The sequence below is a fragment of the Apodemus sylvaticus genome, chromosome 6 (genome assembly GCF_947179515.1).
Source record: "Apodemus sylvaticus chromosome 6, mApoSyl1.1, whole genome shotgun sequence".
NCBI lineage: Eukaryota > Metazoa > Chordata > Mammalia > Rodentia > Muridae > Apodemus > Apodemus sylvaticus.
The window spans coordinates 96,884,705-96,956,793 of NC_067477.1; the positions used below are offsets into that span (position 1 = coordinate 96,884,705).

The following is a 72,089-nucleotide window of genomic DNA, read 5'->3' on the forward strand; positions in this document are numbered from 1 at the left end:
GACCGTGGAATCGCATTGCGCACAGCCGTAGGGTTGGGGGCAGGTCCTGTGGGCAGCAGGGTGGGAAAAGAGAGAAGCTTGCAAAGAATGGAATGAGTAAGGCAACTCCTGTGTTCATCAAATAGATATTGTTTTTTAAAGCTGGTAGATAAGAAGTAATGCCAGCTCCTAAGAGATCCCTTTCCCTGCATCTGTGTCAATCTTTAATTAGCAACTGGGTGTGCTTGAGTCCATTCACATTAGTACATGGCTATTGGTTTAGAATTTGAACTTGTCAATCATCAAAGTCGGGGATAGGGTTTGGGAGGTAGGACAGAGAAAAGAAAAATATATGTACTATCTGGTTTTGTGTGTCAACTTGACAGAGGCTAGAGTTATCACAGAGAAAGGAACTTCAGTTGGGTAAATGCCTCCATGAGATCCAACTGTGGGGCATTTTCTCAATTAGTGATCAAGGGTAGAAGGGCCCATTGTGGGTGGTGCCATCCCTGGGCTGATAGTCCTGGTTTCTATAAGATAGTAGACTGAGCAAGTCGGGGGAAGCAAGCCAGTAAATAACATCCCTCCATGGCCTCTGCATCAGCTCCTGCTTCCTGACCTGCTTGACCTCCTTTGGTGATGAACAGCAATGTGGAAACTGTAGGTTGAATAAACCCTTTCCACCCCAACTTGCTTCTTGGTCGTGATGTTTGTGCAGGAATAGAAACTCTGACGAAGACAAGATAGTTTTATAGTTGCTACCAAAGGACTCAGCTATATGTGCATCTATATCCCACTGAGCTGATGGAGGCCTTTGCATGAACTATGACCCTGAAATGTAAACACTACTGGACAAAGCACAGCAGTAGATGAGCACACAAAGGAATGAGACCCTGCAATTATCAGGAAGAGAGAGATGAGTGGTTTGGGCCATGGAGTCTTTACCCAATCATGACCCAACAACAGTCAATCTATCCTACACCAACGCTGCTGTGGAGGAAGCAAGGAGAGATTGTTGGTGGATGATCAGGTTTGACTCCCTGCTATTGGCAAACTCTCAGGAGTTAAATGACTGGTGTGAACTATACATTCAGGACCAGTAGCTGACACACACAGCACTATTCTCTCATGGTCTCCATCTAACTGTGATGTAAGAGCAATGGGTATGGGGCTGGCCTTTTCAAGGAGTAAGGGTGGAAAGTATGCATGTGTCTAGTGCTAATTTTTACAAATACATTTTAATCTTTAGACAAAAGAATAGAAATTAAATATAATAGAAGCAGTAAGTCAAACATCTACCATATGAACTCAAACAAGTGTGAGTGTGTGTGTGTGTGTGTGTGTGTGTGTGTATTGGGAGTTGGAGAGGCTTTATATAATCACTTGAAGGTGTTGCCTAGTATCTGTAGCTGCCCTTTCTAGCACACACACACACACACTACATAATCCGTGTTTCTGCTCTAAGAAGAACCATATTTACATAAGAGATTCAACATAGGAAATGTACATAGGCGATTGCTCCAACAATCAAGAATGTCACAAGTTCCAGGTTGTCATAGGCCATATAACCAAGGTCTTATCTCACAAAGAAAAATAGCAAGTGAATCTTGACTTCTTGAAAAGAATAAGTCTCTACAAGATTGGTGTGATGGATGGTCTTCATTGTCATCTTGACAAGATTTACAGTCACCTAGGAAACATACCTCTTGATGAGTATATGAGGGTGCTTTCAGAGCAGTCTGAGAGGGAAGACCTCACTTGAGTGGGAACATCTTTATCATATGGGCTGGGAACCTAAACTGAGCACAAAGGAGAAAGTAAAATGGGTACCAGCATTCACTCTCTACTTCCTGACTGTGGGTGTCACGAGACCAACTGCTTCCTGCTACCATGATGAGCTATATCCCTGAACTGCAATAAACACATCCTTCCCTAAGCTGCTTTTAGCAGGTACTTGCCACAGTAGATTGGTCCCTAAAACTGAGGCCATTGCTGAGATAATCCTGTTTTGTGGTTTATAGGTCTTTGGAATGTGTTTTCTTGAGGAATATGGAAGAGTTTGGGTAGAGATAAAGACAGAGAAAGCTGTGAGACAAGTTGAAGGGGAGATTCTGACAGGATGTGGAAAATAAAAATGGCAATAGAAACACAATGAAGATCACAATGAGAAGGAGTAAATACTATGTTGGGAAATGGTCCAGAAGCCAGTTATGTTACATTCTAGAAAAACAAACAGAAAACGAATAAAACAAGAACAATTGGCTATTCTCTGTCTGGGTCCTGAAAACAAAAGCGAGGATGATTAAAACTTGTAGATAGAACTGCTTGGTAGATAAAACTTTAATATAATATGCAGGCTATGGCATGGTTATTTTTCACTGCTCCTAGTCATATCTAAAATAAGAAAAGGCAGAGACACATGCTTGTTGACAAGAAAGAAGCATGAGAAGGTTGAAAGTTGGAGACAAGAGGGGTAGAAAGAAAGCAGCTGCAATTGGCAGGGGGAAAGATTAGATTAGTGTTGTTGAAGGGCAATGTCTTACCCTGTATCAGAACAATAAGAAAGGTGACTTGGAAGAAAGAACTCATCTAATAAAGCCAATGTATGAAAATGCAAATTCATTTAATACAAAAGAGCCTGGAGTGGGAGTGACTGTGACTTAGAAACAACCACACAGGGAGGCGGTTTCCCAGGTTCAGCCACTGAGGTATACTGTGAGGAAAAGGAGGAGGTGGAAGAGGAGGAGAAATGAGGAGGAGGAAGAGGAAGAGGAGAAGAGGAAAAGGAAGAAGACGAAGACGACGGAGGAGGAGGAGGAGGAGGAGGAGGAGGAGGAGGAGGAGGAGGAGGAGGAGGAGGAGGAGAAGAAGAAGAAGAAGAAGAAGAAGAAGAAGAAGAAGAAGAAGAAGAAGAAGAAGAAGAAGAAGAAGAAGAAGAAGAAGAAGAAAGTAAAGTCTAGCAGTAACATCTACACAAGTTTTATTTTTTTAGTCATGCACGCTGAACGAATGGAGGGGTAATGATGGCTTACATCAAGAGCTCACAGAGCTCCTGAGATCAGGCAATGTGTGGCTGGGTCAGACACTCCGAGAGCCTAGTGAGCATGGCTGTGAAGAGGAAGCTTAAGTTATGATGGACCCCAGAGTGTGGAGAATGTCAGGACCATGGCATGGCTACTGAAGAAAGCCACAGCATAGAGTAGACCCATTGCCATAGAGAAGTCACATGCACGACAGGCTCCCCATGCTGATGGAACCCAGGTGACGCTGATTCAAGCCCCAGATGCTGCACATGGAACTGAGGGAGTTCACACTCAGCCCTGCTTGGTTTCAGTCTTCCTTTGGTCTTACTTCTGTGTTCCTACTCCTCTCACTGGGAACCTGGATATTGAATATGTGCCATTGTAGATCACAACTTTGCAACTTGTTTACTACTAATGTCATACCTTTTATTTTGTCGGAGCTCACAAAGAAGAAACTCGATGGAGCCTCGATGGAGGCTAAACTTCTGAACAGTGTTAGAACTGTAAAGACTTGGAGACTTTCAGAGATTGGTCATTTACATGTTATAGCATGCAGTGAAGCTGATTGAAAATGACATAACCCAAGTTAACAGAAGGTAGACTATTCTTCATTATGGACGTGACTGGATTCAGAATCATCTGGGAGACAGACATTCCTTAGGCATGCCTGTGAGGAGTTTTCCAGAGATGTTTACTTGGGAAAGAAGGATTTACCTGAACGTGGGTGACACCATCCTAGGGGATGAGGTCCTAGCATAATTTTTTTTAAAAAGGGAGGCAAGCGATGGTCTGAGGACCAGCATTCACTTGCTCTCTGCTTCTTGACTGAAGATGCAATATGACAGCCGCCTCATGCTCTTACTGCTGCAGCTGAGAGACCCTCCCACTGCCACACCTTCTTCATCATGGACCATGTGCTCCAACTGTGAAACAAAAGAGAGCCTGCTTTCCTTAAACTGCTTCATTGGGAGGAGGTTAAAAGGCTATTTTAATAGGTATGCTCTAAAACTACAAATAATAGCAAATGTATTAGAATACCCCAAACCCACCCGGGTCATTTTGAAGACTTATTTTCAGTTAAGTGTGTATGTGTGGGATGTGGGGCGGGGGTGAGGGGTTGGAGGCTTGTGCTCCTATAACCAGTCGGCCAGAAGAGAATATGGAGCTGGAGTTTACAGGTGGTTGTAAGCTACCCAATGTGGGTCCTGAAAACTGAACTTAGTTCGTCTACAAGAGCAGGAAACACGTTTTAATTGCTGTGTCATCTCTCCAGGTCCTACCCAGTCATTTTGATGTTGATTTGTACAATTAAAAATATAGAAGTTATTTGGATAATAGAACATTGCAAGGCAAATAGTACAATAGCAGAGCCTTCGTGGTTTGCTTCCACTTCTAATTCAGACCAGGAAATGAGAAAGCACATTAAGCCAATAATTATCATCTAACTAAGAGCCAAACTAAAAGGAAGTTCATTTAAAAGTAGATTATACAAAAAATACAGAATGCCTATGGTGTCAGGAAACTTGTGCAGTTACTGTACAGGGTCTCTAACAAATGGCTGGAGTGTCCACTCTCGTCCTCAGATGTCCCTGTGTGACGTGAGGCCATTTGCTTGGAACCTTTGACTCTTCCTTACAGTGTGCCTGCCTGGAGCACATACACAACAACTGGCATCTCCCTGGTTCTTGTGATGTGTTAGAAAGTAATCCACCAGGTGCCTGGTCCTGCCCGTTTGGTCTGTGTTCAGTGTTTTAGTTTGACTTTAAAGCTGTATCTGACCAGATTGGAAGATGCCAGAAAAGGAAACAACTCACCCAAGGAAGAAATGAAATCTGCTGGCTAGGAGTTCTCCCTGACATTCTGGGATGTGTTTGCTTTGCCACTGTGATTTCTTTATGAAATACTCATTGGCTTTGCTCCTCTCTTAGGAAGCTCTCTGGCAACCCTGGAGGACAAAGCATTCCTTGTGCCTCTAATATTCTACCCTGAACTAACAGACATATGGATGCCTGTGCAAGCATTTGAAGAGCCCGTGAAGGTTGATTGGGGAGAGAAAGAGCTGGGGAAAGTAGGCCCTGTGTCAAGGACAAACCTCAGTTTCTGAACCTCCCACCAATGAGCACCCTCGTCTGCATTCCTCCTCTGTCTCTCTCAAGGACACCTTCCCTCACTTTCTCCTTGATGGTAATGACAGAGAGCTGGTCCTTGATACCACAGGGACCAGGTTTGCAGGGACTTTTCTATAACCCATTCTTGGGTTTGTTATTGGAAAAGAGGGATAAAGATCACATTGGGTGCTTGGAATAGCTGGTCCTTAGAAAGCACTCTGGGGGCTTACCTTGTATTGGCAAGGACAACCTTGGTATCACACAAGCAATTTGTATCTATAGAAGTTACCAGGCATGGACCCTGCTCTCTTGACTTTTTGTGCCCTGTGCTATTGAATTCACCTAGAACCTGGAGAAAGAAATGAAAGATGGAGGCGAGCTGCTGTTCGGTAACATAGTAACACTCTGGCTCAGTCTCCTGCTGGCTGTGTCTGCCTGTGCACCCTTGAAGTTTATGATGCTTTCTAGTTTACAACACTCAGTTTTAGAGCTGTTTCATTTCCTTTGTCTGGGGAATTATTTTGCCTTCTGAAGAGAATTGGTGATGGAGAAATTACATTTAGAAAAGGAAGAACAGTTACCTTCCATTTTTCAGTGAGAACAAGCTCGGTTCGGGAGTTTACGGCATCATTACCACTGATAGAGCAGACAAGATATCAAATGTATTCATCACATTTCTGGAGGCAGGGAAGCACAAACGGTAGGTACAGTAACTGCTGCAGGTCTGTCCTCACCGGCAGCACGGACTTACCCTGAACCAATGGACTCTCAATGATCTGTGTAATGGGACTTTCGGGGAGTGGGGGGCTAGAAAAGGGGAAATCATTTGAAATGTAAATAAAAAAATTATATCGAATTAAAAAAAAAAAGGTACTAACCTCATCTAGGAACTTCCTGACCCAGTGCTAACAATCCCAAGGCCTCCCTAGGCCTTATACCTCCCAACCCCTACTAATGTTTTATCAAGTGAACTGGAAAGGGGGGTAAGGGATGAAGTTATTCAGTTCACTGCAGAGTGGCTACTGTTAATACAAAAGGAAACTGAAGTCTCAAAGCTAGGTCAAAGGCCATGAGATTAAGTCATAGTAGAGGCTGTCTTACCTTTTCTAGCTATATCTGTGATTTCATTTAAATGGAAGTACATCGCTTGTCAGAAAGAGAAAACAAGCCTTCTTCCAGGGTACTCAGGGCCCCTACCCTCCAGCACTGACAGGATGCTGACCATTCCATCACCTGGTCCTTCTGCTCCACCAATTACAGAGCACCAATTTGGACCACTGGCGCACAGATCCACCAAGCCACCACACAAGACTGAACAATGAGTAAACAGTAAGGCTTACCCACACAATGGGATATTATTATTCTGTCATAAAAACAATTGAAGTACGATAGGATTCCATTATTAGAGTAATTCTGGAAGACATTCTAAGGGGGGAGCTGAACACAAAAGGCTACCAAATACTTGATTTAGCTGCAAATGCTGCAGTTAAAGTCTATAGAGATGGACAACAAGTCGTTGATTACTGGAACCTGCAGTGGGCAGTCATTACCAAATGAGTATTAGTGCTTTCAGTGGGGGGGAGGAGGGGGCGGGCGATTCCTTGGAGTTCAGCTAGTGCTGGAACAGACAGCACTGAGAGTATGAGATGCTTCTGAGTCACACACCTTGTGTTATTTGCACTTTTCCCCGTTCTCTGATTCCAGCCCTGTTCTCTGTGGGCTGGCAAGAGGGACATGCTCAGATCTCATAGAACTGGAGGACAGTAGCTATCTCCATTGCTGTATCCTCAGTCCCTACTCCCTGTACTGTCACCCCCCACCCCTGCACTGTCACCTCCACATGTGCACTATCAGCCCTCATTCCTGCACTGTCTCCCCACCCCTGCACTGTCAGCACTCGTCCCTGCACTGTCTCTCCACCTCTGCACTGTTACCCCTTACCCTTGCTTGGCTAATAATCCTTGACATTTGCACTTATATTTTGATGTGGAGCTCATAAGACTGACAAGTGGAATTCCTCTCCCAGCTCTAGCTATTATGAAGGTGTTTGATGTGCCCAGTGCAATAAAGCTTCATTGCATGATATTGCTAATTATTCCTCTGCATAATAAGCTACCCCAAAGTTCAGTGACTTAAAACAATGACAGTGTTGACTTTACTCATGCTCGTGTAATCTGAGCGGGGCTTGGTGGAACTTGCTCCTCTCTGCCTCATGTAGACCCAGGCAGCTAGTCTAGAGGCAGAACATTCTCAAGGCAATCACTGTTGCAAGTTGATGTCATCATTGACCAGGAGCTCAGCTACGACAATCAACTGGGACAAATACAGAGAGCCAAGTCACATGACCTCAACTTCCTTATAGTACGGCGGCCCAGCTCCAAGGTAGAACGATCTAGAAAGGAACAGAGTCAGAGCTGTGAGTCATGGCACCTTCATCCTACTGGGGATGTATCCTAAAGTTCACCAGATCCTAAGGTGAACTAGGCCTCTACTAGGCCTCTTTGATCTGAAGAAACATCAACAATCTTATAATCTAGAGCCAGTGAGAAGCTCAGGGGATAAAACACTTGCTGCACAAGCCTGACAATGTGGATTTGATTCCCAGAATGCCTGTAAAGGTGAAAGGAGAGGTCGACTTCACAAAACCTTTCTCTGGCATTCATGTACATACATGCTCTGGCACATGTGACACACACACACATACACACACTACGTATACACACACTATGTATATACACATATACTGTGTACACACACATGCATATACTATGTATACATGCATGCTATGTACACACACATACATACACTATGTACACACACAATATGTACATTCACACTATTGATACACACAGTGTACACACACATACACACAATATACACACACACTATGTACACACACATTATGTATACATGCACACTATGTGCACACATACTATGCACATACACATACACTATGTACACATATACTATGTATACACACATATACTACATACACACATATATACACTTTGTACACACACTATGTATACACACATTATGTACACACACTATGTATACATACACTATGTACACACACACTGTGTACACACACACACACACACACACACACACCACTTACAGTCTTGTTAAAATAAATACAAACATGTCCTTAATCTAGAATAGGAGCTTTGGGAAGCCTCTTGGTTTAAGACCCCATCAAGCCTGACAACTTGAGTATGAAGCCCAGAACTCACACAGTGGAAGGAGAGCAGCAACCCTAGAACACTGACCTCTGATATCCACACCCACACTATACCATGTATATCTGCATGTGTACATCCATTCACATGTACACACACACACAAACAAATTTTCCTGTAAAAACAGGAGCTTCCATCCAAGAGCCCAGCGCCACCTTGTCCCCTGTAATATCTTCTTTATTCAGCTGGTGTATATGATTCTTTAGACTGCCTGCCCATGAGATCATGCCAGTTTTGCTCAATGCCATATTGTTTGCTTGTCACACTCTGGTTCAATAGTTCCTGAATGAACAAATATTTCATCTGAGCTGTAACCATGGCATTTGAGAGATGGTTAAATCAGTGTGCCAGTAGAAGACTGGGCATGATATCTATTAATGTTTATTGGTTCTTTGAGAAGGCTTTCAGTTTGCCTGTCTACCCCTGTGTGAGCAGAAATTAGGGCTGGTTCACACCCTGAGCTGAAACAAGTGGTCCCGATAGCCATTTGGTTTGGTAGCCAGTGAATCCATGGCCGCCTTTGTCATCTGCTCTTATAGAGCATGAGATTGAGGGAAACAAAGGTCCAAATCACTGAAACCCAGGATACATCATTTTTATCATGATTTGAAAGTTTGTCAAGAACTGTCTCAATAACTATTGTCTTCTGAACACCAACCTGACGTATTAGGCAGTCTAGTATGGCTATTCTTAAGTGAGGTGGACTCCCTCCTCCCTAGGAGATATTTGTGATATGTACAGACATCTTACTGTCTCAAATGAGGATGGCACTGGAATCTAGTGAATAGAAACCGGGGATATTGCTAAGCATCCTGAGGGACACCAAAACCCTGATAGACCAGAACCTTGATGGACCAGCACCCATCACTTTTCCTAAACAAAGGAATTGACTGGCTGCATGCTTGCCGAGAAATATTGGCAAAGAATTAAAGAGAATGAAGATGAACCCCCATTCTTCCTATACAACCTGCCTGCAGGAGACAGGATGAAAACATGTGTCAAGGACACTAATCAGCTGTCTTCTCAGGCTGCCAGCTGACTGGATGAAGTGACATTTTAAGATTCGATTTCCATCTTTGCTTTATTGACCTCTGTAAGTGACAGGCAACACAAACTGAATTCTGATTTCATTAGCATCATTGTTGCTATTAAGGGTAGAATCTATTTGTAACTATTTAGCAAGAAGTATATGGGAGACCCATGCTTTAAAAGTTTTCATAAGAGCTGGAGAGATGGCTCAGTGGTTAAGAGCACCGACTGCTCTTCTGAAGGTCCTAAGTTCAAATCCCAGAAACCACATTGTGACTCACAACCATCCATAACAAGATCTGACTCCTTCTTCTGGAGTGTCTGAAGACAGTCCAGTAAATCAATTAATAAAATTAATTAATAAATTCAATAAATAAATTAAAAAATAAATAAGTAAATTACTAAATAAAAATTAAATTAAATTAATAAATTAAATAAATAAATAAAATAAAATAAGTTTTCATACGATCCATATAGCATTGAAAAATTGGGCTCCGTGGTCAAATTTGCAGAGACAAAAAGTTGAGACTATTGTTTACTCATCCCAGAAAAACATCTTCTTTCTGCTTTCCTGTCTATGTGTAATATTCTTTAGCTCAGAGAGTTAATGCCACAGAAGACAAAGGTGTCAAGCTAAAAAAATCTTCATAATTTTTAAAGCCGTAATGAACACTGGTCAGATCCGCAACCTAGGGAAAGATGGATGACTTCTGAGTGCTGGTACTGTCTTGCAAACACAAGTGTGTTTTAAATGCCCACTGGAAGGAGCATTACTCTAGACAGATCGTGAACACGGAGACTATGGTATTGTGTGTCAAGATGAACATATGGTAAGTCCCAAGAAATGACTCTTAGACTGCTGTTTGGACGAGGCTCTATTGATTCATTTCTGTTGCTGTGATAAAATAGCCTGACAAAAAGCAACTTAGGAGATGAAAGTTGTATTTTAACTTAAAATTCCAAATATATCATGATAGGGTAGTCACTGTGTCGGGAGCTTCAGAGTGCTGGTCACATCACATTCAAGGGGGAGTCAAGGGCACAAAGGTGACGAACAATGCATGCATTCCCCTTGCTCAGCTTGCTCCTTCCGCTTTTATAGCATCTAGGTCATGAAATGCTGCTGCTCACATTCACCGTGGATATTCTCACCTCAAGTAACCAAATTAAAAAAAAAAAAATCCCCCATAGGCACCCCACGGGCACCCAGTCCTTCAGCGAGACTCTCTTCCCAACCATTACGATTGGCCAGGCACAATTGTATGGTCTTCTCTCAAAAGCCTCAGCAAAATTTGTGAATCTTTAAAAGTGTGACATTACATAAAGAGATGCCCATAAATACCAACAGGAAACAGGATTCACAGGGTCACGGATGCTCAAGTTCCTTTAGATATAATGGGGGAGAAGTGTATATGACAATTGTCGAGGGAATCACAGGAAGAAAACCAGCCCATGTCAGCACTAGTGTAGTTAGTTTTTGGAGTATTTTCTTTCCTTTCTTTTTTCCTTTCTTTCTCTAATGCTGAGTATTAAGCCTAGAATCTTACAAATGCAAGCTAGCTCCTTATGCCTGTGGGATGCCCTAGCCTAGTATGGGTTTAACCACAGTTGGTTAAACCCATAGGTGCTTAGACCATTGATAGAGAGGGTTGACAGGGAATGAGGTAGACAGTCATGATTGGATCAGAGCCATTGCCTACAGCAGCAGTCACTGTGTGTATAGATCATGTGGTGGACTGAGCATGGTTTCTGGGTGATTTTGCACATACTAGCTCATTTATTACTCACAGGGATTGATTGCATCAGCCCATGCCAAGACCCGTTTTCCTGTCTCCCCAATGGGGACACTGAGGCTGTTGTTACTGAAACAGAGTGTCACAGGGCTAAGTGAAAGGGTGGGAATTCTGAACCCCAAAAGCCCTCAGGACTCTCTCTCCTGTGGGGTATTGACTTTGAAAGCTATAGGTAGATAGTTTGGTCAAACGAACCCCATCTACAGGAATGACGATGCTGGTAGCTGGCGGGGACAGTCACATCAGCTAGTTAGTCAGGGACAAAATCACAGGAACATCTGTGCGATGACATCACTGCTATACCAGGATCTCAGATCTCTGGAGCCTCAGCTCTGTTCTTCTCACATACCCCTTTACCCTCCGACCACACAGTACCATTCTGGTGTGCATTATTAACCTCTGAAGTGGCTACAGGGTTTAAATAGCCGTGTCTCCTACGGCAACTATATCCTTTCCACAGGGAGTTTTAAGCAGATAAGTTAAATCAGAACAATATGTTGTACCAGTAAGGGGAGGGCTGTTTGTGTGTGTGTGTGTGTGTGTGTGTGTGTGTCTGGGGGGGAGGGGGGAGGGAGGATGGCTTCAATAGGCAGGAATTTATGGAAGAACATGAGAATAAATAATCTTCACCCTTAAGATGTTCTGTGATTGACTTAACGGATACTGTTCAGAGGGGTGGAAATAAACAGCCTACCATTCAGACTCATTCTGCTCAACCTGATGGCTTCCCTTTAGCTGGCACACTTTACAGGGTTTGGCTGGTGCGTAGCTTGGGGCATGAGCATTGTGGCATCGTGGGACATTGTTTCAGCCTGCGACTTGAGCGTTATGAGCTGGGGAAGAGACAGTTAAAGCTTCCTCGCACCAGCAAGATGAGTTGTACCACACAGCGCCCATGCCAAGGTCAGCAGTCTGAATGGAGCTGAGACACGTACTGCCCGTGCCAGGCAGTGCCAAGCACCCCTGGAAGCCCCTGTCTAGGACCCCAAATTTAGATTCATGCTGCAGACTGGAGAGTGTTTTGACGGCTGCCGGGCTACAGGGAAAAGCGTACTGCACATTGCCTCGGAGATGAGACAGAGCTCTCCAGGCTGAGAGAGTCTAAGGACGCCGGACCTGGGCAGCGCAGCTCAGGTGAGTCGGGGCTGGGGGACTCAGATAATGTGGGCTGTCTGGCCCATGCCTCTGCCGTGTTGATAGGAAGAGTCATTCTGCGGAGGCTGGCTGTGGCAGCGAAGCAGACTGATTCCAGAAGATTTCTTGTATTTCCCTAATTCCTTGTTAAAAAACAAGAACTCGGCTGAGCCTGACCTTGGATCATAAAGCCCCCTCCCAAACTAGGAGGATTATGTTAGAGGGGACCTAGCCAAGGAGGAATTGTAGTCCAGACTCTGCCGAGTCCCAGAAGCCCAGAATCTGATTAACATGTCCCCAGGGGGATTTCTTGGGATGCTTCAAAAGGAACCGAGATGGTGGCCATGGAATACACCAGGGTGGGGTGTGGGGTGGCCAATTTCTAATTCACAACCCATCCTAGACTTAACAGGAAGCTGGGTGGTATTAGGTGGAAAATATCACATAAGCTGGGAGTGTCTGAATTCTTCACAGGAAAAGATGATGATCCTTGCTGCAACAAGCTTGCAGTCTTTGGGGAATAGAATTATGCCCTGGTTTGCACTTGTGTTTGTATCCCTGGCACAGGGCCTGGTGTTTGACACACATGAGAATGGTGGTATGAGATTTGGGTCAGAGCCCCAGCACATTGTAGAAGTGGCTCAGGGAACCACTGAGATCACACCGGAGCCATAGATATTTGATATGGAGAAGGATCACATTAGCTCAGGTTGGAGTAGCTTCAGACTTAGGCCCTGGTGGCTGCAGCTAGGGACTAGGTCAGACTCCAGGGTCTTGAAAGTCCACCTGGGGTCCGTTCACTAGAAGTCTGGTCCATGGTGAGGTTCGGAACAGGCAGTGCTGACTCACAGGCAAAGAGTCTTGTTTCATTGTGTTTGCTATTTAATCACTCATTGATCCTCGTCTACCTTTAGGGCCAGGTGCAAGAACCCATGATACTGATGGAAGTGGGTATGCACTCCTGACCTACCTCTTGATCTTGTGCTGGAGGTGACATGTCTGCTTCATTCCTTAACAACACGCTTGTGTTCTATTTGCCTGCAGTCTCTGTCTGTGCTCATGTCCCTCTCCACTCAGGCAGGCCACATGCATACATCACCTGCATTTGTCATCTAAGCTTAGCCACAATTTCTAAAAAGCTCCTACAGCTCATGTCTCTTTCTCCCCAGAAGCAAGTGTTTGCTATGTATTAGATTGTATTGATCTGCAGTAGACCAAAGCTGATATTTCTCCAGGGTCAGGTCTATGGCTCCACACCTCAGAAGACTACCGTTATGATGCACATAAGAGGGAGGACCTCATTCAACTGTAAGGAGAGACAAAGGGAATCCAAAGCCTGGAGAACTTGGGAGGCTTCCCCAAGGAGTGTATCTGTGGGAGACAGCAGGAAATGCAGACAGTGGAAAGCAGTCTTTAGATGCTGCTGCAAAAGGCTGCAGTTCAGGAGCTATGAGATGCATGCTTAAGGTCCACTACAGGCTGCCTGAACATAGAGGATAGCATACAACAAGACCCTTGATCTGCACTGCATAGAATATGGCTATAATCTAGCTGAGCTTAGATTGAGGTACAGAGAGAGCAGGCTGAAGTCTTGGCAGCACCTATTCGCCACACTGAGTGGCTGGGCAAGATAAGTCAGCATCAAATTTAGATAGCTGGATAATCTTAAAGCTTAGATTTTTGTCCCATAATCAAATCCTAGTTTCATGGTATGGAAACTAAGTCATGTGTTTGTCCAGGTGCTGGTGCCACCACACCATTTCTTTCCTTATGCAGCAAGCTTGAGGATTGTGGTCCCCATTAACCTTCCAGATCCACCATACCACTTTAACCCAGATGGCATGCTGTGGCTGTCCATATGAGCTTGGAGCTGGGGTCAGTACAATGGATGTGACAAATGCACCAGAGCTAGTATAGGAAAGAAATACAAGCAACCTAGTGCCAGGGAAGAGTAGCGTGCATCTGGCTCTGGCTCTCACATCGGATGTTGGAAAAGTGAATCAAACGACCAGAAAGTCTTGTATACAGCTGATCTGTATGCCTGTGTTAGAGGTCTGGTAAGTCACCAGAAACTGCTGTTCTGGTGTATACTGTGGATTCCTAAGTGATTTTCTAAAGCAAATCTCCTATTTTGTAGCAAAGATGTTGCCTCTGAAAGTTCTGATTAGCAGAACAGATTAGCAGAAAGATGGAGAAGATCTTTCTCCCCAGGTCAAGGAGGTATAGTGTACAGAGGACTGAACCTGTCCTAGAATGTAACACACACACACACACACAAACACACACACCGGGAGAGGGAGATGGGGGTAGAGGAAGCATGGGTAACTACCAGGACTTGATAAGCCTACTCATCTACTAGCTGGGCAAGAGGGAAGTTATGCATGACTTGCTCTCATCAGAGAAATAAGGAATGTCATGCTATGACACTTTATACTTAGCAGTAACAACTTAGTTTACCTTATTAGGCTGAATGCAGATAGTATGCATCATGAGTAAGTGTGGCGGTATACAACATTCGCTATCTTCCAAAATGCATGTTAAAGCTTTGTACATTGATTTTGAATGTTATTTATATTTTGGAATCATAATTTCTATTTTAGTCCTAGTCCCCAAAATCTTAGTTTATCTTCTTGTTGCTGTAATAAAACATCTTGACCTAAGTAACTCAAGGAAAGGAATATTCATTCTGGCTTGCAGTTCTAAGGCATAGTTCATCATTGTGGGGATATGCCAGAGGTAGCAGCTGGAGCAAGGTGATGACAACACATCTACAGGATTGAGTCAGAGAGCGTTGACTGCACACACATTAGTGCTCGGCTTTCTAGGGAATGGTGCTGCCCACAGTGGACAGGTCTTCCCACTTCAAGTGATGTAATCAGGTCTCCCACAGACATGTGCAGAGGTCTACCAGATGATTCTAGATTCTGTTAAGTTGACAGCACTAGTCATCACATCATTTTTTTTAACATTGTAATGACCTTTAAATGTATCTCTGTTAGTTTACTTTTGTGTAGCTGTATCCACAATATCTGATATATTGACTCCAAGGAAGGAATCATTCTGGCTCACCACATCAGTGGGTTTATTCTGGCCGTGTTTGTCTTTTATGGAACTGAGTAGAACAGCAAGGCTACAGAAGTAGGTAACCTGACACCCTCCCTACCACATAGTAGACTGGGAGCAGAAAGTAAGGAGGGAACCAAGAAGCTACAACCTCCAAAGACCTGCTCCTCCCCGTTGTGACCCACTTCGTCACACTAGGTTCCCACACCAGGAGTCCCCAATATAGAGCCACCTGCTGGGAACCAAGCCTTCAACACATGAAACTCTAGGTCGTTTCATGCCAGATCCATAAGGCACGTGGAGTCTTTTGGCTGTTTCCTGAACCCATCCCTTCCCTCTGCAGGTGGGCAAAGTCAAGGAAGGCAGGGGACTCTCATTATCATCAAGACACTGGAGAGACTCCAGGGCTTACGTAAAGGCTCTCTTCATACTTCCTCAGAAACACAAGAGAGAGCCCATTTAGGTTTCTTCTTGCTGACTCTATGACCTGATGGAGAAGGAAGGGTGTGTATATATGACCTGACTGAGTAAGGTAGCGGAGTTCTCAGCTGCTGAGGAAAGAGGTTTGTGAGACTGAGTGTGGAAGATGCCAACAGGGTCACAGGCGTGGGGGGGAAGTACAGCAGGCTGGGACTCTGCATCTACCTTTTCATTCATTAAATGCAGTGGGCCATAAAATAAAATGAAGACACGAGTGTGAGGGGAGGAGGGGACGGCAGCCGTGGGCGAGAAGCAATTAGAATGCATTTTTATATGTGTTTGAAAATGTTCAAGAACAAATTTAATTCACTAAGGAAAATCAAATGAAGTAAACAAATGCCCATCGTCACCTAGGCTATGCAGGGGTCTTCCCTCAGCATGGTATCTAGGGAAACTGTTGGGGGCAGTCCAAGCAACTGAAAGCAAATTGGACAGAGAAACAAAGGAAAATGAAAATTAATGGCAGGTCACCGAATCTGGAAGGCTGCTTAGACCAAAAGGGAAAGACTGTGCTTTAAGAAATAGGATGTAGCAAGCGTTGAAGCCTGGAGGTAGGTCTCCCAGGGCACATCAGAGGAACAGAAAAAAGCCAGTCCATGTAAATGGGGAAGGATAAACTCAGACACAGGCCACAAGAAGTTTGTGCTTTGTTCTGTGTGGGATACAAATCGTACAAGATGTGTTGGAGGTACATGTGTGCATGTATGTGTATATACATGTGCATGCATATGCATGCTGTGTATTAGTCAGGCAGTGATAGTTTTTAACTGTTCAAGATCTAAGCTTCAGGAAGACTAATGGAGGCTGGTGTGGCTACAGGGAGTGTGGTGAAGATTTTGGCAGAGATCTAGCCAGCCAGCTAAATTGCCTTGCCCTGAGTGAGGAGGGGGTCTGGGGTGAATGTCCCCTACTGAGACGTCCACAGACCTGTATGTGCACTGGCAGGATTGGACGGCAGAAAAGCATGGTGAGCGACTATTTAATGTCCTAGAGAGCAGAAAATTACCTAAACGTCATAAGATGTTCACACATGTGACATCACAGTGGCTGCTTGCCCCCATGGGCATGTTCTTCAGAAGGCAAGTGCATAGAGTCAGCCCTTATGAGAATTATTCTTGTCTGGCATGGCATAAATTCATCTTCACATATTGCTGATCTTGGGTACAGATAAGGGCTGCACATCCATCTCCTGAGGTGGATCTGAGGAGACCAGGGCTTCCATCTGCTAGGTACATGTGTTGCTAACTAATGTTGCAGGTCTGGGAAGAGCTTACCCAGCCCGACTATCAGCAACAGCACATCTATTGCTGCTGCTGCTGCTGCTGCTGCTGCTGCTGCTGCTGCTGCTGCTGCTGCTGAGCTGAACTCCAGGCTAGCCCTGGAGCATCTTGGCAACTGTCTTATCTCCATCTCCCATGTCACAGGAGCAGAACTGGGATGACACATCTGTCACCAACTTCAGGCTTTTTGTGGGGGTTCTGTGTATTGAACTAGGGTATTCCAGCTTTCTGGGATACTCAGCTTTTACCCAGTCACCAATCTATCCCACCACTTCTGCCTCTTCTGCTTCTTATCTACTTGGTCTCACCAGAACTTTAGACCTGACCATCACAACCCCCTCCCACCACCCCCACTGTGGCTTAAAGACCTGTAAACAAGCCACTAACTGTCCCAGGGGGAAGGGAGATGAGGCGGGACTGTCTTATAAATAAGACTCCACCTGTGTTAATGGGTCGGTGAAATTCATTTTAAAATATTAAGGCCTGAAGCTAACCTCTTCTGGCGAGGGCGGGGGTGGGGTTGAGGGGTGGTGGGTTCCTTTGGAGGAGCTTGGCGGAGGGAGGTTGGGAAAAGCCTGTGGAGGTCTGTGTTGGAGACAGAACTTTGCTGAGGTCTGAAGCTTCTTGGTGCTCAGGTTGGGGAAGTGATATGCTGAGCCTCTGGCTGCCAATATTCCCTGTTTTTCTGCTCTGTAGGTGGGGTTCTTGAACAGCCCTAGCTCCGTCCTTGCCCCTCTGGTCCTGCCAGGTTTTCTGCAAGCCCCGGGAAGGTGCCATGTTCCTTTCCAAGCTGTGGAATCACAGGATAAACAAGAGGCATGCCCTCCCCATACAAGACACCATCTCCCTCCCGCTGGCCTTAGACGCCTTGTCCTTCCCATCGATATTCAATTACCTCTCTGTGGAGTTCCTCCCTTTTCTCCTCCACCCCCATTCAATACCCGTAGCTGACAAAAGGTGATGACCCAAAGAAGTAACAAAAGCCACATGTGCCCAGAGAATAGGCAAGACGTGAACTAGCCTGAGGTCCCACCTATGGGCTGGCATTTTTTTTCCACAAAATGGCCGGCAGCTGCTCCCACGGGGACTCCCCAGCTGCTGGGAGCTTCTGTTTGTTACTAATGGGTAAGGAAGCTGGAAGGGGTGAGAAGCCCTTTTTTTTTTTTAAAGAGACAGAGCGTACATTCTGATTGGTCACTGTCTGGCACTTTAGAAACAGTGGGAACTTTGAAAGGCTGACTGCATGCTGACCAAGACAATTCTTACAACTAATTTGAATTGTTTATAGGCTGAAGTACTTAATCACCGAAAAGAGAGAGTAGGGTCCGACATTGACCTTTCATATCCTCGGAATAAGATGTCAGCATGGGGATGAACAATTCGCAGAAAACTAGCATTTGTTTACTTATTGCTTGTTTGTGTTTGAGATGCTGTGGATGGATCCCAAGGCTTTTTGAACATATCAGGCAAGTGCTCTACCACTGAGTTACAACTGTATAAGCGTCTTAACTTTTCTGTGCCTCCAATGTGTGCATGAGGAGCCTTTAAAATGTATTATCTCCTTGTCCTTCCTTGTGACATCCTCTGCCCTTTAGTCAGACCTCTGGCAATTACAGATGCTTCAACTTGTGTTTTCCCTGTCTGTTGTCAGGTCTTATTTATTCTGAGACAGGTATAACCCTCACACTAGCTACACTCAGAGACAATCGCCATCTTCTAACCTGATATGAACTGGAGCCATGACCAAGAAAGCTGGCAGGTGTGTGTCAACCCCAAGCCGAAGGATTCAGAGAGGGCACCTTGCACTGGAGACCTTCTCTGCTCTCTGGCTTCTGCGTCAACTGATGGAAGATCTCTGCTTCTTTTTATGGAAACTCCTTGTTGTCATTTCTCTACTTTGCAGCTTTGGGCCATTTTACTAACAGATAGGATTTCTGGAGGTCTGCTTCTCAATTCGTTGAGGTACACTGTGAACAGGAGACTTGATAAAATGGCTAAAATGTTTAGATTTAATTCAGATCTTCAAATATATGAGGAGTTTCACTAGCATGCATTAAGCCCCTTTGAGGGTCCCTAATAGGGCTAAAGGGGAGCGTAAGAGCGTTCATAGCCTTGTCATGGACAAGGCTGAGCCTTCTCTAAAATGTAATCTCATATCGTCTGCTGAGTTTTCTTGATGAAACTCTGGCTAGTACGTGGTGTAAGCTATACTAAGAGAGAGATGACTTCTCATATTCATTGATGCATATGGCTAAAGTTATTTCATGCAAGGGCAGCCTGAGTAGTGTCATTTGTTGTGTGTGTGTTCACAAGTATGCACAGAGTTGCACTTACATGTGCGTGGTGACCAGAAGACAATTTCTACAATTGTTCCTCAGGTGCAGTCCATCTTGCTTTTCCAAACAGGATCTCTCATTGATCCGGAGCTACTTAACTGCAGTAGGCTAGCCTTGCTGGACAGGGAGCCTGAGAGAGCGCCCTGTTTCTGCAAAACAACACTTCTGAGATTATAGACACACACCACCGTGCCTTGCTTGTATGTTCTGCCTTATAGAAGTCAGGTCTCCATGATTGCAAGGCAAGCATTTTACTGACTGGGCCATTTCTCCCCAGCCTAGTACGTTATAACCCAAGTATCACATGTCTCTGCTCTCTTAGTCCACAGAGTAAATGAAGGCATGAGTCGTAAGCAGCACCACAGAGCTGGATGTCTTGTTGTCTATACAAAGTTTGTCAAAAATGCTTTTGGAGCACATTGTCCTATTTATGGGTCAGAGGTCAGCTGCCACCTTCATTTCAGCTTGTGTGTGCTGTGCATGTGTTCTTTTGGATACACAATGAGGTACACAAGCTCTGTGGTATACCTCAGCAAAGCAAAGTAGGTCTTGATCTTCTTGGCACAGAGGTTGCACAAGCAAGCAGCCACCCAAGCTAGGCAGGCAATGCCCACTAGTGAGGTGAATCAGGTGTTGTGAACAGGTAGAGCCTCCTCATTGGCTGCTGACAGTTGTCACCATCACAGACAGGCCTGGCCTTAAAACCTATTCTGGACTCCCATGAGAGGCCAGAGAGCACTATGTGGAGTCTTCTAGCTTTCCCCAGTACTGTTTATGACAGCAATGCTGAGAGAGCCACCTTTAGTTCTGATGTCTGCTTAGTCTCACCAGTCGGATACAGCACCCCCTGAGAAGTCTGTCTAATCTCCCAGGCAAGAAGTAGAACTGTTGCCTCAAAGAAAAAAAATTAGGGAGGGAGTGAAATAGTGTAATCTTTGCAAAAGGGAGTCTCTGAGATGTGATGAGGCCTGATTTTCCTCAGACCTCACATGCCCTGTTGTCTGACATCATGCCCAGGGTTTGCATATATATATATATATATATATATATATATATATATCCAGACACACACATATACATATATTCCCCACTGGTTCTCCAACAGGTACACACACACACACACACACACCATTTTCTTCTGCTGTGTATGTTTCACATCTCTTTCTTTTCTGTTTGAGGATGGGACTCCTTATCTAACTGGAGAGCCAAAATGCTGGCACCCCAAAGGAAGCCAAACCAAAACTTGTTGTGTGCTTTGGGGAGGGGTGAAGCATCTGTAGTGAGCTGAGTTAAAAGTGACTTCTTTCTTCCTAAATGCCAATCCTGAACACAAGGGATTCAGTAGAAAACAGGACACAAAGAGGAAGGCAGTGAGTGTCTGATGCCTAACAGAAACTCGGTAGAGGAAACACATTCTTGTTGTGGTTCTAATTTTATGATATTCTTTCTATCAGGATGAGTTACATCAAGCAGTACAGCTAAGGAAGCCTGGGAATCTGGAATCTGCTTGCTGAAGTACTTACAGACTTAAACCTGCAGACTTCCTCAGCTGGGATTTCGTATATCCAAATACAATAGTGGTGGTATTCTAAAGCCCAATTAAGTGGAAAAGGTCCCTCTGGAGGTAACAATAGGCCAGAGCCCAGCAGCAACAACAACAAAAAGCTACTTAGTTGGCCTCCTTTGTTAAAAAAGAATCCTTAAAGAAAGCCCCCCTCGGAATCTCCTGAATGGGGACTGAACCAACCTCCTATCCTAGGCGTCACACACAGGGTTAATTGAATACTCGGAATGGGGGTGGGTCCTTCTTTTGTGGCAGTAGCTGGTCACAAAACAAAACCCAGTCCCTGGGTCTTGAAGGGGTTTCTAGCTCACACCCCTTTTGGAAATTAAGCCTTAGAGTTCCGCCTTCCAGGCCAGCCTAGAGCCCTGCAGAGAGACCTCAATCTTTCCAACATACAGAAATTACTGGAAAAGGGGAATGTAGCATTTCAAGTTGCTAGCTGAATGAGGACTCCCCGGCAGCTAGCTCTGCCCCTCTTTGTTCCTGGTCCACTGGGTGTGCAGCTGGCTCCGGTGGCAGAGGGGCTGGAGGATGAGGGCCCGTCAGTTCTGTAGCCTCGGTCACTCCACCCCCCACTCCCTCCCCATCCCCCACAGTAAGCTGTGCGGGGGTAATTAAACCTCAGTGGCCTGGAAAGTTTAGAGGACACCAAACGCTTTCTCCTTCGAGCCTCCTCTCCAGCCTGGGAGACTGGCTTTGGTTACATTGTGTCTTTCCAGGTAAACAAGCTTGGGAAAGGTCACAGGTGGGAACTGAATGACCGCCTTGCTTGTGTGAGTTTGGTTAATTAACTAATCATAAAAGCAACTAATTGTAGCAAATAATAATAATACTAAAAAGAGTTAAAGCAATTAATTGTAACCAAAAATCGAGGGCTAGATTTCTTTTCACTGGCTATCTTATTAAGCAGGATTGGTTTTTTGGGATCCTGAATGTTAGAGGAAGTGTTAAAATTATTTACTTTTTTTTTTTTTTTTTTTTTTTTTTTGTAGCACACAGGCAGGGATTATAGAAAGCAGGGAATATAACAGCTGTTATAATGGGTGTCATGTTTTCTCCGGCAAAGCGTTCCATAATTTTGGAACTGGCTCTTTCTTTTTTGTTGTTTTTAGTTTCATACAAATATACAATAAGTTGTGGTTATATTCCCCTCCCTTCACCACCCACTTCCTTTTCCTTCTGAACCCCTCCTTCACTTGTCTCCCATTGGCAACACTTTTGAAGACATAGCTCCTTGGGAAGGAATAGGGCTTTGGGGGAGGGATAGCCCTCTGACAATGACTGAGCTTGGGAGGACCCCATCTTGTGTGGCTATACACAGCTGCCTTGTGTTATGGCCACCATCCTAACTTTCTTCTCAGTTGCTGTAATAAAGACCATGACCAAAAGCATCTTGGGAAGGAAAGGGTTCATTACACGTACGTGTCACAGTCACAGTCCATCATGGAGGGAAGTCAGGGCAGAAAGCATGGAGGAAAGCCGTTCACTGGCTTCTTCCTTAAGTTAGAGTTCAGCTACCTTTCTTATAGCTCCCAGGGCCACCTAACTACTAGTATCAGGGCCCAGAGTGGGCTAGAGTCTCCCATATCAACCAATCTAGAAAATGCCACTCAGATTTGCCTATAGTCCAATCTGATGTCAGTAGTTCCTCTTCCCAGATGACTCTCAAGTTGATGACACTAACCATAGCAGTTGCTATTGCCCTGTGTCTTACCTGGATGGTGGCCTCTCTTTTCCAGCCTCCCCCTTTTCCCTCATTTCTCCCCCTCTTCTACTATGGTTCCTGAGACTTAAGGTAAGGGATGATATAGGGCCCTGTTTAAGGATGAAGACTCAGCAACCATTCTTTTTCTCAACTCTTAGACCAGACAGGTATGTGCCTTTGTATTAACTGTCATACTCTGAAGAAGTTTCTCTTCCCTAGAATGGGAGTGGCATTAGTTTATGGGTATAAATATCAAAATTTAGAAGGAAGTCTGACAATATGGCGACATAGGGGAATATGAGCGATATGCCCCATACGTGGGCCCATTCCCTCCCTTGCCATAGGCTTTGACCAGATTCCAAGCCTTCTTCCACCGAAGAGGTTTGTAGTTAGCTTCTTGAGTGTTCACTGTGAACTCAGGGATAGTAATGGACACACACTGTGTAGGGTAGTACTATATACCTACCTGCTCAGGTGGATGTCTAAGTTCTGTTGAAGGAACTTTTTCCATGTCTGCAAGTGAGTGGGAGCCCAGTATCACATGTTTGGGAAGTGAGAGTCAGTTCTGAGGGAGCTCCTACACCTGCTGTCTTTTTTAGGGATAACACACTTCTTTCCAGGCACCATGTTCACAAGGTGTTTTATATGCAGAATGTCAAAATGTTCCTCTCGCTCAGGACTCTGGTTGGAAGTCTGGTGTGGACAGGACAGCACCACCACGTGGAGTATCTGAATTCAAGGGTGGTTCACTCTAGGTCTGGGGGAAAAAGCCAAAAGTCATAAAAATGTCCCAAGTCAGGTGCCTGAAGTTGCCAAACAAGGCACTTTGGAAGGGAACAGGAGTCCAGGAACTATGACTTGGCTACCCACATGGGGACCACTGCTTTATAGCTAGCTACTCATCACATCAGATGGTGGCCTCTGCCTCCTCTCAGTACCCTGTGGACCACTCCCCACCTTCTGCTCCTTGATATCTTCTAGAAGTTGGTCTCCTTTGTTCTATCTGGTCTTGGAAGCATGACTGTTGAATTCCAAGATGCCTTTCTTCTCTCTCACACACCTGATTGGACCCCACCTTCCATGCTATAAGAAAGCAAGCTGAACAAGCTGCAGGAGCAAGTCTGTACACAGAACCCCCCTCCCCCATGGTGACCTCATTAGATCCTGCCTCCAGGTGCCTGGTGACCTCATTAGATCCTGCCTCCAGGTACCTGCTCTGTTTGAGTTCCTGTCTTGACTTCACGCAAGCTGAAATAAGCCCTTTCCTTCCCAAGCTACTTTGCTCTTGCTGTTAGATGACAGAAATAAAAGTCCTCACTTAGTGTGGGACCCAGACCATGTAATTCCATCACCCACAATAAGGGTGGTACTTCTCATCTTGATTGACCTGATGTAGAAACTCACAGATATGTCTCGATATTTGACTATTAGGTGACTGTAGATCCTGTCATATTGATAGTCATGACATATGGCTTCTGTTGGATGATAACCATCATAATATTCACAAGGGCACCACAGAGCTGGTATATCCAATCCCAGCACAGCTGAAATGGGAAACCTGGCCAAAGTATCCATGTTTCTAAGCACTTGGATTTCCGTGAAGACTAGGTGACAAATTCCTATGAACCCTTGCTACTTCCTTGACAATTTGTATGCAGTCCTATGTTGATCCCTCCCAGTTGGGGAGACAGAAAGACATAGAGAAGGATGCTGGTCATCTTGGGAGTGTCTTGAAATATTGAGCAGATGGTGTAGACTGTGTGTAAGAAGTAAGAACTGTTTGGGTGTCTATGGGCATGCAGTACATACGGTAAGAGTAGTGCCTGCAAATGCTAGGCTGTGAATGGAGCCAAGTCCTCCTCCTCTCTTCCTCTTCTTCTTCCTCCTTTACCTCTTCCTTCTCTCTCCTCCTCCTGTTCTTCCTTCCTCCTACTTCCTTCTTCCTTTTAAGGAACACAGGTAATATGGAGTAAACATGAAGAAAAACCTTTCTCAGGTGTTAGGGTGCAAGGACCTATAGGAGGAGGATGGGCCACCTGTTCTTTAAAGTTGGAAAAGCCCCACCAGGTATCTGCCACACATTTTGCCTTCCATTTGATACCTTCTCTTTTACTGTTCAATGGTGTCTATTTTTGTATGGTTCTCTCCTGACGAGCTCCCCCACCCTAGAGTGACACATTTTTCTTTTAACCGATTCTTCCTTTCGTCTCTGCATTTTGTCCTTTTCTTTTTGGTCCCTGAATGGCTTCATTTGCTGTGGTGACTGCTGTAGTAGGAGGACGCTCTCACCAGGGTCCCTGAAAAGGCTCCTGTGTGGAATCTAATGCTGAGACTTCAACTTTGACCCCTGCTAAATGCCTTTGGTGCTAAGGAGAGCCAGGGCTGTTTTGTGGGATCAGTGGACACCCAGACTTGAAAAGACACCAGAGCCCACACTGCTGCTTTGGGAAATAACTCTTTGTCTCTTTGACATGTGAGAGAGCTGATTCTGCCATCATCTCCATCTCTCTGTCCGCATCTGTCAGGATGGGCAGCCACCATGGACTGATATGACACTGTTCAACTAACACAGTGTTTCCAGAGGCCATACCTGGGAGGAAAAGACTGGGGTACAGGGCCTGCCCTATAAGTAGCTTGGAGGAACAGAAAAACATCTAGGTTTACATGTTTCTTCCATCTGGGTAAGATTTTCTTTTTTTAAGATGAAGAAGAATTTTGTCTTTCAGTCACAAATAAAGCAAGTTGTTCTTCATGGTGTTTGGTGAGGAACAGTGGCCATCAGGATCACTGCACCTGGATCATCTAGGCCAGGTTAAAGAGATGACAATCTGGAGCACAAGGCTGGGAGTCTACAGAGTGGTTGTGGCCAATACTTCAGTTTGAAGTACTGAGGCAGTGGGGTGAGTTTGGGCACTTGTAGAACCACATAGATCTCTGAGCGTTGCTTTGCTGGTAGCTGTTCCCACTGAGATGGGAGTGGTGTCAAGCACCTGTAAAATTCTAGCACTCAGAGGCTGGAGGGAAAAGGGGGCAGCCAGAAGAGAAATTTAACGTCATCCTTGTCAGTATAATGAATTCTAGGTTAGTCTGTATAAGACATGGGTTTCAAGAAACAAAAATGGGGTTGCAACCCCATAGGAAAGACAACAATATCAACCAACCAGACCCGCCCCCCCAGAGCTCCCAGGGACTAAGCCACCATCCAAGGAGTACACATGACTCTGGCTGTATATGTAGCAGAGGATGGCCTTGTCAGACATCAGTGGGAGGAGAGATCCTTGGTTCCTATGAAGGTCTGATAGATGCCCCAGTGTAGGGGAATCAAGGGCAGGGAGGTAGGTGGGTAGGTGGAGGAACACCTTCATAGAAGCAGGGGAGCAGGGATAGGAGTAGGGGTTTCTGGGAGAAGGGGAAACCAGGTAAGGGAATAACACTTGACATGTAAATAAATTAAATTACAAATAAAATAAAAAAATAAAGAAGCAAATAATAACAAAAACATTCTTTGGGGGTTTATCAAAGAGCTATCATGTGCAGAGGAAGCATGGCTATCAGATACCCTAACTTATATCACTGAAGACATACCTTGAACATTGGTATCCAAATGCCTTTAGCTAAGCTTATATTTAGATGCCAGGATGGATTACTGCTAGGCAAATACTCATAATAATGTGACCATTTCTTTTAGATCTAGTTTATTGTGGTGTTTCTCATAATATTGCTGTTGGTGTTTTTTTTTTTTTCTGTGTATCCTTAGCACTTTATTTTTTATTTATTTTTTATTTTTTTAATTTATTCTCTATATCCTTTGTTTACATTCCAAATGATTTCCCCTTTCCTGGTTTCCCCCTCTCCGTAAGTCCCATAAGCCTTCTTCCCCTCCACTGCCTACTCCCCAATCAACCCCCTCCCACTTTTCTGTCCTGGTAATCCCCTACATTGCTGCTTCAAGCCTTTCCAGGACCAGGGTCCTCTCCTTCCTCCTTCTTGGGAATCAGTTGCTATGTTAATTGTGTTTTGGGTATTCAGAGCTTCTGGGCTAATATCCACTTATCAGTGACTGCATTCCATGAGTGTTCTTTTGTGATTGGGTTACCTCACTTAGGATGATAATTTCCAGTTCCAAACATTTGCCAAAGAATTTCATGAATTCATTGTTTTTAATTGCTGAGTAGTATTCCATTGTGTAAATATACCACATTTTCTGTATCCATTCCTCCATTGAGGGACATCTGGGTTCTTTCCAGCTTCTGGCTAAAAATATGGAATGCTTCACAAATTTGCATGTCATCCTTGCATAGGGGCCATGCTAATCTTCTCTGTATCGTTCCAGTTTTAGTATATGAGCTGCTGAAGCGAGCACTTGGTGGCTTTTTTTTTTAATTTATGCTGATTTTATAACAGTATCATTAATCATAGCTATACTTTTTTGAGCTAACTGTAGAATGGTTTCATAAAAGCTCCTTAGGTATTACCACTGTCCTAGTTTCATTTCTGTTGCTTTGATAAAAGACCCAAGTTAAAAAAAAAAAAGAACACAGGGAAGAAGGCTTATTTTTACCTCACAGTTTCAGGTTACAGCCTATCATCTAGGGGAAGTAAAGGCAGGAACTCAGAATATCCACAGTGAGCAGCAGAGAGATAATGTCTGTGTCTTCTCCAATCATTCAAATCAAGACTATCCTCTACTCTCAAGTGATTCCACATTGTGTCAATATGGTAGTTTAAATGAGACTGGTCCCATAGGTTCATACGTTTGAATATTGGATCCCTCTTGGTGGCCTTGTTGGAAGAAGTATGTCATGGGGCAGGTGACTTGAGGCTTCAAAAGATCCTCACCATCCCTAGTACCTTCTCTCCCCCCTGCCAGTGTGTGTGCAGTGTGTCTGTGTGTGTGTGTGTGTGTGTGTGTGTGTGTGTGTGTGTATTCTGTTTGTGAATCAGCTGTGAGCTCTCACCTGCTGCTCTAGCACCATGCCTGCCTGACTGCTGCTATGCCCCCTGCCCTGATAGTGCTAGACTCCTATCTCCCTAATAAGAATCAAATAAACCCTTCCTTCTATAAGTTGCCTTGGTCATAGTATGTTATCACAGCAGTAGAAAAGTAACCAATGCAGTCACATTCACAATGAAAAGCAACCATTACAGACAGGTGGAAGCAACCCATCCTTCTTCCTGATCCCCTTCATGTCTAAAGGAAATAAGCCAGGCAGCTTGGCCTGTGAACTAGAGTATGAACTGAGGCTTGGATGATTGTAGCGGTGGTGATACATGTTTCCCAGAACACTGGGCCCCTCAGAAGGGAGGAAAAAGACAAAGCTTACTAGATTCCTTGGTTTTTGTCAAAACAATGAGCAGCCTCTGTGTCATAGTCATGGAAGCTACATACTGAAGGAAAGTTCTCATCTTGGTCACCGAGCAAGCTGATGTAGCAGTCCACTGTGATTCAAATAAGAGACTGAATCAAGTTAATGAATTAGACAAATCAGGGCTACTTCATTCACCTGAGTTGTGAACTTTTCTTGATAGCATCCCCTATACTTCTTAGTGTCTTTGGATGGGCGACTCATATTTAAATGTCACTTTCATTAAGAACTCTATCCTACATGGTCAATCACAACTCTATGTGTCAGAACAAGCTGAGTCCCTGGATAGGAAAGGTCATCATCAATGTCGGCATCTGGCTTATGTGAGGATAGTTTTCTTCTTCATTTAAAAATAATAATTAATAACAATAGTAATAATAAAAAATAATGTGTGTGTGTGTCTGTCTGACTGTCTGTCACAGCATGCCCATGTAGAGTTCAGAGAATGACACTGTGGAGTCCTTTCTCTTTGTTACTTAGGTCCCAGGGTAGCACTCAGGTTTCCATGTTTAAATGACAAGCCCACCAAGCCATGCACCCCTTCTTGAAGTGAATACCATAAAACATTACACTCCTTGCAGCAAGGACAAGTCAAAATTATAGTCCTAGGCCCCGGAGTTCCCAGGTAAGGCCCAATCCATGTTGTCCAGGAATTCTAAGGCCCAATCCTGTCCCAACCCTGCTTTTTTTATTTTGATTATGGGAGTGACACATTTCCCATAAGGTGCTTGCTGTCTTGGGCTAAAGTCTACCACTTACTGCCTGCCCTCTTCGCCTCTGGAGGAGGAAGCTGATCACTGCTGTGTTGGCCACTTTGAGTGCCAAGCATTTCTGTGCAACACTATGCTATAGAACCTGTGCACCTGCGCACCCAAGTGGGGCCATCTCTCCATTCCCCTTCCACATGGTGCAGGAGATAAAAAGTGTTGAAAACTGAGCAGAGGACCCACTGTCTGACACGCAACACTCAAGTGACGAAACTAAGATACAGGAAGTCATACTCCAAGGCCAGATGTCTAGTAACGTTGTTGAACCTCTTACTTTGGAAGCCACTCAGGTCCACTCTAAGTGATGGGGAATGAGGGGTTGATTTGATCGAGGTTTGGCTCTGCATTAACAGCCTGTTTTTTTTTATTATGAAATAGAAATGGGATTGGGTGAAGGCTACATTCTGAGCAGGTACATATTTCACTCTCTTTCACCCTCAGAGTGCTTTCAACATAGCAGGATGCAAGGCAAGACAATAGACATTATAGAGCATGCCCGGCATCCTTACTGAGCACAGGGCCACATAGCTCTACAGATGTCCACATAGAATACATGAAATTTAGAACACCAAACAAGGATGGAAGCCGGAACTCTTGTGAGCTATTGGAGTGAGAAATGTACTCAGAGCCTGATGAACTACACTTTTGGGGCTCCCCTGAACATTTCTGTCTTAGATTGTAGGCACTGTGTATCATAGGCATTAGAGCTGAGCAGAATGAGATCCAGGAACTGGCACTGGGTTGGATAAATCTCATGTTCCATATGCCATCTCTGAGCAGGTAGCAATGAAATACACATAGACACTAGCCCAAGATTGAGATGAGGGTCCTAGGGAAAAATTCATATTGAGACAGAGACTTCAATAAACACCAATCCATGTTGTCCAGGAATCTGAGGTAGCAGTGGAGTTAAGTTAAAAAGTAACCAGAACTCAGAGGCCCTCAGCCCAGACTTGAGGGTAACCGCCACTCCAGTGAGATGCCTGTACTCAGGGAGGAATTTCTGTGACCCTATAGAGAAATAAGATGTCAGGAAGGTGAGCCCAGATTACCTCTGTGGATTCATTACCATGACACAAATGTACCCAACTTGACTGACTTCATATCAGACATACTGCCAAATACAGAATATGCCTTTCATCATTCTAGATGTGGTTTAAAGGATAAAGGAGAGTGATGTGGCTCATATTACACACCTTGGGTGGACAGAAGGTGCATGAAAATAGATGCTGAAACAAAGTAAGTGAACTTACTTGGAGATTCTCCTCCCTCTCTTTATTGTCTGTTGAAATAATATTCACCCAAACATGGAGGATCGATGTTTTTGTGCCCAGTCCAACATCCATGGGCACCTTGTCTCAGATAGCCATGGAGCTCAGTGGTCAGCACAGCCTGGCACTAGACATGGGCAGAACACACACATCCCTGCTAGCTGATGGTTCACCACTGTGAGTGCCCCCAGCACTCCCAGAACCCACTGGACACCATTCAAGAGGGTCTGCTGCCAGGTCCCGCCCCAGTGGGCACGGTGGACAACAGCTAAATATGCTCTGGGAAATAGCAGGTCCAAGCAAGCAGCTTGTTTGTCTTGTGTGGTGTGCTCCAGTAGAAAGCCTGGTTTGCACAGTGCATCTTATTACGGTGCCAGTAGAGACAGGTCCCCTCTGAGGGCTGCCTCACGGTTACCAACCCCCTTTCTATAGCATCTCCCTAGACATTTCCTGTCAGGTCCTTTTTTGTATGTGTGTTCCCTAGTCCTGTGCTAACGAGGATCTTTGAAAAATGACTGGTATGGTAATGATCTACGGAACTTACCGGAGATAGCAATTAAACACGGTTAATGGCTGGGGTACACTGACACATTAAAAGGCCTGCAGACGGCGATTTATGAAGACAGCTCTGCCGCCCACTTGGTATCCAACGCCTTTCTCTACTCTCTGCTTAGGCAGGCTAGTCTCTCTTTGGAAAGATTTCCAGGCCTCTTTCAGTATCTCTAGTTGCCAGGCCTCCAAAAAAGCACATTAACCACCTTTTCTCTTTTTCCCAGTGTTTCACTGCCTCGTGGTCCTCCCTGAGGTAGGCTTTGTCTTCATGAAGTTCATGTCAACAGTTCAATTTTCAGGAAAAAAAAAAAGATATCAAAAGAGACATTGTTAGGGCGGGGTCTAGAGGGAGAGATGACTCAGTCAACAATGTTCTTCCCACCCAAGCATGGAGGATCTGTGTTTTTGTGCCCAGCCAAACATCAAATTCCAAGCTCAGTAGCAATTCCAGTTAACTAGTCTATTGCTATCACAGAAAGCAACTTAGGAAGGAAAGGGTTTATTTCAAGTTACTGGTTATAGCCTATTATGAGGGGGAGTCAGAGCATGAGCTCAAGGAATCTGGAGGCAGAAACTCCAGCAGCAGCCATGAAGGGCCGTTATTTACTGACTTACTTTTGAAGGCTTATTCAGTCTGCTTTTTTAATACAACCCAGGATGTCTTGCCCAGGGGTTGCACTACCCACAGAGGGCTGGGCTCTCCCACAACAATCAATAACCAAGAAAATGCCCAGCAGTTGTAGCCACTGGCCAGTCAGATAGAGACAACTCTTCAGCTGAGTGAGATTTCCTTTTCCCAGGTGACTATAGTTTTTGTCAAGTTCACAGAAACCTAACCAGCACTGTAGCACACACTTATAATTCCCAGTCTGGGGAGGCAGAGACAAGGGACTCCCTGAGATTTATTGGTCAGCCAGTCTAGCTGTATTCATGAGCCAACTCTACCTTCAATGAGAGACTATGTTTCAGCAATAAGCTGGAGAGGTTGAAGAAGGCAGAAGACATTGATCACTGCCCTCCACATACATAGACACATATGTGATTTTTCATCTTCACACACAAGCACACACACAAATGTGTACCCCTACACATGCACACATACCAAGAGAAATTTTAGATTTAACATCAGAGATGAGTTTCATAGGCATGTGAAATAATTTGATGACCACATTGGAATGAATCACACCGGGTTTTACTCTCCTAAAGTTTGCTGATTTCTGGCTATAACAAATATTCTGCTTCCTGCAGAGAAAAGAGAAGCCCAGATCACCCTTGGCCATCAGGTTCCAGGAACATCACTTCCTTTATCCAGCACCCTACCTCTGTGACATGTGACGAAACCAACCCATTTTCCAGTGGTAAGACCGAGTTCATGCACACCATATTCTTCAATATTTGTACTTCCTCTCCCAGTGGGATCTGTTTTCTTTTTGCAGTTCTGGGCACTTTTCAAGACTCTGATGACTAAATCTGCAAAGCGTGTGGATAATGCGATTTATAAACCAGCTTTCTGAGCTATCATGATATCTTTCCCACACTTTGTGACCAAGAACGCGTGCTCTCTTGCCTTTGAAGATGCATGATGTTTCAAAATCATAAAACCCAAGGCTGAATTGTGCAGACAACTAAGAGCTAAGTCAGGCTCCTGTATTTGAAAGCCTGGACTTAGCTGGAGGGAACACAGCAGAGGTAAAGATCCCGTGAGTGCCTTTGGACCATGAGAATAATGTGTCTTTGGGTGAGACAACCAGTGGCTGCTTCTGGATGCCTCCTGGGTTGCTGTTTGGTGAGCTATGAAATACGCACTCTGCTCACACACAGGGTCACGGAAGGCATGGAGATCTTGAGTGCACTGGTCCTAGGGTGGTCATCAGTGAGCTGACACTGTGCAGATGAGTCCCTCTGCGTCTCCTGGAATCATTCAATGGACAGAAAGGATCTGTGTTGGACTTGACTCCCATGCATCCTGTCTGCAGGGATAGATAATGTTCCTGGGGGAGCACCGAGGCTAAAGAAACCGCAGCTTTTCTTGAGTGTGTGGATTATTCTGAACTACATGGAATTACGTTCAAGCCCAGGGTGAGTGGCTCAAAGCATGGCTGTGAGTAAGTGAGCCCAAGACTAATTGGGATTATATTTTATTCAACCGAGAGAAATGGAATTCAGCATTGTAGCTTTCCTGTTCTTGGGAAATATGTCCTGTCAATGCTGTTATTGAGAAGAAGGACAGAGAACACACTCTTCCAGACAAGGAAGAAAAGGAGATTCATGAGCTGTGGCAAGGAAGGACCCAGCATAGGAGTGAAGGTCTCTGGAAACTTCCAGACAAACAAGTGTGGGTGTCATTTGTCAGATCCCTGGGAGTGTGTACTGCAGAAGACTTGCTGTGTTTTCTGTGGATAAATACACAAAGCTATTACTGCAACACGATCAGGCTACAATATGCTTTATACATTTCTTTGGTTTTAACAATTGCATTAGAAACTCTGCTCTCACCTGAATCCTAAGAGGTGTATTGTTGTCATGGTTATTTATTTGTTTCTGTTTTTTTTTTTTTTTTTTTTTTCAAATAGAGACCAATACAGGAGAGAAGGAAGAGTGTGGCCATGCCTCGTTCTCTAGTGCATTGGGAAGAGGCGGCAAATGGTCTCTAAAGGATGGAGAGGTGACAGGCGTGCTTACTCAGGACCTTGAGGCCTCAGAGCCCATCAGGGAGTCCCCCAGCTAGAGCTTGCTCGGCTTCCATTCACTCAGCTGGCTCGGCCTTCCCTCCACCCATTCTCAGCAGTCGGTTATTAAGTGGGGGAATAGTAACAAAAGCACATCTCAGCCATCGGGCTTCGGCATTTGTAGGCGTGGACGGAGGAAACCTCAGCATAGCCATTGTTAAGAAGCCCAGCAGCTGGCAGCTCTGGCCAGCTGCAACGGCTTCACAGGGGCTGCTCCCAAGCTGCCGCTTTTCCAGCCTCATTCAAGGCCAAGTGGGACCATGTGCATGCTTGTTGCCCCATAGGTTTGTCGGGAAGTGGAAGGCCATCTAAAAGCCACACAGCCTACCAGGTTAGACTTCAATTTGCATCCAAAATGACTTGTCTCAAGGTCAGTTTTTCCGTGGACCAGACTTTAGGTTTTTGTATGTAGGGATGTGTTGACGAGGATATGCTCATGTCTACATGTGCATGTGTGTATGTGAGTGAGGAGGAGGAGGAAGGGAGGGAGCATTTATTTATTCCCAAGTTTTATTTTTTTGGGAAGGATACTTTGTGGCTAGGACTGTCCCCTTGGGCTTCTCTGTGAATTAATATGCTTCAGGCACACACATGCATAAACGCCCCATGCCCACCTCCATCCTGACATGATATATGGCAGGCTCGACCTGGGGCCCAGAAGGTCATACTGTGTTAACGAATGAATCTTGACCGGTATTTCACTATAGCCGCCAGGAGCCCCACACTGCTCCTCTTTCCTTTCCAACACAGCCTCCCCCACCCTAAGCAGCAGCTTCCTTTGTTAAGGACCCAGAGGGCAGCTGCTGACTCCAGAGGGCTGGAGGGAGGAGTAGAGGAAGAAGCGGGTACAGGCCTGACCAGGCCTAGTGGCAGGTTGCCAGTGAACAGCCTCCAACAAGCTCCTCTGTTCCCTAGGTAGATTTTGTTTTCATGGATGCCATACATTTAGAGAAGGGGGGCAGACTCTGAGAATTAATGGACCCCTCATAGATAGTGTACACAGTGTAAAAATTATCAACTGCAAACCTCCTATTAAAAGGCCACATTACATTACTTTAAACAGGGCTCTGGTGTCCTGCAATGTCTGCAGGGCTGCTACAAGGGAGCCGGGCTTTGTTATCCTCCATGTTTTCCCTCCCACAGCCCTGTCCAGTGTCTGCTCTGCCTGACTCAGCTGGAGCGCACTGGTGAATTATGCATCACGGCGGTGGGGGAGGGGAGAGGGAGGAGAGGGAGAGGGGAGGCAGAGCGTGTGGGGCTGTGCCTTCAGCACCCGGAGCCCTGCAGGCTTGTTCGTGCCTCCTTCCTACTATCATCCAAACAGCAGGCTAAGATGGTGGATCCTATGGAAATGGGATGGGGATGCCCATGAAACATCAGCCACATTGGAGATGTGGTCCAGGCCACCCTTGTTCCATCTTCTCCTGGGAGCTCTGTCCGGTGGCCTCTCCATATGCAGGAGCGGTTTTGTTTTGTTTTTTTTTTTAATACATTAAATGCTGTCATTTGGAATGAAGTGGGATGTGCGGCTTCATTCCTGGACGTCTCAAGAAAAGCCCTTCCTGGGCTGTTTTTGTTTTTTCTTTTGGAAAGGCGATTCCATCGCCTCCAAAGCTGTGTCGGCTCCCCCAGCCATGGTGGTGTTCTCTCCACTTCAAAAATACACAGGGACATGTGGAAGCATTCTGATTTTTTTTTTTTCAGATCCCAAACCATATGCACCACATTTTCACAGACTTGATCTCAATGTAGATAAAAGTGAGAACCCCCCGAGGGGGACCAGGCTGTAGAAATCCCTGCATTGTAGACTCTAATTTAATCATTCCCTAGCCACAGAATTTCTTTGCATAAATTACAGCCTCAATGATAACATCGCTTTCACAAAAGGTGGCCTCTAATCGATTTGACTCTCCTGGAGATGGCTGGGCTTTCCGAGCAGAGAGTGACGCTGCCGCCGCTCGGTTCCACAGAGCTGTGGATTGCACCCCGGGCTGCCGAGGCTGAGTGGCCCCTGATGGCTGTTTGCTTATTCAGCTGATTTCACTTTCCACCTTGACATTTGCAAACTGGTTTTTATTTTCTGGGAATAAAGGGTTATTGGCAACTGCCTCCACTTGGGCACCCGGAGGAGGGGCATCTAGTGGATTACCTCAGAGTGGGAATTGATGGTAGAAGCCTTTTTCAGCACACACCCTTCTCCTGTCTCCTCCTCTCTTTTCTTCCAGCCCTTGAAAAGCATGATTTTTTTTAATGTCATTTTCCTGCTTTGGGGTATTCTCAAATATGACCAAGAGCAATGTCCATCCGAGCTATGATTCACATTTCCCCAGGCATTTTCGCCCAGAAAAGAGTCTTTCTCTGGACCATGGAGACTAAAGTTTTGCTACAGAAGTGAGGCCCTCAGTCAGCCATCAGTACCTGTCCCCATTGGGATGACTGAGACCACTCTGGAGACCACTCTGAAAGTGTTGGGGGGAGATTCTCATGGAAGTAGCTGGTCTCCATCCTTGGAACTTTACCCCACCAAGAACTTGAGACAGAAGGAATATAGGGATTGGGCAGTAAAGCACACTTGTCTCCAACAGGGTTCACTTGGAACAACTATTCATTTCCACATGTTCCTAGCTGAAGGAGGCCAGAATTCTCAAAGGAGGTTGAGCCTCACACACACATACGTGTAAAGAAGGAATTACATAAATGCTGAAATCTACCAGGCACAAGCACACAGCTGGTATTTAATAAAGATTGGAGACTTGAGTGAAAATTCTGTAAGCTGTCACAGCCCTGTGCATGAAGGCAAGGAGGAGGCTGGGGAGGTGTTTCAGTGAATAAGAGAGTTTCCTGAGTAAGCAGGAAGGCCAGGTTTCTGATCCCCAAACCCACATTAGATCTGGGTGTTGCCGCACATACCTAGGAGCCCTGGACAAGGGTCACAATGATTGTTGGGACTTTGCTGGTCATCATCCCTGCTGAATGGCAGTGAGCCCTGGGTTCAATGAAAGATCCTGTCTCAAGGAAATAGGCAGTTAGTATAAAGGGGCACATCTGACATTCCGCTTCGGCCTCTTTACATCCGTGAAAATGTGTACAGGAACATGCCAAAGACATGCCCTGCCATGAAGATAAACAATGCAAATCTCTACTGCAGTTTGCAATCTTCTTAATATAATAACATCATTCCTGATAAAACATAACTACGAAGAAATATAGATATGTATCCTTGGGGGTAAGATAGCTGGAGATGGGACATGTGTGTGCGAAAGAAGCATGGGCAATTGCAGGTGTAGGCTATTTGAGGTTGCTGGCCTGCTGTCTACACTGTGTCTACACAGTAGGGCCAGAAGCCAAGATGCAGATAGCCTCAGCCATTTGGATAGTAAAGTGTTTTGTGCAAACTCTGCTTGTGTATAAATAGGAAGGTGCTGAACCAAGAGAGATAAACTACAGTGATAACTAAAAGGCCAACCACAAATGCTCCTCTCTCCACTGCTCCTTCTCAAGTCCTGACTATGATGTTAAGAGCTTTATCTGTTCCTGTGTGTCCACAGTGTGTTACTTGAAGTAGTGAGGTGGAGAGCTCTTTACTGGGAAAACCTGCCCAGGCAGGAGCCTGGCTTGGATTGAAACTTTTTACATTAAGAGAGGTGAATCTGCTGAGACAATCCCATTAGTTTTATCTTTTATTATAAATAAATTCAATGCTGTATGAATCAATGAGAGTAGAGAATCATCACCTTTGGCCTCAGAGACCTTATGCTCTGAATTTCCAGTTTATTGCATGATCTGCATAATTTTGACTTCATCCTTCTCAGTGAGAGTCTCTCTCTCTCTCTCTCTCTCTCTCTCTCTCTCTCTCTCTCTCTCTCTCTCTGTGTGTGTGTGTGTGTGTGTGTGTGTGTGTGTGCATGAAGGCCACAGGAAGACACCAGATGCTTTCTTAAGACAGCTTTCCACTAGCTTTTTAAAGACAGAATTTCTCAGTAAACTTGGAACTCATGAACTTAACTAAGTTAGCTCAATGAGCTCTAGGCACCCTCCTATCCCTTTCCCCTGCCCTCCCCCCAACCTAGTTCTGGAGTCACAGACATGCATTACTGACCCCACTTTTTTACAGGGTCCTAGGAACCAGAACTCAGATCATCAAGCTTGTACCATAGGCACTTTACCCACTGAGCCACATCCCGGATGGGAGATTCTTCATCTGTAGAGTTGCAAAGCTTCCTTACAGAGCTAGAGCTCGGAATGCTGTTTGGCAGGAAAATCCTGCGGCACACACAGAAGCTTAAAAAACAGCAGTGATTTCCTGTCCTGGGTGTGCACAGCAGCCGTCCATGCCTGTGCTTTCACAACTGTGGATTTAACGATGTCAGATTGAAAATATTCAGGAAAAAAAATGTTCCTCTGTACTGAACACATACAGATCTGTTTCTTTGTGCCAGAGAAGCACAGTGTAAGGCTCATTTGCAGAGCTTTTACACAGCTTTAGGTGTGGTAAGCAATGGAGAGAGAGTTTAAAGCACACAGGAGAATGTGATAGGTTACATGCAAATGTCACACCATTTTATATAAGCACTTGAGCATCTGCAGATGTTGGCATCTGTTGAGGGTCTGAGAACTAATCCCCAGTGAAAACAGAAGGCAGACTGAATGTGACTTGGTGTCATGCCTTTTCTATTATGTAAAGCAAGTATATTCTTCTGGATTAAGCATTAAATGGTCATAATTGCAGCCGATTTAAAGTACAGATAAGACAACCTCTTAGCTTTACCACCATTCAGTTAGTGTCTCAGACAAATTAGACTCCCTGGGTCTTTCACTGTAAACAGAGTGACATTATACATAGCCCTGAAATCCTCAGCAGAACATGGAAGCTTCTTGAACAGAGACTCTGGGTAGGTATGTGTGGGTCTTGAGAGAATTGTATGAATTGAAATCTCAACTCCTTTTTATATGTAGCTTGCCCTACGTGTGTGTGTGTGTGTGTGTGTGTGTGTGTGTGTGTGTGTGTGTTCCTGCTCTTTGGTGCAGTGTGGCCAAGAAACCAGTTATACTGATGCTGAGTCTGTTCTCAGGGTGTCCTCCTACAGTGTGCCCCCCAGGCCTATGAGCTCCTAGGTCTCGACTACATCTACAGGGAAGAGAGGGGAAGAAGTGAGGGCCCCAGTCCAGCTCTCCTCACCCACACTAGCTCCTTCCCCTTGCCACAGACCAGTTGTCTGTATTGATTGGAGACTCTCCTATGAGTCTGAAATCCATTCTATAGACTTCCTTCCTTCCTAGGTCTCCTGGGTATTTGCTTCCTGAGAGGAGAAAACAGGTCCTGGAGCAGGAGAGACCCTTTCAGTTTCACACTGTCATATGTACAATCAGATTAACTAGAGACCACACCCAGGCAGGCTGGAAAGAAGTGGGAGAAAGTCTTTCTGGAGTTGTGGTAGGCACACTATCAGAGGCTCCAGTAGATTCTAAGCAAACTCAATGGCTGGCTCTACTGTGTGTGCATGCGTGTGTGACTGTGTGTGAGTGTGCTCGTATACCCTCACATGTGGGGCTTCTGCATGTGTATATGGTGACCTGAGGTTGATGTCAGGTGTCTTCCTCAATTGTCACCCCCATTAATTTTGAGATAGGGTCTCTCATTCAATCTGGACTTCATTGATTTGTCTAGACTGGCTGGTAGGTGGGACTCAGGGACTATCCTGTCTCTGTGGTTCCAGCACAGGGCTTGCAGGCATAGGCTGCACCTAACTTTTCTGTGAGTTCTTAGCACGAACCTCGAATGCTTGTCAAGCGCATTGCTGACTATGTTATACCCCCTTCCCCCGACCTCCAGGTCCCCTCCCTAGCTCTCCATTTGGAAAGACCATGACAGTATGACCCGATGGGGTGTCTAAAGAAAGCCTTGTCCTTTGAGGGTCAGTGGAGGGAACCAGGTTGTGTAGACAGCAGGAGCAGGTTAATCAGAGGGCTAGGCCCAAGGACAACAAGAGACGAGCCAGGTAGACAGCAGCTAGGGTCTGGGCTCGAGAGCCATTTCAACCAGAGTCTATTGACCTAAGTGTCAGCTAGCTAAGCCATGTATCCACAGGGAAATAATAGCTCAGCCTTCTTGCTCCTGGCTGCGGGCAGGTCAATGACTACCACAAAAAGAGCTGAAGAGTCTGTGGAGGGAGAACCAGCCAAACAGAGAGTGACAGTATGAGATCTTTTAGAAGTTCTGAGCACATTCTTTAGCTTTTCTTTCTGGGATCCTCCTACAGAAATATATCTGCTTTCCAGCTGCCATGGGTATGTTCAGCCCCCAGCATGACTCTACACTGTTACTGAGTCTCTTAGGGGCCCATGGTGATTTCTCAGAGAGGTAGCTTCAGACTTAGCCCATCCCCTTTCCTTCTGCCTCTGAAAGCCTCTATAGCAGTCACATTAGGGAAACATTGGGATGTGGGGTACCCTCTCAGAGGTGAAGGGGAGAGAAGATGGGGATAAGAACTCTGAGAGGGTACTGGGAAGGGGGCAGCATTTAGGATGTAAATAATTAAAATAGTTTATTAATTTCAAAAAGGCTTGTACAAAAAACCACTTGCAAAGACCAAAATCATAAATAGTATCCTGTCCCAACAGCACTGTACACACGGCTGGACCAACCTATGCAGGAAAGCTGGGGCCCTGTAACTGGCCCAGTTCCCACTTTCCTCCACAAACTGCTTTGGTACCTGGAGGGTGGACTAGTACTGTTCTCTACAGGAGATGTGCACTTTAGATAGCAGCTCCCAGCAAGCATGGAGGACCAGCCCCATGGCCTTCGTCTTCTTTATAGCCAGGCAGTTTGGTGGTGGTGGTATGTATATCATGCCCACTGATATTTAGTGTTTTCTTCAAGCTAGCCTAATTTGCATGAGCTGTAGGGATGAGAACCCTGCCCATCTGTTCTCCTGAAATTGCTATTGTTTCTAGGCCTGGAGAGTGAACACCCCTGTGTTCTCCTTCCTGTGATGATACTGTGTTTTCAGGAGAGGTGCTGTGGGAGCCCAGCCTGGACCAGGTACTAACACAGTCCCATGTGGCTCAAAGCAGCCAAGCCAGAGCGACTGGCTGCCAGAAACCAGTGTCTCTCTCACAGTGTGCCTGGCTGGAGGGTGGCTGTATTCTGAGTAAGGCTACTAAAGGTATCACTCGTGATGTGTGCAGGGTAGTGTAGGTCAGAGATTCTTATATGGGAGGCTTGTTGTGAAAAATGATGGAGCGCTATGCTGTGGATGGAGCAGTAGTAGAGTTTCCCCCTCCTCCAAGAAACTACCTCTTGCTCCTACACAACTCACCTCGTGGGCCTTCTGTCTGTATCCATGCTGTGCTGCCTGCCCCACCCCATCACTACTACCCTTCACAGGACATCTCTGCATACTCCACCTGACATTGACCTTGACATCATCTTCTGTGGTTCAGTGGCTCAGCTTGCTCAGGGACCCCACAGATGCCCCACATTCTCCATTCATTTGATTTTGCCATTAGCAATCCAGAGCTCCCAGGGTCCATACAGCAGAGATCATTCTTATTATATTCGTTTAATTATTTAGATAAAAGAATCCCAGGACAGGATTTGTCCAGAAGCTTAGAGAAAGCTGAGACTTAAACACAATTCCACTTTAAAACATCTCACTTCACAAAATCAATTTGATTGAAGACATTTAGGGGGAAAATGCAGATTTAAAGGGTGTGCTGATTTTCAGCCTGCTAAGTGGATCATGAGTACTTAGTCACCTTGTATTTATTCCAGAGACAGTAAGCTAATGATTTCTCTTCTTTATGGACAAATAAAAGTGTCAACTGTTGGACTGGGGAGATGACTCTGTATGCAAAGTGCCTGCTTCATAGGCATGAGTACCCACAAATAAAGTTTGGGTACCTTCTGTAACCCCAGATTGGGAAGAGACAGACAGGAAAGGAAACTGCCAACTGGAGCTTGCCAGCCAGCCAGTCCAGGTAAGCAAAACCAGAACAGTGAAAAATCCTGGCTCAAAAAGAAGATGGAGAGCAACTGAAGACACCTGGTATCAACTTTTACCTCCTTCAACACAGATAGATGAACACAGTTGTGTGTGTGTGTGGGGGGGTGGGGGGTGGGTGTGGGTGTGCATGTGTGTGTGTGTGTATGCAGAGAGAGAGAGAGAGAGCACAGAAGAAGAGGGAGAGATCTCACACACACACACACACACACACATACACACACACACACACAAACACACACATACACACACACACACATGAAAGAAAAGAAAAGGGAAGACTGTGTCCTAGGGTGAAATCAGTTCTGATAGTCAGAAAAACAAGTAAACACCCAATCAACCATATTTGCCAAGGAAAGATCTGGCTTTTCAAATGTTCCCTACCTCATGAAGTCAGGATATGGACATAGTGGGCCTGAGCCTGTTCACCACTGAAAAGAGGTCTTCCCAATTCTGGAATACTTGAGTGTAAAGCCAGAAACTCATTTTTACATGATGCACAGACATGTATACACACACATATACACATATGTGCATGTGCACCCCTATACTCACATGTGAACCAGCTTAGTAGTATTCAAGTAGAACTCATTCTACAGAGAAAACTGCCTCTCACACTTCTTTAGATGTTTAGTCTTCTCCCTCCTTCAGTACCTCTACCCGACCTCCAAATGTGCTGGCAATAGCTTCCTGCCACATGTTATATAATGTCTCCTCTAAGCCTCTCTAAGTGCTGTCCATGCTCCATGACCCATCCCACATGCTACCCAGTGTATGTAATCAGTGGATAGGCTAGGATCTTCACAAGTCCCTTGAAACATCTCCCTAGGATCTCTGCCCTTCTGCACTCTGTAGGCTAATGGTCCGACAGTTCAAGAAGCCTCCTTGACTGGTGTCCCAGAGCCTCCTTCTCCTCTACTCTCATTCTGGACAAGCTGACCTGAGTGTCCTGTTCTACCAGTAGCAAGCTGTGTATGCTTAGCTATAGTGACACAAGTTTTATCATTATACATTTTTTTCTTAAGCACTTCCATCCATTTCTTATGCAAAGAGATTTTTCCCTCTTGTTAGACAAATGAAATAATGATTCCAAAAGATTTGGTCACTTTTCAAGCCAGCCATCAAAGCCAAAATCTCCTAACGACAGAGCCAACTTGGAGAAGTGCCACCTCCCCTTCAGCCTCTCTCTTTCCACACACTCTTTCCTCAAACACTTCTCACTTCTGGTTCTTCAGACACTTGAGATTTTACCCTCTCTCTTACCCCCAATCATATCTTGGCATACTTTTCCATTCCAAAGCTTGGGAATCTGACAGGCCTGTAAGTGATGTTTTAGGAAATGTGGGCGGCAGGAACTCAAAGAACATCAGCCATGGATTCCCTTACGGCTGGAAACAGCATGCTTCTAAGCCAAGATACCTCTGCTCTGATAGCAACAGGTTAATGTGTACTACTAAGTACGTTTGTCCATCATTTCTTCACTAAAGTAGTATGTTATAGTCACAGTTGACATTTTCCTGGGGACTTGATGGCATTCTTATTTGTCCCCTAAATAGAACAACAATTTATGCCCTAAACACTGACATAACTTGTAATTCCTCTGACTATATTAATCATGATCATCTGGAAGGCTACTTGGAAAACAGAGAACTCTTGTTTCTAGAGGTAAGACTGAACATGCAGGTGCGTGCACAGGTAGTGAGGAGATCCCTGGAGATCAGAGGCTTCGCAAGGGATGGGACAACCCCCTCTGTACAATTGCTAATACAGGAAGAACTGTAGATTGAGGCAAATCTTGGTTTATATTCAATATTGCCTGTTTTGAACTTCATGACTTTTGAAACAACTGTTCAGTTTTTATTTTGATATTTAGTTTTCTTTAAAAAATTTTACCAGCAAGCAAAATATTCCTCAAAGGGTATTTTTAGGATTTTCTCAATCAGTTGATCAAGTAAAATCATTAAATGAAAGAATCTCTATTCGTATTTCCGGAAACTGAAGATCGCCCTTTCCTGTGAAAGAATGAGTATCATATAGAAGTTTAGCAACACATACATGAAAATATAGTTCATTGTGAAATTAGTTTGATGTTAACATTTTGTTTGAAATCAACATACAATTAATATTTTTCTACCATTATGAACTTTTTTTTTTCTGAGACAGGGTTTCTCTGTATAGCCCCGGCTGTCCTGGAACTCACTCTGTATACCAGGCTGGCCTCAAATTCAGAAATCCTCCTGTCTCTGCCTCCCAGAGTGCTGGGATTACAGCGTGCGCCACCACCATCCAGCTCATTATGAACTTTAATAGAAGTACTTTGGAAAATAATTGTAAACTACTAATTTTGTTTGTGGTAGATGAGATGTTCCAACACTCTGCTTCTGAAACTTTTTAACATTTCTGAAGGGAAATATTGCATAGTTGCATGGTCGCATTGTCAGGTTAGTTAGGAACATAAGTAGCAGCCAAAGATGTGAGCACAGATTGGTTTGACTCAGAAATAAGACTCCTGGGGATGCTTTCCAATATATTTGTCATAGGGGCCAGAGTTGAGACTTTGAATCTACTTGAGTCCTAGATAAAACCTTCTTTTTTCTTAGTGTGCATAAGGAGGAAGCTTAACACATGGTAAGATTCTGCTAACTCTCCTAGGGAGAACTTTTGTGAGTTTGGATCATGGAAAAGAATACTTGGCTGGGTCCACTTAACTTGGGTTTAAATAAAACTAGGCTTTCCCAAAATGCTTGGAATGATGACTGGCTCATAAAAGGTCACCACTCAGAGAGTGAATCAAGTTACCCCAGCTCTGGATCCTTGACAGAAGCAAACACAATCCACTCTAGAAAAATGAGTTCTACCAAAGTCACCTCTCTAAGCATAGAACTCATTTAGAATGAGTATGTGTGAAATTAACAAAAGTTAGATGAGACAAACAGCACAGATAGCCCACATGAAGAGGCAATTAGTAGAATAGGAGACAGGCTTGAATAATGTGTTCCACCAGGAGGAAAAGGAGCAAAAAGGAAGCTAGCTGATGTCACTTTTTAGACACCCTGATCAGAGGAATATAACTAAAGTATGAAAACCAAAGAACAGAAATGGAAAAGAGGCAATGCTTGCAGAAATAATGAGCTATTTATTCTGGATCTGCTTTCTTGGTGAGTTCTAAGGATGGATCCAAATGGCAGCCTTTGTAACTTATTTCACACTCTTAACTGAGAAAAGAATACTTTAAGACTATCTCAAGGGACAACCTGAGGGCTACAGAACCAGTCCCTGTTAAACATAAAGAAGCTGATTAGATGTGGATTCTACTAGGTAGACCAAATGGAATATAGAAAAGGCTGTGCTGACTCTCTTTGTGGGTTCATGCAGGATGAGGATACCATCCAGTCACGACTGCCTGCACATGTCCTGGATCACAGTAGGAATCAGCAGTAGCTGACGGCTGTTTAACGACTCAGTCCCATAGGTTTCAGGGAACATCTAACCTGACTCTTCACTACGTTTCCTCACCTCCAGCCATGAAAATGGACATTTGTTTTAGTTTTTATTTTTTCTGAGAGTTTCCCTAATTAGCCCAGGTTAACTTAAAACCCTAATCTTCATGCTTCAGCATCCTAAAGCTGAAGTTATGGATGAAGGGGAAGGGTTCACTACCACACCCTGTGACAAGCACCTTGTAAGGACAAAGATGACTCTGCTTGTACCTGGTTGAACTGCTATACCCCAGCAAGTGCAATCATAGCAAAGAGAATGGCAAACTATTATTTTGATTTCCCCTGATTAAAAAAAAAAAAAAACTTTAGTGGTGATTACTAAGACTATACCACAGGGTTGTCCCAGTATAGAACAAAGCCAGACCCCAGTGACAACAAATGTGTTCTGTTGCACTTTATGTTTACAAGTATGATTTCTTGGTCTTCAACATGAAATTCAGGCTCTACACAGAGAGGAGAATTTTAAAGACGAATTAATTAACCATTTTGTTGGGTTTTGTTTTGATTATTTTTGAGACAAATATTTACTAGCCATCTAGAATAAGAACGGCCTCCATACGTTCACAGATTCAGATACATAGATTCAAATACAGTGAATGGCCCTGCTTCACAGGGATTAGGAGGTGTGGCCGTTTTGGAGTAGGTATGGCCTTGTTAGTGGAAGTGTGTCACTGGAAGTCGGCTTTGAGGTTTTCAAAACCCCCATTCTAAGTTCAGAGTCTCTCTCTTCCCTCTGCCTGTGGATCCTGACGTAGAATTCCCAGCTACTTCTCCAGTACAATGCCTGCCTGCATGCCACTGTTTCTTGCCATGATGATAATGGTCTAAACCTGTGAATTTTTTTTTAGATTTACTTATTTATTTTGTGTATATGAGTACACTGTAGTTGTCTTCAGACACATCAGAAGAGGACATCGGATCCCATTAGAGATGGTTCTGAGCCATCATGTGGTTGCTAGGAATTAAACTCAGGACCTTTGGAAGAATAGTCACTGCTCTTAACTGTTGAGCTATTTCTCCAGCCCCAATCTCTGAAACTTTACACAGGTCCCAATTAAATGTGCTCTCTTATAAGAATTGCCTTGGTCAGGGCGTCTCTTCACAGCAATAGAGCAGTGACTAAGACAATCAAGCTAGCCTCGAATTCAGGAAAAACTCTGAATTCGAGTCTTTAGAATACTAACAGTATTACCACATCCAGTGAGAAGAGATTGAATCATTTAAAGTACCCCCTTCTTTATTATTTTTTGTTTGTTTTTTCGAGACATGGTTTCTCTGTCCTGGTATCATCTTTGTAGACCAGGCTGACCTCAAACTCAGAGTTCTGCCTGCCTCTGCCTCCTGAGTACTGGGAGTAAAGACATGTGCTAACTACCACCTCCAGCCTCTAAAGCATACTTTCTTCATATCCAGGATTAGACCTGGTAAATTGTCATGATTGTAGTGTTTTTCTAAAGGAGGTTCCTAAATTTGGGGCAGAGACCAGAGGCAGACTTACAAAAAGAGAAAAGTGATAGAGAGGGAAGACTAGAGAGAAGGAGAAGGAGTAAGAGAGATGGAACAAAAGTAAAGGAGAAGTCATGGTGGAGGGAGGGAAGGGAGAGAGAGAGACAGAGAGAGAGAGAGAGAGAGAAAGAGAGAGAGAGAGAGAGAGAGAGAGAGATTGAATCTGCATCTTTTAGGCAGGCCAGTTGCTTTGGCAAAGCTGAGATACTGGAAAAGTGTAGACTTTGAGTGGCACATGCTCCTTCTGTAATTGCTTTACTTTCTTTGAGAGAGAGTCTCTGGCCATCTGACACAGCCACACTCTCCCTCTCCCTCTGTCCCTTATGTTCTCTGTCTACCTGCAAGGCAGCTCTGCGAACACTTACGTCCTGCCATCTCCCTGAACTGTGCTGGTTAGCTACGGGAAGAGTGGAGTAGCTCAAATGCAAAACAGCAAAACTTAAAAACTGAAAATCTGACAAATCTACGTGGCCTGTCTGAAGGAAGGCAGTGACAGGAAGGTGACAGAGTAATGAAGAAACACTGACCAACTTGGTCAGGCTGATCTCTGCATTCACAAAGCCAAAGGGTGTGACTCTAAGTCCAAAGAGCTTCAGTTTTCTGTTATTCATGAACCTTGTCATAATCATCAGCATTGTTATATGCCGAGGGATTCCAGTGGGTCCAGAATACCCCACCCCCCAACAAATAAAGACATATGCATTTCGCATTCTTATTGAGGAGTGGAGTAAATCAGAGATGTTGTAGAAATTAACATTCAGGCTACGACATGCATAAGATTTTATAGCTCTTGCACGGAGCCCCTCTAGACATATGTATTCTGTTTTCTACTTAAAAATATTTACCATTCTTTTGTCAGTCAGTTCACCACACTGGGGTAGGAACACTGGGAAAGGAAGCACACTTAGAATTCTGCGGCTCCATTCTTCTACTGCATTTCAATTAGAGACGCCATTTGTCTTGTGTGCTTTATCTCTAGGAACACCCCCATGTGCTGCTGGAAGATAACACTCTTCTCGGGTCTCTGAAGTTGCCGGGTTTTGCTGTGTGTCTCCTAACACCCCGTAGGTGTATGTAATCTCACTGTAACAGAATGTTGTCACGTCTTGTTGACTAATTAAGCTCCCTCATTCCAAATCTCAGCAGCTGAAAGTTCAAGTGCTAAATGGTGGGAGAGCAAACCCAAGAGGGGATGGGCAAGGAGGCTGCCCCGGCACCAGCTAGGGTTTTGCTTCGTGTTCTTATGCTGTATTTTTTTCTGCTTTCTGGTGCCAGGTGCTGCCTGGTTGAAGATGCTACTGGGCTCAATGCAGAGCCAAGTGCACTGTGCAAGCCTGAGATTAGGAGCCATGTCCATGTGGGTGTGGGAAATGGTATCATTGATTTATTTGTTAAGTCACAGCAAACATAGACTTTTGATGGCCAGTGTGCTAGGATCCTGAGAGGATAACCAGGCTACCACCAATCCAAAGAAAAGATTCTTTGCCTCAGTGTGTAAACCTAGTGGGGAAGAAAGACCAGTTGTCACACAGAGGGTAGTCTGGTTGGTGTCTTTAGGTTTTACTGTCAACTTGACACAGACTAGAGTCACTTTGGAATGGAGAACCTCCACTAAAGAATAATTTCAGTAATATTGGGCTGTGGCCGTGACTGTGAGGGATTGTTTTGATTAAGGATTGTTTAGGAGGGGCTCAGTCCACTGTGGGTGGTAGCATCCTTAGGTTGGTAAACTTTTGTACTGTGTAAGAAAGTTAGCTAGCATAAAACATAGCAAGATAGTAAGAAGTGTTCCTCCATGACTTCCGCTTAAGTTCCTGCCCTGACTTCTTTTAGTGGTGGACTGTGAGCTGGAAGTGCAAGCTGAAATAAAGTAACAGTTTAAACTAAACTATTGCCAGTGTGATTCTCTGCCTCCTCCTTGTGGTTTGAGACGTGACCTCTCAGCTGTTCTGCCACCATGCCATTGTTCCATCATCTCTAACACTCTGAAACCATAAGCCTGGTAAAATGTTCTCTTTTATAATTCGCCTTTTGTGAATTGTGATGTCTCATCACAGAAATAGAAAATCACTAAAAACACAGGTACCACCAGTTGCCCTGTTACTATTGCTCGGACTTAGAGCCCTGCTAGGTGACTCCAGGTTAACAAGACTTGTACATACGAGGACAGGTGTGGCTAAGAGAGCAATGGATATGAAACTAGCTCTGTAAGACTCTGGTGAGCCTTAGCTTACTGTAGACCCCTGAGTGAACAACATGGAGACAGGAATCAATGCAAAAGCAAGAAGAATTTTATTTACTCCAGCACACTGTGGTCGCCCTGCACATGGGGAGAGAACGACCATGCAAAACCCATCCAGCAGGCCTTTATACAGTCCTCAGGGCATCTGCCATTATGCACAATGTGATTGGCAGAACAGTGTAACTTTTTAAACTGATTGGTCTCTAGGGAATGAGGTAGGTGGCCAATAGTCACAGAATAGCTGTAGGCTTCCCTACCCACAGGTAGTCAGTGTTCAGTCCCTCCTCCCTGTGGTCTGAATGTGATTAGGCTGAGGGTTCTGGTGGAATTTTCCAAAGTTCTTGAGCTGACCCTTTCAGCTCCAGACTGATTTTTACAGTCATCATCAAAGATTTAACCCTAAGACTAAAAGCATTAAAGAGCTGTTGTGGCACTTCACTGGTTTCTCCAAGTTCAGAGCATGGTGAGCTCTTCCTACCTTCTAGAGAACATTCCTCTGCTAATGGCCGATCTCAAAGGTGATAATTCATTCAGAGCTTGAAGTAGCTTGAAGAGAGAAACAGAACCAATTGATTAGCCTACGTGGTGCCCAAGATTCAGAATACCAGGAGCCAAGTATGCAAGCCTCTTTGCACCACAGGCAACCCAGGTTCACTATCATTAGCAACAGAGGGGACCATTGTGAGTTAGCAAATTTCACAAATTAGCAAGTAGACAAAGCATAATTAAAAGAATTAGGGACACTGAACCATGGTGTGCAGAATATACCTTTGTTTTGACAAGGATAATTCAATTTTGTTTACTTAGAATAATATTTCATAGTATACTAATGAATATAGTCTTTTCTATTTTGTAAAATAAAGAAATATCAAGAATATGACCCCTTACCTCTGTCCTGTTATCATATTGGCCTTGACAGGCAAGATAGGACTACCTTTTGGCTTGTAAAAAATACCTGGGTTGGTCCAACAGCAGCATGAAACTGAGTGGAAATTCATGAAGGACAGGTGATGCTCACTGTTTAGTTAACATGTATATAAAGACATGCATCTGAGGAATTTTTACAGTAGCCTTTTGGTGCAATCCAAACTGGTTTTGCTTTGGAAATCAGGGTCACCATCCTTATGTATGTACCTGTGCCTGTGCCTGTGCCTGTGCCTGTGCCTGTGTGTCCTATCCACTCATTTTTTTTTAATGTTTTGAAACAGGCTCTTTTTGGTCTATAGCTTGCTAATGGACATACTATCTGACTAGTAAGCTCCAGGGAACTGTCCCGACTTCCCAGTGCTAGTTTTACAGGATATACCACAGTGTCTAACTTAATGTAAGGCTGGTTCTGTTGGTTTAATTTTAGACCTCCTATTTACTGATCATTTTATGAGCTGAGCCCTGCCCCCACCCCAGAGCCCTGCCTCAACTCTGTTGAAAAATCATTCTTCTTGATGGACTTCCAGACACCCCTAGTTTTGGTAGCAAAACTTTAGGTTTTTCCTTCTTTGCTAAGTTGACTGAAAAATATTCCATATTCTCAGAAACATTTCTTTTATGTCTCTGTTTTTACCTTTTTAAAGATATATTTATCAGATAGGAGCACTCTATAATTAACACACATAGTGATGTGTCCCTGTGTGTATGCGGTGAAAAGGGGGCATGTTTTCACATCGTTCTCTTCCTTCCCACCCTGCCTCCCACTCTTCCTTTCTTCCTCCCCTTCCCTTACTTGCTCTAGACTTTCCTTTACTACTTTTTTCTTCTTTTCCCCCCTCTTCCTCTTCCTCTGTGCTACCTCTTTCTCCTCCTTGTCTGCCTCTTCTTCTTCTGGAGCTGCTACTGCTTCTTCTCCTTCTCCGTCGTCGTCTTCTTCTTCTTCTTCTTCTTCTTCTTCTTCTTCTTCTTCTTCTTCTTCTTCTTCTTCTTCTTCCTTCCCCTTCCCTCCCCCTTCCCTTCCTCCTCCCCTCCTCCTCCCCTCCCCTTCCCCTCCCCTTCCCTCTCCCCTTCCCTCCTCCTCCCCTCCCCTACCCCTCCCCTTCTCTCCCCCTCCCCTCTCCTCTCCCTCCCCTCCCCTCCCCTCCCCTCCCATCCCTCCACTCCTCTCATCCCTCCTCTCCCCTCCTCCTCCCTTTGCCCTCCCCTCCCCTCTCCTCCCTCTCCCCACCCCACCTTACCCCTCCTCATCCCCTTACCCCCACTCCTTCCCCTCCCCATCTCCTTCCCCTCTCCTTCCCCTCCCCTCCACCTCCCCTAGCCTCCCCTTTCCCTCCCTTCCCCTGCCCCTCCCCTCCCTCCCCCTCCCCTTCTCCTTCCCCTTTCCCCTCCCCTCCCATCCCACTCCCCTCCCCCTCCCCTCTCCTCCCCTCCCCTTCCCCCACCCCTCCCCCTCCTTTTCCCTCCCCCCCACCCCCATCCCCTCCCCCTCCCTTCCCCTCCCTTGCCCTCCCCTCTCCTCTCCCCTCTCTTCTCCTCCCCTCCCTCCCCCTCCCCATTCCCCTCCTCCCCTCCCCTTCCCTTCCCCTCCCCTTCCTTCCCCTTCCTTCCCCTCCCTTGCCCTTCCCCCCTCCCCCTTTCTCTTCCCCCTCCCCCCTCCCCTCCTCTCCTCCTCTCTTCTCCCTCCCCCTCCCCTCCCCTTCTCCTTCTCCTTCTCCTCCTCCTCCTCCTCCTCCTCCTCCTTCTTCTTCTTCTTCCTCCCTCCCTCCTTTCTTCTCCATCTTCCTTTATCCATAAAATATTTCAAGTGCAAAATACAATAGCCTCAACTCCAACTACCATAATTCAACTTTTACAATTGCACTGCTTGCTCAAAGTTTTTCATCTTGTGACCAACACCTCCCCATTTACTGGTTGGCATTTACATTGCTACATTCAGCAAGGAAAATAGCATGGTAATTAATAAACCGTGCACCCTGCTCCTGAGTGCATAGACACAGAACCTAAAATGGGATCTCAAAGATAATTTACTTCCCTCTTCTTACAGACTCTTCACAATTACAAAGATACAGAATCAATTCATGTATCCATTAGAAGGTCAGTGAATTAAGAAAATGTAATACACACACATACACACACATGCTCATGCAAAGGAGAGATTACATACATGTAATAATGTGTATAAATATGACACATGTATGCAAATGTGTTCATATACATGTCAGATAAAAGTTGGAAAATACATTAAAAAAAGAAAATTGTCATTCTTCCTTGAAATGGATAACATTTTTTAAAATTGTGATGTGTAAAATAGCAGATACTGTTTTCAAAATTCAAATGCTTGATCCTAAGGCCCAAAAGTCATCTTTTCAGACAATCTCAAAGCTACCAAGTTCATCGCTATCAGTGGGAACAGGCTACATTCATGGTGTTTGAATCAGAACATAATCCTGCTCAATGCAGAGAAGCTGCAGGTAATTCCTGGGTTTTATTTTTAAAGACCCTCATTGAAACACATCATTGGAACAAATGTTGACTTGCTTCAGAGTGGGCGTGAGCCCCATATGATGGCATAGTACTCTCACTTCATCAAGCTTTAAGGTCTTGAACACATCTTGTACCCAAAGGCAAGGGAAGGGAACAGGAGTGGGAGCGGACTGAGAAGGGATATTTGGATATTTGCCTATGAGGAAAGGACTGAAGCACTGAAACAGGCCCTGTGTCCAGGGTGTGCTCCATGCTGTTCAGTAAGGAAAAATCCATTTGTGGCATCTCTTCATATGTGAACAAAAAAGCATACACACTCACTACTGCTTGGCTGTTTGGGGTTATAGTTCACTAGTCCTTCTCTTTCTTTTCTTTAAATTTAAAAGAGATTCTTTTATACAATTTATTCTAATTATGACTTTCTCTACCCCAACTCCTCCCAGATCCTCAGCCATTCCCCACTCAACCAAATCCATGCCTTGTCTTTCTTTCTCATTAGAATACCAGCAGACATTTAAAAAGTAATAAAATAAAATAAAATAAAATAAAATAAAATAAAATAGGAGAATAAAAACTAAGTATTGTAATACTTAGAAAGTTATCTAATGTCTCATTAAATTGGTGAGATGTATCATTTGAAAGGATGCTTCTGTAAACTAATGGTCAGAGTAGACATGAGTCCTCAGATCTGGGACTGTTGTTCTTAGTGTCTATGCCTTCCTAGTGCCTAATCCTTAGTTGACTTGGAATATAGAAAGAAGTTGAATGTATAATGAAGAGTTGAGGAGAAAATTTTAGTTTGATTAACTCAAGTCCAATAAAAACATAGAAGTTCTGTGTCTCTATTTGATATTCAGTGGTTTGTTAGAACTGTATTTTCATATTTATACATGTAATATGAAGTATACACAAAGCTTACACTTGTCTTACGTAATAGAGATGTAGCAGAAAGATACTAGAACCTTAAGAGAAGTTTGGAAATATTTACCATCTCATTTTCTGCTACAAAATAAAGCCCAAGTTAATCTCGAAGATGGCAGATAGGCAGGATTTTGTCCAAGTGGTCCAAGTCCTTGAGCCATGAGCTGTGCTTGGTCAACATCTTTCTATGTACCATTTTGGTTCTCCAGGCATATTAGTCTCTTTTTTTTCCTTTTAGAGATGATGGGGCTCTTCTAAAATGATTCCTTCAACTCTCCAGGAACACCCCCTACCACATTTTACTTTCTCACCATGATTTTTTGAGGAAGAGACACAAGTTGCCCAAAGTATCAGCACACCATCACAAAACCCAAGCTTGACTTACAACTTGGTGTGTTTTTCTCAAATTCCAGATCATGGATGCTGTGTGAGGTGAACACATGTGTCAAAGGGAGATGCTGACAGCCTGTTGGAGTTGTCTCTGTATTGAACCAGTGTACTCATACATGAGTGTTTATAGCAGTCTTCTGTGGGAGGGGCTAGGACATCATCTTGGTCACTGTGACTGCTAGGACAGCAGTGTCCTGGGATGGTCACTCCTGGTTCATCTACTCTGGTATGGCATACCTTAAGTCTAGGTCACCAGATTCAGATTCATTTTTTGTTTGTTTATTCATTCAGGAAGTTTGTCTTCAGTTGCATACTTTGGAGTACAAAAGAGTAATTTTATCTTTAATGGTGATTAAATTTAAATGCAAACTGGAATTGATAAAAATATCTCCCTGGGTTTGGTGATGCACATCTGGCACCCTGGATGAGAAGGCTGGAGATTTCAAGGCCAGCCTGGACTAAAGAGCAAATCATTGGAAAAATTATATCTGTGTAAAAAATTCCTTCCAAGCCTAGCAAAATACAGAGAACTAGCTTCTGAATAGAAAGATGTAAGCCAACTCCTGCTGTGGAGATTTTTCCTGGCCAAGAAAGAATTCCATGAAGACACACTGAAGCACAAAGAGATCAATTCTGCCTAGAGCCCAGGAAAGGCTCTGTAAGATGGAGATGGGCTGGCGATGTGGCCCAGTCAATAGAGTGATTGCCTAACACACTCAAATCCTGGGTTTAATTCCTAACACCACATGCATTGATGTAGTAGTATATGCCGGTGATACCAGTACTCAAGTGGTGGAGGCAGGAAGATCACAAGTTAGTTCAAAGTTATCTTGGCTTACACAGCAAGATTCAGGTCAGCCTTGGCTACATGAGCCCCCATGTGTTTGTTTGTATGTGTGTGTGTGTGTGTGTGTGTGTGTGTGTGTGAGACTGTGTATGCATGTGTGCATGTGTGTATGTGTGTGTGTATGTGCATGTATGTATGTGCATGTGTGTATGTGCGTGTGTGTGCATGTTTGTGTGTGTGCGTAAGTAAGAGAGAGAGAGAGGGAGGGAACCACAGAGACATTTTAGAAGAGAAACTAGACATTAAAGGGGGACATTTTTAAACAAATAGGATTCTATCAAGTCCAGGTTGAAGTCTGAAAAATAATACTGCTTTTTTTGATTTTGCATTTTGTAATTTTGTGTGTGTGCTTATGTATGTCTGGCCATATATATACATATGTACATGCATATGTACGTGCATGTATATCACATTTTTGTGCATGTCCGTGGGTGCCAGATGTCAACTCCCTGCCATTCTCCAGAAGCCATTTTCTTTGTTTTTTTTTTTTTATATGAATTCTTTCATTGAACTCGGAGCTCTGATTAGGTGAAGCTGGCTACCACTGAGTACCAGGTGTCCTCCTATCTTTTATCTCCTCTGTGCTGCGATTATAGGCATAAGCTTTTTTACATAGGCTCTGAGGATCAGGCAAATAGTCTATTGACTAAGCTGTCTCTATCAGTACTGCTTGTTATTTTGGAAGAGTTTAAGCATTTTATAATTAGAATAAAGGGAAGGAAGACAATTGAACACCAGACCTCTATGAATTCCATGTTGCTTTTAAAGCATTTTTCTTAAATGATGCTTTCTCAGCTCTTCAGTGGTCAGCGAATTTTACCATCAATCCTAGAAGACCACTCCTATCTGATTTTATAATGATAAAGGTAAGGTCTGATGGTTATGTACAGGGTCTAAGTCCAGAAAACCAAAAAGTGTGGAAAGCGGTTCCACGTCAGGTGGTCTTTCTTCTTAGCCATTACATCTTCTAGAAAGTGAGATGCTGTTGTCTATATTACTAGAGACTCCATGTGACTGATGAAGCCTTCAGCCTCCTTTGCTGTGTTTTGATATGGAATGGCAGACAGGAAGAAGCAAGAGATGGACTTTAGGGAGACAAATTAGATCATAGTTTCAGTAAGTCAAGGCAAGACATAACATTCCCCAAAAGGTAGGGCCAGGAGGAGAGAGAACAGGTCTAATGCCTGAGCTATAAGGATGTCAGATCTCCTGAGCTTGGATGCTGAAGGACAGAGGGAGACAGATAAGGCCTGCCTGTTGTGACCACCAAGGAAAAAGGCATAAACATGCTTGGCAAAACATCAGGCAAAGCAACTAGTACCCGGGCTTAAAAATTAGTTTTGCCCTTTCTCTTGGATTCATCTACACTCCAGTCAATGACTGAAGTCCCCTGGGTGTCATGATGTTCACTCTCTTGTCTAATTAAAAGTCACCTAGCCACAAGATGAGACCTCACAGTTGTCAGGAGCACCTGTCATCTCTCACCTTATCTGGTGTATTACAGCAATGTTTGCTTGTCCATAAGTATCTCAACTGCTGTCAGAGAACTCAAACCCTAGGGAGTTGAGCAACAGGGATTCATCTCACAGTTCTGGAGGATGGGACCTGAGATCCGGGGTGGTAAAGGTGGCTCCTTTGGTGGCTTGGGGCATCGGTGGTTGTTCACCATGTCCTATTCTAGCTTTCGAAGTCTTGATTCCACGTCTGAAGTCCCCTATCTTCACTTCCGGATGGTGCTCCTTCTGTAGGAGTACATGACTTGGGCTAGAGACTCCTGCCTGCCTCTCAACCAATCACACCTTCAGTGTTCCACTTTTCAGATACCAATGCAAGTGAAGGATGGAAATTGGAAAGTCAACATATGATTGTTTTATGAAAGATAATCCATTCCATGCCACCATCCAGGGCTAACCAGTGCACAAATATTCAAAATGACAGGGATGATGTCATCACCAAGAGTGTCATCACCACTATGCTGAAAATGCCACCCACCATTGCTGATTGACATCCACATATATTCACACCTACCTGCTGCATCTGGCACTCATTCTAGTGGTGTCATTGTATGGACATGAGAGTCTAATGCAGTGTTGAGTTCCAAATGCTCTGCTCTCCAGGACACCATGAAAATGTCTCTTGAACATAGGCATAACCTTGGAGCATCTTTCTTGTATAAGAGTCACTATAATACTTAAGAGATTGGAGCCTAGGATCACTTAGGAGATTCCTCTCTCCTTCAGTAAAGTACTGGCTTTACACAGAGATAACAGCAAGACAAAGCCAAGGGCATCAATGTGCTGGGAGTGTATGGCTATTAATAGACTGTGGAGAAAGGATGCTGAGAGTACAATATACAGAGTGCACACTCGTCTGGGAGATGCTCACACAATCTTTCTGTGATGCTGTAAGGAAGCCTCGTGGGATGCTAAAGTCATAATGTCATCATTCATGAAAATAGTGACCTCTGAGGAGAAGCCAGAGGAAGGCTACATGAGGAAATATTCAAATAACTATTCCTAAGGACTAGACACAGCACCATCCCAGTCTACAGACCTATGTGCAATCCTTTCTGCTATTTATAAGTTCTCTTGTGTAAGGCAGAGCCAAATCATGCTTAGATTCAACATTCTCAACATACAGGCCTGGAGTTTTCTTTTTTTCTTTTTCTTTTTTTTTTTTTTTTTTTTTGCGGCTTAGTTATCTTCCAATATCTTTCCCATTAGATGTGTAGCATTTTCATAGACAGACAAGCCTGTGCTTGATCACAAGGCTACTTCCAGGAGTGTTGTTTAAAATTTCTCCTTCATTCTCTAAGTTTTTACTGTGTATTATACCAGACAGTCAAGTTTATTTTCCAGGACCCTATAACAATGTGTGGTATAAATCTGTTATAACCCCAAATCTTTATGACTGCAGTCATGTCTCCACTTTGAGCTGAGGCCACAGATCCTCCTAAAATACTAAATTGATGTTTTGGAATCTAAGCTGTATCTGATGGTTAAACAGCATTCCGGAATCTCTAGTCACAAAGAATACAGTCACAACAGAGGTATATACATCACACATTTTGCTCATTTTTCAGAGTTACACAGGTGATTATATTTTATAAAATTCAATGGAGTTAGGAGATGGTTATCTCAAGCCACAAGTAATAATTCTGTTTCTAGAGGAAATATTAGCCTTTTTTTGGCAATTCTATCTAAAGTCATGATGGTTACTCTGCTACCTATGTCTTGGAAAGAATTCCATGTAGAACAGTGGATCTGGGTGTAGTTTAAGTTAGGTATTCAGTGGGGACTGTTCACTTCTGTGGTAAATTTTCTGTAGCAGAGGTAGATGAACAGGGGTTGATGATAGCAAGCGTGTCTGTCTGGGCAGATCTAGGTAACTATCCACCATTGTGGGTGATCAGAAGTTAGTGGATGGATGGGTGAAGCAGGCAGAAAGTGTAGGACGATAGGCAATGCTTTTACAATGTCTCTTCCTCTTGAGAATCCCAGAATCTTTGATTCTCTGGTAACCTTCCTCCACATATGTAAAAGACAGCTTCTCTACAATATACTAATAATTGAATATGTTTCATCACCGAGCTGCCTTACACCTGCACCTGACTTTCTGAGAAAGAAAGGACTCTATGAATCCTCAGAGCTGATGCCTCCGCTGGCTGCCTGGCATCGCTCAAGCCATCTGCTCCGGTGGCCTCATGCCCAACTGCAAGGTGGCCTGACAGTTTTCTGGGCTCTATATGCCAATCACATTTGATCTTAGCTAGCTCACCTGCACAACCCAGAGTGTGACAAGATGAAATAGTCAGTCACCGGCTGATAAAAGCAGCTTCAAACAAGGAGATTCTGTTTCACTGAAAACAGCCAAATTTTGACAGTGGTGATCGCCCTTCAGATAGTCATTATTAAACCTGACTTCCCCTAAGTGACCATTACTGTGCTGATCACATGCCAAGTAGATGAAATACTAGATATCAGTCATGTTTTATCCGTCAGGACCCTGCTACCTTGCAAACCTTCAGAATGTCCTAGACTCTTGCTCTTCGAAATTAACTCAGCGAGCGTTAGAGTTTCATTGCACTGTCTTCCCATAATAAGCAAACAGCTGTTACACTAAAATCTTGTTTGTATTTTGGGAAAAAAAAAAACCACGCAGCAGGAAACATAAAGTGAGCGAATCTGTTCACCTTCTGGAACCACCAGCACAAAGACTCAACATGGACATTAAAGTTCACTGACAGGAAGTCACGCTGCTGTGTTGACTTTGAAAACCTGCAGATGGATGTTCAGTTAAGAGCAGACGGTTCAGAAGGGAAAGCATTCTCACAGGTGTTAAAATGATTACTTGCGATCAGATAGATAGCAAAGGCAGAGCTAAGGTCAAAACTCAGAGGCTTTAAATTCCAGAATATACTTTATTGCCCGAATGTACAGACTTAACAACTTAAATAAAGGAGAACAGGCAGATCAGAGTGCGTGCTTTACGATGCATTCTTCAGTTTTTTTCGTGGTTGTTTCTGGGCATCCATTAGCCATGCACTCAAATATTTTATCAATAAAATGACTGTTCAGAATAGTTATGTTATATATCTGTGTGTATATTTGGGTATTCCTATGTGTTCAGGTCAGGTGAGAGTGTGTGTGTGTGTGTGTTGTGTGTGTGTGTGTGCAGGTGAGCATGTACCTATGTGTATACATGCCTGGGGGGGGGTCAAATATTGATGTCATATCTTCATCACACACTTGCTAACTTAGTCTCTGAGACAAGGTCTTTCACTCAACCCGGAGCACACTAATTCCCCTAGATTGGCTGATCAGCATCACCCTTTTCTACCCAGAACCAAGTCACAGGCATGCGTGCCAAGCTTTGCTTTACACTATTTTAATGAGTGGGTTGTCTTTATCTTGTAGTCAAAGTCCTTGACCATCTCATCTAGTTAGGCGACTGCGTGTTTTGATTGAGCAACCTGTTTCCATTCACACTCACTGCACCTGCCTTTGTGTCTCTCCATCTTGAGTAACTTGAACTGAACACACAGTAGGGTTCGGTGATAACCTAGGCTAAACACAGGACAGTAAAAGGAGATGTTGAAGATGACGGGTGAATGCCAAAGAGAACAAACATTACGAATAGTTGCAGATCAAAATGATGCTGGCTTTTTAAGTAAACTCCAACCTTTCAAAGGCTGTCTTCATCTACTTTTTGGTTACAGCATTCTCAGCACAGACACATTCCAATGCATTCTTGGTTGTCTGTGAGAGGGGCTGGGCTGAACTTGACAGGCAATTTACGAAATAGTTTGTTCCTCTAATTGTTATCTTTGAACTCTCATTATTGCTTGCTTTGCTTGTTTGCTTTTGAATTCCAGAACAGGCAGGTTCTTTTGGTCATGTTTAGACATTAGGGAAAAAAATCATTTTCTATTATTGAGAATTATACTGGGGTATGAACTAGCCATTTTATCTCACAATTGAAATGATCCCTAGCTCCAGCTTGACTCAGTGCTTTGGTGGAAGGCTGGGTGGGGCAACATGAGTGGGTAATAGCTAGATTCCTCCACAGGGGGATGAGGTGCTCCGTGTCCAGATCACAAATGTGGGTTTGGCCACTATGGGGCAAATAGAAGGTCAGTGTGCCTGTCCTCTGCATGCTAATCTCCACTCCTCCAGAATGTCTCCTGACAGTCCTCCTTTTTCACTCCTTCTTCCTGCTCTAAAGTCTGGAAGCAGAGGCTCATGTGAGAGTAACCACAGCCATCTCAGAGTGCTATGAGTGGTATTGTCTGCCCTCCCATGTGGTTTAGGCACTGCCAGTTAAATGGTCATGAGGGTGTCACTCTCTGAGGGGACATGATCTCCTGAGCGCTCTCCCTACTCTGTGTTGGGAACAAGCTGGTGGTGCCTTGGTGTCTGCCTGCTCAGAATTTCTGCAAAGTAAGGTGGTTGTCAGCTGGGTTCTTAGTGACTGGAAGACACTGGTCTGAAAACCTTCTGATTTTCTTTGGAAAGCAAATGTAATTACTGGTACAACTGGATAATTTCATTAGTTAAAGAGCTCATTCAGTGCATTTAGCACTCGCTGCTACTTAATGTTGTTATAAATGGCGTTCCCTCTCGAAAAGGATAGCAAAAAACGAGAGTCTTAATTTCCTCCAACAAACAAGAAAAACAAACACAAACCAGCAGCACTGTCTTCTTAAAGTACATGAGAAAGCAAAGGCTGTGGTTCTAGAAGGAGACTCTAGTGAAAGGTCCCTCTTAGATGAAGGAAAATTATGGTTCCAGAAAAGATGGGGCTCAGGCTCCTGTCAGTCTCCAAATGACAATAGTGTTTACACATCTCCAGTCCCATCTGCAAAATAGTGGGTGTAGTGTATCTCAGGGAGATGTTTTAGGGTTGGCATGACACACTACAGATCAAGCCCTCACTAGCACAAAACAATCTGGTTTTAAATCTGTAAAAATGTTATTTTTTCTTTATTAAAAATCAGATTCACATGCCCATAAATGTACAGTTTGTACAATACACAACTCTTCCATTTTGACATACAGAAACTGGGGTAAATTTTATCTTCCCATATTATGTGGGTAGGGACAAAGTTCCTGTGTTTCTGCCAAACAGGTGAGACCCTTTCTTCAAAGGCCAGTCATGCAGCCATGGTTTTCATCTCTGATTCTGGCTGATGAACACAAACCCTTTGCAAAGCTCACATGTCTGAGAGTTCTGTCTAGGGCAATTATCGTCACCTGGCCAGGGCCCCCGCTCTTGCAGGGAGGCCATGTCAATAAGCCAAGTCATTCAAGACTTCATGTGGCTGCAATTAGGCTCCTTCCCTGCAGGCGCTCGGAATCTGGGCACATTGTGGATAAATCCACGCTCTGGGAAGATGACGGGGAGGGGGGTGGAGCAGAGAGAGAAAGAGGAAAAGGGCTTCCTGGTGTCCAAGGACCATGCTGCCACGCTCACTCTTCTCCACTTCAGCAACGACTTTTATCATGTCCTATTGATTTTCATGTTATTTCCTATTTTTGAGCAGAATAGCTTGAAGCAATAGCAGCAATAAAGCAGTACTCTGTCAGTCACATGGGCCTTTCTCACCCACCCACACGGTCTTCCTGCTGCACACACACACATAAACACATGATCTGGGTCTGCAGTTCAAATATGAGAAACAATTTCTAGAACAATCAGAGGACCATTCTAACCTTTGACGTTGACACTGTGCTCCCTCTGCTGTAGGTTACTGGTGGGCTGACCTGCACCTCCCCCACTTTTGGCTTCCAATTCCCAGGGCTTCAGTCTAAGTGCTTTTACAGCACTCTTAATCATTCTGTTCTGTGCTTGATAACACTCAAAACATGTGATGTCAGGCCCAGCAGCGCACACCTATGCACCCAGGACTCTGGAGATGGGGGCAAGTAGTTTGAGAGCTCAAAGGCAGCTTTGGCAACACATCAAGACTCAACCTAAATCAGAAGCAAAACAACAAAAATGCCACAACCACTAAGCCAACAAACAGAAGAATATTGGTGTGATTAGAAACCAGCCTAGGGAATTTAAAGCAAGAAGGCTATGTGGCAGGTCAAGGATAAAATGGGTAATATAATCCACAATGTGTACAGCAGGCTTCCACGGGACTGCAACCATGGGTATTCCATCACTGTCATAATAGATATGGGTTGCACATCTTGGTGACTTTACAAAAAGAATACTGAATGAGGATTGACAGGATAAGGTAAGCTTTGCTTTCATCTCTTTTCAGAGATGAAAGTCATCCTGAATTCAGACCTCTAACAAATGCTAGGCTTTACCCAAAGATTCTCCACTGTTGACTCTAAGATAGTTGAGCCAAAATGCAAGGATGGTGGGAACCTCCTAGGACCAAGAGGGGTCCCAGGTGACAGTGAGAAAACCAACAGGGATCACAACCTTACTCCTCCATAGGAAACCTCATTATTGCAAAGGTAAGAGTGATCCTCTCACAGACTTCCAAGAGCCAGCCATAACACCTGTACCTTGATTTTGGTCTTAGGAGTCCATGAGCAGAGACCAGAGCCATGTTTTATCTGGACTAAAAGAGGGTGAGCTAAAAAATGTTAAAAATGTGTTTTTATAAAAAGTAAATAGCCATTTATTTATTTTTTTCCTCTGTCACTTTTCTTTTTTTTTCTTTTCTTTTAGTAAATTTTTTTAATTTATTGATATATTTATTTACATTTCAAATGATTTTGCCTTTTCTGGACCCTCACTCCCCGAAAGTCCCATCAGTCCCCTTCCCTCCCCCTGTTTTCCCACCCAACTCTTCCCACTTCCCTGTTCTGATTTTGTTCTATACTGCTTCACTGAGTCTTTCCAGAACAAGGGGCCACTCCTCAGTTACGTAAATAGTAATTTATGTTGATACGTAAATTCCCCTATTTTAAACTGTAAAATGGAGTAACTTGAAAAATATCACATTCCCCAGCATGCTCATACCCACCATTAGGGTATTTTTATCATTCGCAAAGAAACCTGACCCCATAGCTCCTACTACTCACCCTTCACAAAGTATCAGTGTTCTCCTTCTAGCATCGCCTGATCTATAGAATCTTATATGAATGGGATTATGCAGTCTATAAGTATTTTTTTAGCTTAACTACTTAAAAAAGTTCACTTACTTAGAGTGTGCATGCGTGGGCAGATACTTGTGTATGTATGTGTCTGTACCTGAATATATGCTGTATGTTTATATATACATCTGTTTATCTGTGCTAGATATGTGTATATCTGTGCGTGCAGGTGTGTATATGTATGAATGCTTATATGTATATATGTGTATGCGTGCAACTCTCCTCTGTCTCTGTGTCTGTGTATGTCTAAATGCACATGTGTACATGTATGTATGTTTGCATGTATGTATATGTGCGCATATCTCTCTCCCACGTCTCTCTATGTGTATGTGCATGTATGTACATGTATGTATTTTTGTGTATGGGTATGTATGTGTGTTATCTCTCTCTACCCCCTCTGTGTTTGTGTATATAAAGAGTCAGAGTTCATGACTCTTTAAATCTTTGTCAGAAATCACCCAGAGAGTATCTAGGTCTAGGTTTTCCTTAGTGGTCCCATGATTCAGTCTCTTCCCTTTAATGAAACCAACAGCCTTTTCTCTGTGGTTGCCCAGATCAGCCAGCTCAGTTGATCCTTTCACAGTCTGAGCTTGGCTCTGTTGGTTTGTCCATGCTCATCCCTCTGCTTGCTTCCTTTCCGTCCTGGCTTCTTAAGGGAAGGGTTCAGATGGTACAGCTTGCCATTGGTCTTACAGCGTGTGTGCTAATTTGATCTCTGTTTTTTCCTGGTGAGCCATATTCTTATTAAACAGGCTATTAAAGACTGTTCTGTTTCATGTATTTGCATATTTTACCATTTCATCACTGCCTTCTATCTAGTTTCATTCCAGTGTGATTAGCATACAATTCTTTGGGTGGTTTCATCCTTTCACTGGTAATGATACTTCTTTTATAGAACCACTTGTGATATATCATGGACGGCAGTGCATTCTGCTTTGGAGTGTCTCAGTTCTCCCTGAGGACTTGCCAGGTCTAACTGGTTCATTTGAGGATTGCTACCCTCTCTATCTCATGTCTAGTTATACCCATCATTGAAGAGGGTATTGATTCTATAGTAGGTTTTTTTGGATGTGGATTTAGTCTTTGAATCAAGCATAATTATCCTTGGTATTTTAGGGCATCCTGGTACAAGTACAGGCATACTTGTCATGGCAAGCTCGCCTTAGGATAGCTGTTCCACAAAACAGCATATTCACTTGATTTACCTCACAAATTCTGCCCTGAAGTCATGGGAGATGGTTCACCCTCTCTATCCCTGTGAAGATGTTCTGCACTGACTATGTTTGTAATCACTTTCCTTCCAATGTTCTCAATTCCTTGGATAAGAGACAGTTCCCAGATACCCATAAACTACATGTACAACCAACCTCCTAAACATATGAAAGATATACTCCAACACCCTATTAACTCTCTGACTGAAACCTATGATTTTCCCCCATACAAGCATGCATGTAAAGTTTAACTTATATACCAGGCACAGGAAGAGATTAATGAAAACATGTTGAACATATAATAGAACAATGATAACAATAGACCATATTGAGTTTTGCTAATGTCTCTCTTAACACATCTAGTAGTACTCTACTCACCCATTTCATGGCATGGGGCAGTACAGTGTCTTGTAATGACATGAACTGACTTGCATAACTTGATGTTGCTACTTACTATGGCTGCAACCGTTTATAGTCTGAGGCACAACAGCCATAGTATGGTTTCATTTTATCTTTATTCACAGTTTCTCAAATAGATTTATTCTTCACCGAGGTCTCATCAAGATCCACTTCCAACTGTGTTTCTTTCCTTATGAAGTAATGAGTGTCAGTGTAAACCAAGCCCTTTATAGCTCCTCTCTGGACAATTGTTTCAACATCATTACTCCTGTGCTTTGGGTTGATGGTGGGCAGAATAACAATTACCTAAACACAAGTACTGGGGTTACTGAGTTGAGTGAGTGACCATTGAGCAGGTAGTACATAGGGTGTGGATACAATGGATCAACTGGTGATTTGGATCCTAGGGGAGACATATTTGGCAACAGCACTGTGGTTTAAAATGTAGGAACTTAGAATTTATACATTGCTTATTTCAGTACATTTTCATTTAATGCATTAGGACTCTGTATAAGCAAGGAAGGCTGAAACAAAGAAAGCGAGACTGCAGATAAATGGGCACAATAATTACTGGGTCATTTATCTTTAAAACTGATCCATTGTGCCATTCTCTGTCTTTCACTGGAATGTTTAAACCATTTATATTAAACATAATTACGGACAAGGTGGGATTTATGTCTGCATTTTGACATTTAATTCTTATATGCTTCTTTACTCTTTTGTGGTAAATATATATTATTCATGGAATGTTCTAATTCCCATATAATTTCCTTTATAATCTTGAATCATCTTGGTGAAGGTGCTGGGATTAACAATCAACACCATAATTTATAGTAGTTAATTCACATTGATATTAACTTAACTTCTGTTAGATGGACAAGTTTGTTTCTGAAGCTCCACTTTAAACTCTTCCCATGAGCTGTTACCATACAGATGATGTTTGTGAACTAAAATTCCATTTTACAGTTTTGTAAATTACCACTTTAGGCAGTTACTTTTGAATCACATGAAAGGAGTTTGAAACAGATTTGTCCTTATTTCTGAGGAAGGCTCTCATGTAGCCTAGTTTGGCCTCTAACTTGTTCTATAGCTGGAGTTGGCTAATCCTCCTGCCTCCATCTCCTGAGTGCCACCAAGTCTAGCTTCTTCCTTTTTTATGGATATTCCTATGTGTCGCCTTGTATATAGTCATATGTTATAATTTTTCTCCAGCTTCATCCCCTATATCTCTTTCTCATGCAATAAGCGGAGTGATTCTCTAGAACTCAACATTTGATCATATTTTTTTAAATTTTTTTTATTCGATATAATTTATTTACATTTCAAATGATTTCCCCTTTTCTAGCGCCCCCACTCCCCGAAAGTCCCGTAAGCCCCCTTCTCTTCCCCTGTCCTCCCTCCCACCCCTTCCCACTTCCCCGTTCTGGTTTTGCCGAATACTGTTTCACTGAGTCTTTCCAGAACCAGGGGCCACTCCTCCTTTCTTCTTGTATCTCATTTGATGTGTGGATTATGTTTTGAGAGAACATCATACTAAGTGAGGTAACCCAGACTCAAAAGGTGAATCATGGTATGCACTCACTAATAAGTGGTTATTAACCTAGAAAACATTTGATCATATTAATCTACCTTCCTAGTTGCTGCACTGTGAGCACATAATGAGAAGAAAGCCTTGTATCTTTCCTTGTGTGTAGGGATCTTCTCCTCAGACTGCTTCCTCAATTATCTTCTGCCTTCTTTGGACAATGGAATCTTCACTCTGTCCTTTTATTTTCATGCTCAAATCTGAGCCCAGACAAGCACTTTCTTTTTTTTTCTTTTTCCTTTTTTATTATATATATTCTTTATTTACATTTGAAATGATTTCCCCTTTCCTGTTTACCCCTCCCCTGCCCTGAAAGTCCCATAGGCCATCTCCCCTCCCCCTGTTCCCCAATCATTGCCCTCCTGCTTCCCTGTCCTGGTATTCCCCTACACTGCTGCATCTAGCCTTTCCAGGACCAGAGGTCTCTCCTCCCTTTGATGTCCAACAAGGCCATCCTTTGCTGCCTATGCATCTGGAGCCATGGGTAACACCATGTGCACTATCTGGTTGATGTCTTTGGCCTTGGAGCTCTGGGAATACTGAGTGTCTCATATCGTTGTTCCTCCTATGGTGCTGCAAACCCCTTCAGCTCCTTGGGTCCTTTCTTTAGCTCCCCCATTATGGACCCTGTGCTCAGTTCAATGACTGGCTGAGAGTGTCCCCCTCTGTATTTGTCATGTACTAGCAGAGCCTCCCAGGTGACAGCTATGCAGTAGTTTAAAGGGTTCTTCTGCCTGACAGTCATGTGATAATCTTTTTTTCTTTATGAACTCAGAATTCTTTATAGAAACTTAGGAACAAAGTCACTCCATCTTGGATTCTTGAGTCTCTGATTTTCCTTATTTAATATTTTTCTGCCATTGACATTAGCATTATCTTAGTGATTAGCCTGTCCTTAAAATCTGGTTATAAACAGTGGGAGATTTTGTCTGCTTCCTTGCTAGTATTTTTTCAATAAGTTTAGTAGACCATGAACAACATTCAGGGGGAAGTACATCTATCTCTCAGTGATTTCTCAACATCACTGTTTACCAGCTCTCATGTGACATATGCTATATAGTTGATGTTGAAACAGAATTGAAGGCTAAGCATGGGGGAAAATGGAAGCTCTAGGTCCAAATGGGGCCATATCCAAACAAAAGACAATTATACCTGGATCCAGTGTGCATATTACAGGTCTTCACTGAATAGTGATTCTTGGCCAAAGTGCAGAATGATAGTATTGAGACAATACAGATGCTGTAAATAATACAAAGTTTCAGCAGCCAGTATTCCATGTACCTTACCTATAGGCTAGCTCCTTATGAGGGGGCTCCTATCACATACCATATTCATTCATAATGCCTATTCCTCCACATTCTTGTTTCCAAGAATAACTGTCTTTTTTGAGTTCTTCCAGCTTATCCATGAATCCACTGCTTAGGATTTGACCACTGTCTATTTAACATCTAAGTTGAAAAGCTACCTTCAGCCAAGTTGTAGTGCTAGTAACACGAGATGATGGGACTTTGATGCAAGAACAGACAGCAATCTACTATACCATCAAGGGCATGACTTTTATGCAATGAGCCCCTTTGTGCCATCTGACTGACCTCACAGTGGCTACTAAGTGAGTTATCATATGAGGTACAACTAATAATACTGTCCATAGAGTATGTGCCTGATACATACTGATTATTTTGTTCATTTTAAAGATTAGATGAACAGGTATACTGTCTTCTCCGTGGGATCTCATACTGTGCCAGCCCAGACTTAAGTATCAATACTAATTAGTTGTCCATAAGTAAAATTATGTTTTAACCGGGAGGAAGAACCTGGGTTTGTCACAATCAGGGATGATTCTCAGAGAAGAACAGAATAACCAGAGTCAAAAGGAACACAAATCTGCTAAGGCAGGGGCTTTCTCTTGGCTCTTTTCTATGTGCTGATTCTGCTGCTGGCAGAACACAGCACACTCACCTACCCATCCAGCACACACACTCATTCATGGGAATACTAGTCATCCCTTTGCGGTCTTTTCCCTCTGTCTCTAGCCATTGTCTTTTGTGTGGTTCCAGCTCCCTTGGGCCTAGAGCTTCCACAGTGCTTGGTAGCAAGAGGGAGGTGGGGAGAAAGGAAAGCTTGCAGTAGTTGAACCTGTCCAGGTTTGCTGGATTCACTACTGATGGGCACTGACTGGAGCTGCCACCTTTTAGTGTCATCTCAATTTCTATTTACGAGCAAGTCAAAGTGATGACTTTGTGTAAACCCCCATCTAACCTGAACTCTTAGGGTGAGTGGGAAATCTTGACTAGAGCTCAGAACAAAGGATGTGGCTCCAGAGGTTTCTCTATGCCTTTGCTTACCATAAGTCTTTCCTGTGCTGTGTTCTATGGGAGGGGTGCTGCTTGTCTCCCAGTTTTCATGGGTCTCCTCGCATTTCTTCCTAGGATGCCTTCTGATTTACCATCCATTTGATATCCTTTCCTGCTTCACCCTGGAACTTCTGATCTTACTGAAAATATATGGATATCTGCAATTGAGGAAAGCATCTTATTTTGTGTAATGTATAGAGAATAAATCAAAATGTCTTAAGTTTGCAAGAATTGTAATAGTTCTAAACCTTATACAAATATGGCTGTTTAGCAATGCACATTTGTCAAGGAAGGCTTGCAGACATGGTAGAAACAGAAAGAAAAAAATCAAGCAATTTGTACATTGTGCTTGGTCCCAGATTTCCTATGGACATTGTAATGCATACATGAAAAACTTCACTTCCAGGACCAGCCAATGATAGTTCTCATCAGTCCTGCCACTCACTTATTGCAATGTGCACAAAGTACTAATCTCACTTATTATCATCTGTGGTGGGAGAGTAAAGCCATCTCCTTCAGCACAGCAGATTTAGGAAAATAAAAATTAATGGATGAAGTATTTAGTATAATGTCTGACAAAAAGTGTCTTTATAATTGTCATTTATAATCAAATGTCATATGTTTTGAGGTCAGCCTGGTCTACAGAGTGAGTTCCAGGACAGCCAGGGCTACACAGAGAAACCCTGTCTCAAAACAACAAAAAAAAAAATATCATGTGTTTTTGCATTAAATAAGTCTAAGAAAATGGTGGTGCCAGGACTGGTTAATGGCTTCATTTCCTTTACTTATGCCATACTTTAATAGAAACAACAGAAGTAGGAAATGGTTTATTTGTCTTACAGTTTTAGATTACATTAGGTGTCAGGAATATGAAATAGGTAGTCAGAGTCAAAATTGAGAATAGAAATCAAGGAATGAATGCATACATTTAGGTACTTCTGTGTGCCTTCTCCACACAGTATAGATTCCTCTATTCAGGGAATGGTGCCACCCACAGTGGTCAGGTCTTCCCACCTCAATGGATATAAGCAACGTAATAACCTGCAGACATGCCAATAGGTCAACCTCATCTAGACAATCTTTCTAGACTCCCTAGGAGATTCTAGATTATATCAAGTTGACAGTTAAAGCCAACTATCATAAGTAATGCAATAATTGAATCACCAGCTGACTCGTCTTTTCTCTCTAAGGTGCTTTCTGATTTTGCTTCCTCTGTAATTCAGCCCACAGACATGAATTTACATTCACACTGAAAGGAACACTTTTGCTTGTCTGACACAGATTTCTCATACATTAGCATGCACTGACATTGTGTTTCAGTCATTAGGAATTTTGTCAGTGTCATTTGGAACGTATCAGTTCTGAGCATTGAAATAAGGTTAGGTCTTTAGACACAGAAGTCTAGATCATGATGGGTTCATCAGGCTAATCTCATTGAGAATAACTTTTGCAGGTATCCAGGGATATTAACTTTTATTTCTACTATAGAGCTTACATGGGAGTAACCTGGTATGCTGGGGCTGAATGGGAAGGTATAGCAACTTACTCTTTGTGACTTTTGGAACTGACTTGCTGACACATCTTTGTCCATTGTTCAAAGATATCTTCTGACAATTACATGCATATCTGGTCCACAGAGGCTAGATGCAATCACATTTGGTTCCTAGGAGAGATTCTACCTGCTATAGATTGAATTATGTCCCCTAAAGATATACGGAAGTCCTGAATTTTATAGCTCAGATGGTGACAATATGGAAATCAGAGTCCTTGAAAATGTGGTTAAGACAATGTTACAGTGATGTAGAGATGCCAGTATGCTAACACAGCAAATATTCTTATAAAGAGAAACATGGAGAGAGGAGTGCATAGGAACAGATGTAGAGCCTTCAGGGATGAAGCTATGAGCCATGGAGCTGGGAGGGGTGAAGCTGGGTTTTCCCACTCATTTTCAAATTTTCAATTCTGCTGACACCTGGACCTTGCACTTTTATGATTTAGAGCTGAGAGACAACAATTTTATCTTGTTTCAAGTCATTCAGAGTGCAGTCCTATGTTATGATGTCCTAGGGAGACAGCATGCAGCCATCCATGAGTACCAGCCTTGGAATGTTCCGGTCCACACTGAGTCTGTGCTTTCTTCTGTGACCATCCTATACTAAGCATGGGTTTGACAAGAGAGTGGAAAAGGTGATATTGCCCCAACATATCAAATACAAAGAGGTAAGATTACACTGTAAGACCCCAGGAGTGTTCTTTTGAAAACTGCTCACATCTAGCATCAACATATGAGTTCAGATTACATAACCCTACATTCCTGACGAACAAGGGCCTACTGTATGCTTTCATTAGTCAATCTCTTGCAAATGGTTAGAATAGAAGACAACAATCTTAGCAAGATTCTCTTGTCCAGTTTTTCCTCTCTTGTTGACTTTGTTCATGGAAGGATGTGCCTTTCAACACCTGGAAAGGAGCATGCTGCTTTATGTTAGAGTTTCCAAAACAGGATATCTGACTTACAGAGAGTGCAGCAGATGTGGAGTGCCAGCCCATGTCAACAGTGGTGGTATTCTACTAGGTTCTTCATTATTCTGGCCACTCCATTCAACAATGGTGCAAGATTGACATCAACCTGCTAGTGATAAAGGGAGATATGTTGATTATGGCCTGATGAAATAGTACATCTTAGAAAACACATTATCCACACATCCCTATTTGAATATATGGGCTGGTTAGCCAAACATTAAAGAAGCTGATATCAGGACAGCAAAGACAATAGACTTCCACACTGTAGAGGATGTGGTAAAATTTGTGCCCAGGTAGCTCTTTAAACAGGCCTTCCTGATCTGCATAGTGGGTTTCCACTGCATCAGCAGTGGCTGTCTCCAGTCCTCCCTGTGCAGCCCAAGGCTATTGGCAGAGCTGGTAATTTCTTTAAACATGATTACCGCTGCTTTGGGATTAGGTAACCGCAAGGAACAGAAGCGGCTCTTTCCAGCTGGAGAGCTCGTGCATTTGCCAAATGAGTGGTTTTGAAAATTGGCCTCCTTTGCTGAAACACGTTTTTCTACAATCTAAGAAACCAACAGCATAAAAGAGAACCGTGTCAGGATCCAGGCGGCAAATTGGACAGGGCATATCCTATTGTTTTTTAAATTTCTGTTGAGGAATGAAGAGGATCCAAATATAGGCTTTTGGGATTTCCACCCCTCCACAGCCAGCACCAGCCAGCACATTTGAACAGAGCTCTGTTTCTGGCATGACACTAAGCCTCCAAGAAGCCTCTGAGAGCAGAGTTGGGTAGAGTGCTGGGTAAGCAGGTCCACTTCTAAGGCAGACATAATCTGGTGCCTTTTATAGGATCTGGTGCCTTTTATAGGTACAGGACAGACTCATGGTGAGACATAATTAGTAAAATAGTTTCACAATGTACCCTCCTAGTCTTGAGTGACTTGGCCCAAGATAATACAAAGGCAGTCAGTTTAATATATGGGACATCAACTAATTAACTAACAAAGTAAAACTGTTTTTATTTTCCACCCCAGTTCTGGTAGAGGCAGAAACCAATGGCCACTGCAGATCAGCACTGGCATGTACAGGCAGGGTGCTGTGGAACTAGCAAGTGCCAATCAAAGAACATACCTCGCAGATCAGAAGGGAACCCACTCCAAGGATCATGCAGGCTTTGGT

The 72,089-nt window shown here is 43.8% G+C and overlaps 1 non-coding gene across 1 annotated transcript; it reads right to left on the reverse strand.

Annotated features, from left to right (window-relative positions):
• Positions 1–26,989: 26,989 nt before the first annotated feature.
• On the reverse strand, positions 26,990–27,096 carry LOC127688072 (U6 spliceosomal RNA). Its single transcript, XR_007978537.1, has one exon. It is a non-coding gene; the product is annotated as a U6 spliceosomal RNA (small nuclear RNA).
• Between the last annotated feature and the right edge of the window lie 44,993 nt (positions 27,097–72,089).